The 72,089-nt window shown below is 38.1% G+C and overlaps 1 protein-coding gene, 2 long non-coding RNA genes and 1 other non-coding gene across 4 annotated transcripts; 1 reads left to right on the top strand and 3 right to left on the bottom strand.

Moving 5' to 3' along the window:
• The first annotated feature begins 11,975 nt into the window (after positions 1–11,975).
• Positions 11,976–12,082, top strand: LOC127116306 (small nucleolar RNA R71). The gene has a single exon (XR_007801260.1). It is a non-coding gene; the product is annotated as a small nucleolar RNA R71 (small nucleolar RNA).
• A 9,114-nt stretch (positions 12,083–21,196) lies between these two features.
• LOC127130042 (uncharacterized) lies at positions 21,197–23,322 on the bottom strand. The gene is made up of 3 exons (XR_007806412.1): positions 22,880–23,322; positions 22,575–22,757; positions 21,197–21,540 (listed from the first exon to the last, which is right to left on the bottom strand). It is a non-coding gene; the product is annotated as an uncharacterized LOC127130042 (long non-coding RNA).
• A 19,392-nt stretch (positions 23,323–42,714) lies between these two features.
• Positions 42,715–44,059, bottom strand: LOC127130048 (uncharacterized). Its single transcript, XR_007806413.1, has 3 exons — positions 43,881–44,059; positions 43,550–43,761; positions 42,715–42,928 (listed from the first exon to the last, which is right to left on the bottom strand). It is a non-coding gene; the product is annotated as an uncharacterized LOC127130048 (long non-coding RNA).
• A 21,299-nt stretch (positions 44,060–65,358) lies between these two features.
• On the bottom strand, positions 65,359–65,997 carry LOC127102435 (linoleate 9S-lipoxygenase 1-like). The gene has a single exon (XM_051039808.1). The coding sequence runs from the start codon at positions 65,995–65,997 to the stop codon at positions 65,359–65,361; it is 639 nt and encodes a 212-aa protein (XP_050895765.1).
• Between the last annotated feature and the right edge of the window lie 6,092 nt (positions 65,998–72,089).

A 72,089-nucleotide genomic window follows, 5' to 3' on the forward strand; every position in this document is an offset into this window, starting at 1 on the left:
AACTGCCGGCTACTCTCTTGGGAACAAACCACTGAGGGAGGACAGATCAAACAAGTAGATTCTGCAACGAACCACTCCACTTGGGGAGAATACACAGCAAACTGATCACAACAAGTAGATTCTGCAATATAAGCCACTCTACTGGGGATCACAAACAGTCAGGAAATCAAATCCGTTCACTGGAGGCTAAAGCCATCATCCGACCATACTGGGATTGAAAGAGTATTCAACAGGCAAAACTGCCACAAAAAACATTCTGCAGACTAAGCTGAGGAACAGATGATTGAAATACTGGGATACCGACCCAATCAACCACTGAGTAGGAAAATAAATCCTGCTCTACTGAAGAGAATAACTCTGATGGAGAGATAGCAACAATTCCACAGACGACTTCGCCGGGGAAAAGGTAAAGTACCGGGTATCAAACCACTGATTTACCGAGTCTTCAAAAAAGAAAACGATCATGCTGAGGAAACAGGCAAATCCTGCTGGCACACTGCATGGGGGAAAAGCGGTAACAACTCCACTCGCAAACCTGGTGGGGATATTAATAACAGCTCTACTCGCGACTCCGAGGGAAGTACCAACCAATCAGTTATACTCATGACTGTGCTGAGGAGACAAATAAAGTCTGGGGCATACGACCCACTGGAGAGAGTGACGGGGCACCAAGGTGACAAACCATCAACCACCGAAACTTCTATAAGAAAACATCCATGCTGGGAAAACTGCTGCTGGAGAAAACAAAGTCTTCTACAACAAATCACTTGCGACTGTACTGGGGAACAGCCCCCAACAACAACTCTGTCTGAGGAACAACCCCAACAAAGATCTGAAGAAAGAAGATACCACCAAACCAGGAATATGAACGAATGTCTTACCTGTTGGGAATCATGCCACCCTCGGGAGAGCACTGAGATATTCTTGAGTATCCTTTCAATCTTGTGAATGTTCACTTTGTATAAAACAACAAATTTGAAAAATTTGATTTGTTTAAAACAATGACATTTTATCAATTTAAAACATGCAAAACATTTGTTGAATTGAAACAAATAAGAGTGCAAATAATTGGACAAAAAAGCTCAAATTGATTTGATAGAATGGTAGTCTGCAAATGGCGAGACTCCATAGATCTGTACAAATTTGAAATCAGTGATATATATTGGAAGAGGGCTACATTGAACATAATGATCCTTTCTCTACCAATTTGAATCTCGATGTATCCGAAGCTTCGGTTGACGACGAATCGAGAATCTTCTGACGAAATGACGACTGATGAACCAGAAAGTCTTGTCAGGATGCAGTTACTTGCCAAATCCCTAATTTTTGCCTAGATTGCCCCAGAGTGAGGTACTCAATCTAGCGGGATGCAAATATTCTTTTTTTTTTCAAGTCTCTAATTTTTGCCTGGATTACCCTTGCGGGTTCTCCACCGAGACGCTCATTTTTGCCTAAGCCGCCCTTTCGGGTTTTCAACTTAGCGAGCTATTCTGTTTTTCATTCTTTTTCATTTGCATATACTTTTTTTCTAGGCAAAGTATCTCTTAACTGCATCTGAATTCACAGGACGAGTGAAATCCTCCCCATCCATTGTTGTAAGCATCAAAGCACCGCCTGAAAAGGCTCTCTTAACAACATATGGACCCTCGTAGTTTGGAGTCCACTTGCCCCTGGAATCGGGCGCGAAAGACAAAACTTTCTTGAGCACGAGGTCACCTTCTCGGAACACACGAGGCTTGACCTTCTTATCGAATGCTTTCTTCATTCTCTGCTGATACAACTGACCATGGCACATGGCAGTTAATCTCTTCTCTTCAATCAAATTCAATTGGTCATAACGACTCTGAATCCATTCAGCATTAGTCAACTAGGGACTTGAGGGTATAATTTTTTCTTTTTTCCCTTGGAAAAATTTTGAAAAATTTTTCCTGTTTTTTGATTTTTCCTTATCTTTTTCACCCTCTTCTTTTTTTTTGTTGTTCTTTTTTTTTTTTTTTTTAATTTTATTGCATTTACAATGCCCCAGTTTGACTGTTTAGCTGACTCTCATGATACAGCTGAATGAGCTTCTTTTGGTGCTCAAGAAGGCGGGTAATCTCGTCAGGAATCCCCTTAACATCATCTTCCTCTACCTCAGATACAAGGACTTCAAGATTGGGAGATGGCGTTGGATCATTATGTTCAATGGGTTTAGAAATCCCTGCATAATGATTCTGGATAATGAAAAGCTTTTGAATTTTAAACAAGCAAATCATTATGCAGATGAAAAAGCTGTTTTTGTTTTTCATGGTTTTTTGTGATCACTGATTTCATGCAAAAGCAAAAAGTGAAAACAAAGGAAAAACAAATGTTTGAGCAATGCATTAATTGAATGAAAACATCATTGTATTAAATGCTGCCAACAATGTCATCACTTCTCCTTTTGGCATGGGAGAAGGGTTTTGAACAAAGTGAACAAATCACGCTGATTTATGAATGACCGTAGGAACATCCACAGCGACCCAATTGTGGCAGACACCACCAGGTATGATGAAATTGTTCAGGTCTTCTGCATCTTCTTCTTCAATGATAGCAGCAACTTCTTCTTCTGCAGGCTGATCAGCATGGATGAATCCTCCACTTGTGAACAAACCTTGCTCCTTAAGTGCCCCAGAATAATAGCCAATGCCAGCCCGGGATTGGTTAACCAGGAATAAATCCATCAACAGGAATAAATCCATCAACAGGAATAAATCCATCAACAGGAATAAATCCATCAACAGGAATAAATCCATCAACAGCACTTGGTCTGGCAAATTCCTCCTATGAGTTCACAGTTCTCTAGCTCAGGATGATCCGTCAATCTGGCAGAGTTGGCTCTGGTATAATACCGGCGAGATGCGTCTTCAAAATAAATGAAGATCGCAGGGTCAGACCACTGGACGGGAGACCGGAACAAAACACCTGCTTATGCGAATGATGCATGAAGTGTTTGTGCATATGCTTGTTTTTTTTTTTCAAAGGAACCCGAGGGTTTTATTTGCAAACTTTGAAATATTTAAGCATTTTGATCTTACATGAGAATATCTCATCAGATATATCAGGTGAAAAAATTTTCCCGGTTTTTTCATGTTTTGAAAATTTTTGCAAATAAACTCCTTTGAGTTCCTTGAAAATTTTCTTTTTTTCTGATGATATGGATGTAGATGAATGTATGAATGCATGAATGCAACAAACACACTCAAGGATCAAGCAAAGCACGCCAAACAAAGGTCGTGGGAAAGCTCTATGTATCCCTAATATCAATCATCCATTTTGGTGGATTTAGGTTTTCACCTTATCGACACCCAAGTTCCATTGATATTAACGGTACGTGAACCGGTTCAAACATTCTTAATATCAACCAGCCGCTTTGATGGATTTTAGGTTTTACACCTGATCCGGGATCCATTGATATTAACAATGTTTGAACGACTCAACCACGAATCACGGGTTTGTTGAGAGTCACGAGCATGGAGTCTCGGTTAAGAACCACCCAAAGGGAGTGTACTAGGGTTTAAACCTGCCAGACATGTTCTATCAGAGGTTCCCATAATCATCGTTCCATCTTTCGAATATTATCGGAGGAACGAATACTCGTATTCCAAGAATATTCTCAAGAGAAACTCTTATGAGTGTAGTGTCGCGTAACAATCGTATCAGAACTGACATCTGAACGACCTCCGCACTACGGTCCTAAAAATAGGCCAAGATGGGTTTGGTAAACTAAGGTCCTTGGCTTCTGCGGAACATGATTGAAAGAATAATGCCTAACCACAAATAACTTGTGTGACATTATTAGTTCAACATGACCTCCACCAAGTGAATGGGCTCGCAAGTCAACTGGCTAAGGACTACTCCACACCAGTCAACAAGACTATGCCATTCTCCTATCCTAGAGTGCACTCGAGTTCGGGTATAGAACTCATCTCACAGATCACCAAAGCAAACAGCAAATGTATATCAAGCAATTCACACATTACAATCAATACAGTGATCCCAAATTGTACAAAAATATGTCAGATGACAAATAATAATATATCACAACAAGGGTGAAAAGTAGGCACTACAACCAAGGATTCTGGTGAGATTTCCCCAGCAGAGTCGCCACTTTTCTGTAGCGGTGTATTCGTCGCTATATGATCTATTGGTTAAATCATAAGCTATGAGATACGTTGAAATTTCGAGTCGCCACCGCACTTTTATTTATCCAAAGGACTGGCTAAAAAGCGAACAAAAGCCTAAGAAGTTTTACACGTAGAAAACTAATAAAAAGATCAGAGATTCTGGGTAAGGGGTAAATTACGCAATAGGAAGGTGTTAGGCACCCCTCACGTCCTAGGTACTCCTAGGGAGCCCTTTTCACACTTGTTGTAAAAGATTGTTATTTGTTATGACATAAAGATTGTGCAAACATGATTGGGATGATGAGAAAAGAATATACAATTTTTATTGGGTTATTGGGTTTTATTTATTTTTGTGTTCGAACGGATGAACCCGCTGCCTACGTACCTTCCATCAAAGGTAAGGATCAAAACGCCGTAGTTCGGCTAAAAGATTTCCAAAAGTTGGTGGATTCAGTTTTAAACACAAGCACTGAGGCTTTTCATTATCAATGGGAGAACACTCAACCAAGAACAACATCCACCATGTGAGGATAGCTTCGACGTACTAGAGGGGTTAGCCCTGTTTGAAGTACGGAAGTCTTACTGTCGACTCACTAAGGATAGGCAAGATTTACATCAACCACAAAGATAATTGAAACCTATGGCTAATGTGAAAAGATTAACAATGGACAAAGCCAAAACAAGTGAATGAGTGAAGTTAATTGATTGTGATTATGAAAATGGAGTCAAAGTATGATTAAGGTTGATTCAAAGAAGTATTATGAAATGGAGTTTGAAAAAAGTCAAGGACTTGGGGTCCAGGTTTTTAGTTTGAAAACATGAAGATGTTTGCACAACACTTATGTCAAATTTGAAAGATAAAGTGTGAGAAGGTTTAGGACATAATGAATGATGAATGGATGAGGATGGAAAGTAAAACTTCTTAGAAGGTTCACTTCTTGAGATCATATGGGAGATGATTCAAGTGTGGCCTTTGGAATAGCAATGGATAATAATAGACAAACAAAGCAAAGGCGGATATCGGATGCCAATCAATGGTCTTATACCAATCTCCTAAAATAAAACGGGATATCAGATGCCACTCAATGGTCTTACACTAATCTCCTCAAACAAAGAAATAAAAGGCGGATACCGGATACCAACAGATGGATTTACACCAGTCTCCTAAAACAGAACAGGATATCAGAAGCCACTCAATGGTCTTACACTAATCTCCTCAAAAGAAAACAAAGATGAAACAATGGAAGTTAACTGCCAATCTGTCTGGACTTAGGTTAACTCCACAGTATGGTCCTAGGAAATCCAATGCCACATTACAGGGACTTACAATGGATCCTCACATACAAGAACAAAAGCAACAACATGATCACAGGAATGCAAATGCCAACTAGCTGGGACTTACAGTTGCAACCTCTCATACAAACAGATGAAACAAACTATGATCACAGGAAAACAGATGCCAACTTACAGGGACTTATAACTGCAATCTCACATACAAATCAAACAGATCAAATTATGATCACAGGATAACAGATGCCAACTTACAGGGACTTATAACTGTATCCTCACATACAAATCAAACAGATCAAATTATGATCACAGGATAACAGATGCCAACTTACAGGGACTTATAACTGTATCCTCACATACAAACAGATAAACAGAAGATATGAGTGACCAATGAGGTCTTACACTCTATCCTTCCATATCATAGGAGCAAATGCCAAAGCAATGGACTTACAATTGTCCTCAATGGGTAAGCAATAATGATAAAAGCCACACAGACAAATGATATGATCATGCACTAATGGCAATTGATGATGATAAATGCATAGCATACAGGCAAACAAGTGCACATGAAGCAATCAATCAATCAATGAATATCACACAGCACACTCTATAGCCAAACAAGGGGGCTCACACAAGAGGGTTTGACTTTGGAAGTCCACTGTAATAGGTGAAGGTTGCTCTTAACCTTGCCATTGAGAGGCTAAGGTGAAGCAGATGAAAAGGAGATGAGGGGTGTGCCTCATTGCTTCTATCTCAGATCAGAGAGAGCATCAAATAATAGAAAGTGGGGGAGTTCAGAAAGATGGAACTCTTTCCCCATTATTGACTCGATTAGATCTTGGGTATTTATCTCAATGCTTCAACCATGTAATGGGAGCAAAGAGAGGACACACTGAATAGTGGGGGATAGATTGCTTATCCCTACCTTCCACCAATTGCCTTACTTGAAGGACTTTTCCTGCTTAGGACAATTTTAAACAAACACAGGCATTGCCTCTTAAGGAGGACTTCAGACAGTTTGCCCGGTCAAATAACAGACCGGGTCTCCAGACTACATGAAGAAGAAGGGTTTATACCTCAAAGCAAATGCTAAAAAGCAAAGCAAGCAAGTTCAGAGAACTTAAGCAACTAAAGTACTTGGTTTTGAAGAAATTGTTGAAACAGTGGTGTATTGGATGATTTAGGCGTAAACAGGTGATGCTTATGCTTTGTAGTGATGGATGCTGAAGCTTTTCTAGCTCGAGAATACTTGGAGCTCTTCAAATCTCATCTTGCCATTAAAGGTCCTTTGCAAAACAGAGCTTGAAAATGTTGGTCCAGCTGGTGATTAAAGATCCAAAAAGTTTCCAAAGGTTGGTTGGATCATGAGGGAACCAAAGATGTTCAAGGGTTTTTGGAGTTTTTATGCAGAAAATCCTTTTAGTGCAAAAATGCAAATTCTGAGAGAAGAGAGGTTTTGGTCGTGTGGCTGCTGAAAAACTAGGTTTAGAAATGCTGAAAAATCCCTTATAAGGGTCTGTTTAGAGTTGGATTAGGGAGTGCTAATCTTGCTTAGCTTGAATGAGTATAATTGCAAACTTGCTAATTTTGGACAAAGTGGAAAATGGGAGGTGCAATGCTGCTCAGATGGGCCTGCAACAGGCTGCAAGAAGGACAACATGTTTGCTGTTTTGGTTGTACAAGTGAAATGCTGTACTGGTTTTTACTCAATGAACCAAAATGCATAAAAATGCCAACTTTGTACCTTGGTCCAAAATGGTAGGAAAATGGTGATATGATGATGGTTTAGGGTTTGGAGCAAATCACAAATGATGTATGGAACATTTCCCAATTGGCAAAAATGAGAAAAAGTCCATAAATCAAAAAGTCAACTGTGAGTCAAACTTTGATTTTTAAAGGAATAGGTCCAAAAATGCCATTTTGAATGGTAAGGTTTTAGGTCATGAAATTTATATTTTTGGAAAGAGGATGAAAAATGTGGTTTGTAGGAAAAAACCCCACCAAATTTGGCCTTATGGTTTGAGAGATATGGCTCTGTGAAGTTCAAAAATTGATGAAAATGAATTGATCATATCTTGACAACCATACATGGGATTGGAGAGTTCTTGGACTTTTTGAAAATGGGAAGACAAGATATTCAACTTTCATGTTGGGCAAAAATTCATTTGAAGCTTGTATCATGATGTAAGTTTAAAATCAAGAAGTTTCCATTTTTGGCAGTTGAAATTACAGGTCCACTTGCTATTTCTGGAAAATTTCTGATTGACTTGATTTTCTTCCATGATGAGGTTTGACATGATAGATGAGGCTTGTATAAGCATGAATGAGCTCCTTCAAATCAATTCTATTCATCAGATCCTTGATTAAATCAACTGTTGACCAAGTTTGACTTTTCTAGGGTTTTGAATGATTGAGCCTCTTCTGATGATTTCCAAACCCTAATTCCTTGAGACCTTGACTTCAAATGATGTCACAAGATGTATGAACCTTTGATTAATGATCATGGTGCCCAAATTCTACAAGAATGGCCACCATCCACTGCTTTGACTGACTGTTGACTGATTTTGACCTAATTGCTTCATCTGCAATCAACAAGGTTAGACTGACAATATTTTTGTATTTTTGGATGATAAACATATGAAAAGCAAAGATATACAAATGCAAAGTATGCTTGGTGATCAAGAAACAAACCACAAGGCAATCTACCCACTAGGAGGGAAGCAAAGGCATGCAATGATCCTTGAGGTTATGATATGATATGATATGATATGGGCCATGAGGGATCTTAGGGCCAAAATTGGGGTCTTACACTCGCATGTCCACCATAGGGTGCAGAGTGACAATGCTCTATTATACTATTTACCTCCTCTTCTGGAACGCAACGGCAAAAAATGCCATCTTTACCCCTTTTGAAAAGGAGCGATTCGTCCCAATAAAAGTTCCTCACATCGTTGAAGAACTTCTTCTTGCGGTGGTAGTCAAGATCAGGGGGTACGATATCAGCAGCTAGGTAATTAACAAAGTTTGCATACCATGGTACGTTACTTACTGCTAAGGAATTTTGGAAGTGCTCAGGAGGGCCTAGGTTATCGTCTTCAATGGTTTCTAGTCTAGCTATCAGTCTATCATAGGCGAAATCATCATTTATGGGTACTAAGTCTGGTTTTAGATGTTCTAGCCTAGAAAGGTGATCGGCTACTACATTTTCAGTGCCTTTTTTATCTCTTATGTCTAAATTAAACTCTTGTAGTAATAGAATCCATCGGAGTAACCGGGGTTTGGCATCTTTTTTACTTAATAGGTAACGAATGGCAGCATGATCGGTGTAAACTATAATTTTGGCTCCTACTAGATAAGATCTAAATTTGTCTATAGCGAAAACTACTGTGAGTTATTCCTTTTCAGTTGTTGCATAGTTAAGTTGGGCAGCGTCTAGGGTTCTACTGGCATAATAAATTGCATGTAATTTTTTATCTTTCCTTTGTCTTAGAACGGCCCCAACCGAATAATCACTAGCATCGCACATTATCTCAAAAGGTTCTGACCAATCAGGGGGTTTCATAATAGGTGCTGATATTAATGCTTGCTTTAAAAGATTAAATGTGTCATTACATTTTTCATTGAAAATGAATTCAGCATCTTACATTAAAAGGTCAGTTAAGGGTTTAGTTATTTTGGAGAAGTCCTTGATAAAACGTCGGTATAATCCAGCGTGTCCAAGAAAACTTCGGACTTCTCTAATAGTTTTGGGTGGTTTTAGGTTTTCTATAACTTCTATCTTAGCTCTATCTACCTCTATACCTTTTTCGGAAACTATATGTCCTTAAACAATTCCTTCGGTCACCATGAAATGACACTTTTCCCAGTTTAGCACGAGGTTCACCTCCACGCATCTCTCTAGGATTTTCTCAAGGTTAGCAAGATAACTGTGGAAATCAAATCCGCAAACTGAGAAATCATCCATAAACACTTCCATGATACCATCTAGGTAATCTGCAAAGATTGATATCATGCAGCGTTGGAAAGTAGCTGGGGCATTACAGAGGCCGAATGGCATTCGTCTGTAGGCAAAAGTTCCATAAGGGCATGTAAAGGTAGTTTTTTCTTGATCTTCGGGGTGGATAGGTATTTGGAAGAATCCAGAGTATCCATCCAGATAGCAGAAGTAAGAGTGTCTGGCTAGACGCTCCAACATCTGGTCTATAAATGGTAAAGGGAAATGATCCTTCCTGGTTGCTTTATTTAATTTTCTATAATCTATACACATCCGCCATCCTCCTTCTAACCGTTTTGCTACATGTTCGCCTTTATCGTTTTGCACGACTGTGATGCCTCCCTTTTTAGGTACTACATGCACAGGGCTCACCCACTTACTATCCGAGATCTGATAGATTACACCTGCCTCAAGTAACTTAAGAACTTCCTTTTTAACAACATCACTCATTATAGGGTTTATTCTTCTCTGATGTTCTCTGGAGGGTTTTGAATCTTCTTCGAGCGAAATCCGATGCATGCATACGGATGGGCTTATACCTTTCAGGTCAGAGATGTTATATCCTAAGGCTGAGGGATATCTTCGTAATACGTCTAAAAGTTGGTTCGTTTCCTCTTGGCTCAAGGTAGCACTGACTATTAATGGATGGTTCATCTCTTCATCGAGGAACTCATATCTCAGGTTCTTAGGTAGTTCCTTAAGTTCTAAGGTTGGTTTCTTAGGGCATGGCATAGGATCTGGGGTAAGTCATAAACATTTGTAAAGGTTATCATCGATGTAGGGTTTCTTAAAGTCATCATCTTCCATTATGAGAGTTGATGGTAACTTAATTGTTTTTATGATTTCTTCTTGTTCTAATTCCCTAACACATTCATCAATGATATTTATGGCATAACATGCGTCTCCCATCACAGGTGCCATAAGAAATTTCGAAAGTATAAATTCTATTTTCTCGTCACCTACCTCAAAGGTCAACTTTCCTCTCTTGACATCTATTATGGCTCCTGCAGTTGATAAAAATGATCTACCTAGAAGGATTGGTATATCATTGTCCTCTTTGATGTTCATGGCAACAAAATCAGTAGGGATAAATAACTGACCTATCCTAACAGGGACATCTTCTAAAATTCCTATCGAATACTTAACCGATCTATCGGCTAACTGAAGTGACATCTTAGTAGGCTGTAATTCTCCTAAGTTTAACCTCTCACAAACCGCTAAAGGCATTAAGCTCACACTAGCTCCTAAGTCTAGAAAAGCTTTTTCGATGACATGACTTCCCAAAAGACAAGGAATTGAGAAATTTCCAAGATCTTTATCTTTTTTTTGCTAATTTATTCTCTGAAATAGAATTACATTCCAAGGGTTTCAGATCGTCAAGTCTACGTTTGTTGGTAAGGATGTCTTTGAGAAACTTTGCATAAGAAGGTATTTGGGTGATGGCTTCTGTGAAAGGGATTTCTACATGAAGTTTTTCTATAACTTTAATAAATTTTTGATACTGGTTATTGATATGGGTTTGTTTGAGTCTTTGCGGATATGGTATAGGTGGTTTATATGGCGGGGGTGGTACGTAAGTTTTAGCTTTAGGTATTTCTCCTTTTTCTTGACCTTCCTGTTTTTCATATTCCTCTAGTTCCTTTACTTCATCCGGGGGTTTGGTATATTCCTTAGAAGTTTCGGGTTCGCTCAATCTTGGGTTTGGTGGCTCGTTATAAGCGTTCCCACTTAGTAGGGTAATGGCATTGGCTTGTCCTCTCGGATTTTGTTCAGGTTGTCCAGGGAACTGTCCTCCAGGTGTAGTCTGAGGGGCTTGGTTTAAAGCTACTTGAGAGATTTGGGTTTCAAGCATCTTGGTATGAGTAACTATTTGGTCAACCTTGGTTCCTAACTGAGTAATCAGTTCGTTAACGTGAATGTTTTGGTTCGTGAACTCTTTGTTTTGTTGAGTTTGAGCAGTGATAAAATTTTCCATAATTTTCTCAAGGCTCGGCTTTGGTGGTACAAGTTGCATAGGTTGATTTGGTCTTGGGGCTTGATAACCAGGTTGTCTCGGAGGTGCATTATTTTGGATAGGGTTATTGTTTTTATAGGAGAAGTTCGGGTGATTCCTCCATCCAGGGTTATAGGTATTTGAATATGGGTTCCCTTGGGTGTAGTTCACTTGCTCAGAGTGGGTTTCGTTTAATAGACTGCATTCTGCAGGTTGGTGTCCTTTGGTTCCACTTATCTCACAATCCGATGAAACTACTGCTGCAGTGTTCGGGTTTATGCACATATGCTCGACCTTGAGAGCTAATGCGTCCATTTTGGCTTGCATCATGTCTATAGAGCTTAGTTCATGTACTCCTCCTTGGGCTTCCTTCTTCTCAACTGTCGCTCGTTTGACTCCCCATGATTGATGGTTTTGAGCCATATCTTCGATGAGGGCACTAGCTTCAGGATAAGGTTTGTTCATTAGTGCACCGTCTGCGGCAGCGTCGATGCTCATCTTAGTGTTATAGTGAAGTTCATTATAGAAGGTTTGAATGATTAACCAATTTTCTAAGCCATGATGTGGGCATGCTCTTAACAGCTCTTTATATCTCTCACAAGCTTCGAACAGCGATTCTCCTTGGTTCTGGGTAAATCTAGTTATATGGTTTCGAAGAACAGCGGTCTTACTTGGGGGAAAGTATCTAGCAAGGAATACTCTTCTAAGGTTATCCCAAGTCGTAATGGAATTAGGTAGAAGGGAAACTAACCATGACAGGGCTTTATCTCTGAGGGAAAAAGGGAATAATCTTAAACGGATTGCCTCAGGAGAAGCTCCATTGGTTTTAAAAGTGTTTGCTAATTAGAGAAAGATTTTTAAATGTTGGTTTGGGTTCTCATTAGCGAGACCTGCGAATTGTCTCTGTTGCACTAGATGCAATAGGGAAGGTTTAAGTTCGAAATTATTAGCTGGGATGGTTGGGTTTACTATACTAAAACTAGGTTCTTCGTTGGATGGTTGGGCGAAGTCTTTAAGAGGTCTTTGGTTTTGATCTTCGGCCATAGCTCTCCTAATTCTGTGAAAGAATAAACGTGCGCGAGCGTAACGTTCAGGTTTCGCTAGAGGATATACTAAGCTTCCGGTGCTGCGAGCTTTTCGCATTGACCGGCGGGTAATAGCCTAAGTCTAAATGATATAACAACAGGGTATGAAATTTGACGAAATTGGTCCCCGGCAACGGCGTCAAAAACTTGATGTGTGCTTTTCGCAAGTATACGAACGCGTCAGAGTAATATAAAAGATTGTCGAATCCACAGAGACCAAGTGTCAATCTATCATTATCTATTGTTATGGTGTTTATCAAACGTAATCAAAATAGGGGTTTTTAGAGTGTGCAATGAAAAGTAAAGTGTTGAATAAAGTTCAATTAATAAAGACAGGCTCGAATGTAATTCACATAATCAATTAATAATCCAAGTACTTGCTAATAGAACTACTTATGGGTAGTGTTTCCTACTTTGAAAAGAACCAATTTAACAGGAACTGTCGCTTTCGCGTATTCAGAACCGAGTTGTACTCCCTAATCAAACCCTCTTATTGTCACTTATAAAAAGACGCGCATTGCGTTAGAGTAGTAAATCTATTTTTAAGAAATATGGTATCTTGACTAAGTTGAAAAGTATTTTAACCTGGATTTCTTAACCAAAAGAGGTTCTCACGAACCAGACTCTAAACTTATAAACGCGTCCGAAAATAGTTTTAAAATCTCTTTTCTTCCTAAGTTAAAAACTCCTAATGAACTAAACAAAGCGCTTTCGCTGTATTTGAAATAGTTAAAAACAATTAAGTTTAAATAGATGTTGGACGGCTTTCGATCTTACCCAACGAAAATTAAGTGCGGAAAAACTTAAGTTGAAAGTCAAAATAGCCCTTAAGTATTTCTACGAACAATTGTACGGATTATCGGTTCAATTACGATCCTTACATTCTAACCTTATGGGTTTAGTTAGACATGGTAAAGTAAAGGTGAATTTTAATTTAAATAAAAGTAGTGTGAGTGCGGAAAGTAAATAAAAGTAGTGCGAGTGCGGAAAGTAAATAAAAGTAGTGCGAGTGCGGGAAATAAATGAAAGTAGTGCGAGTGCAGAAAGTAAATAAAAGTAGTGCGAGTGCGAGAAATAAATAAAGTAAAGCGAGTGCGAGAAATAAATAAAGTAAAGCGAGTGCGAAAAATAAATAAAGTAAAGCGAGTGCGAGAAATAAATAAGATAAAGACAGTGCGGGAAAGTAAAGTAGATAAAGGTAAAGCAATAAAAATCTGCTCCAATCGGAGGGTTGAATAAAATGCGAAGCGGAAATGAAAATGGCGGCAGGATTAACTTCCTTCCAAAGTGCTCCAAACTCGATTACAGACTCGATCACATACTTGATTACACAATTGTGGTAACACCCCAATGCGAAGCGATTACCACTTTAAAATACCGAATATATGCCTAAGTGAAACTAAGTTTGCTCTAAGTTTGCATCTACTCTAAGTTTGGATGATTAAACAAATGAAAACGAGTCTGTATTTATAGGCAAGTAAAATGATGGAAATGACAAGGATGCCCTTCAGTTTGAAATTGGGAGGGAAAACTTTTCCTCTTGTGGCGCCCGCCACAAGTCCATGGCGCCCGCCATAAGGCCAAATTATGGCGCCTTAGTGGAAGTAGTGGGGAAAGTGGCAGTTGAGGGAAGTTGAGTTGTGACACGTCATGGCTGGTCCTATGGCGCCAGCCACAGTGGGAGCCACAAGTGCAAAATGCTGAATTTTAGTCTTTTTAGCTCATTTTCATTCCTTTTCTCGATCGGGGCTCCGATTAAAGTAAAAACCTGAAAACAAATAGAAACATAGTAATAACACAACAAAATAAAAATAAAATCACTAAAATTCATGCGAAATCGGAGTCGAAAATACGGTGAATTTCAGTGTCATCATGTACATAATAACAACAAAAACCCTAAAAAACTTTTGTGTGGACTGTTGGCTTGATCTTGGACAAATGGACTTAGAACTTAGGCAACATTCCTATGCTAAAGGACTTGGCCAATGCCAACTTATTGAGAAACCAAGTACTTACAATGTGAAACTTCATCTGACATATCATTCAAGACCCCTCTGAGTTCATCTGCAATATGATCATTGTGTAGTTGTTATTATGAACCTGTGACTTGTGGAATCCATCTGTTACATGGGCTAATTTGAAGAAGAACATGAAGTAGCTAAAGCTTGGATATGGCTATCTTTATTTGATGCCTTTTACTCTTCAAGATAATATAATTGTGCATTTGTGTGTTGCTTGATAATAAATGTCCAAGGAAATTCTGAGTTTCTATTGACATTCTTGTCTATTGGATTGCTACCCATTTGGTCAGATCTTTTCAACTCTTAACTTTTAATTTTGTACATAGGATTAGTCCCTTCATCTTCTCCCCGTTTCTTTAATTTCAAAATCTCTCCCTCCCTTTTCAAAATCTTCTTTGATTGAACTTAGTTTGTTCTAAACTTTGACCATTTTGAAAAAAGTTAGAAACTTCGGCCTTATGCCATTGCATTTTCAAACTTCTTTTCTTAAATCGAATTTGTAAATAAACTTAACTATACTTGACTTAAATTTTCAAAAATCCAAAAAGAACTAACTCATTCAAACCATTTTTAGGCCTTTGTGCCTTTCAAACTTAATTTTGTTAAAAGCAATGCATCCACTTTGAAATTTGTATCACGAACTATGAGGTTTTGATCCCTCATTTTTATGTTGGTACGTAGGCAAAAGATCGAAGGTCTTGCCAAACACAAAAATATAATTAATGAATTATTTTCTCACCCCCCCCCCCCCCCCCCCCAATTCTATTTGTTTATAAACATCATTTTGTACCAAATACATATGCACACAAAAAGGGCTCCCTAGGAGTACCTAGGACACTTTGGGTGCTAACACCTTCCCTCTGTGTAACCAACCCCCTTACTTGTAATCTATGACATTTTATTAGTTTTGATTTGAAAAATTCTTACTTTTTGGGTTTTGTTCGTACTTTTTCCCCTTTTCCCTTGGAAACAATAAAAGCGCGGTGGCGACTCTTGTTATTTGATGTCTAGCTTATCCATAGCTTGATGATCATGAATTTACCGCTACAACTGCCAGTTATTGGAATGTTTGCTCGGATATTATGGCTATCTTTATTTGATGTCTTGGTCATCATATAGTTACTTGGATTGCTTATGTTTGTTGCTTGCTAAAATCCAAACGAAAATGGGTTTCTATATGACATTCTTGTCTGTTGGATTGTATCCCATTGGTCAGATCTTTTCAACTCTTAACTTTTAATTTTTGTCTAGGATAGTCCATTCATCTCCTCCCACTTCTTAAATTTCAAAATCTCTCCCTCTTTTTAAAAACTTTCTTTGTTTGTGTTTTCTAACTTAGACATGTTTTAATGATTAAAAACTTTGGCCTTATGCCAATGAGTCTTCAAACATTTCTTAAATCAAACTTGTGAATGAACTTAACCGTATTGACTTCAATTTTTTTTTTAAAAAGACAAAAATAACTAATAACCCATTCATATCTTTGGCCTTTTGTGTCTTGTCTTGTTAAACTTTTGTTAAAATCAATTCACCAACTTCTTTGAAATTTTTACCACGAACTACGGGGTTTTGATCCCTCATTTTTATGTTGGTACGTAGGAATAAGACCGAAGGTCTTGTCAAACACAAAAATATAATTAATGAATTATTTTTCTCACCCTCCCCCCACTCTATATTTTATTAAACATCATTTAAATCGAAAACATATGCACACAAAAAAGGCTCCCTAGGAGTACCTAGGACACTTTGGATGCTAACACCTTCCCTCTGTGTAATCAACCCTCTTACTTGTAATCTCTGCCATTTTATTAGTTTTTATTTGAAAACTTCTTATCTTTGGGTTTTGTTCATACTTTTCTCTTTTCCTTTGGAAACAACAAAAGCGCGGTGGCGACTCTGGTTTTATTGACGTCAAGTTTATCAATAGCGTGTTGGACATGAATTTACCACCACAGACACAAATAATGATTGCCACACATCTAACCCATTGAGAAGTAAGTCTTCTATCAACCTTTCTACTTCAGAGCTTAACAAAACATACTCTCCCCCAAAACTTAAGAGAATAATGGAAGAAAAACCAATCAAACTGAGTTGTTGAACAATGGCATAAAACTTAACATGAAAATATAACACTCCTACTAGACACTTAGAGAGGGAGGCAACCCTATTCTCATCCAAGTCAAGCTCAAGCCATTTATAATGGCCCAAAAACGGAGATGGGCAAGTTTTCAACTCTTGACACTTTAAAACCTTGTTAGAACCAGATACAACCATATCCTTAAATGTGATACTTTGCACAACCTTTTTGGATCCGTAAGCCTTTGCATGGGAAGGATATTGCACACATTTTTCATACCCAACATGAGAAGAAAGCTTGCCATGATGTTCTTGTTGGTTCTTTATGTCATACCCCAAAATTTTCCCTACTTTTTTTCCATTTTTTATTTGATTCATGATCCTCACTTCATCTGCATGTCCATAATCATTTAGAGCATTCATTTACAATTATATTTCTAAATAAGCATCATTGATTAAGGGTTTTGTTGTTTATGATACAAATATGTGGATCAAGCTTGTGAATCTCATTATGATATTACGGTTGGTTCATTCTTTATTTATCAATGTTTTTGGAACCCTAATTCTTGGAATATGGTCTTTGGTCACCGTGGATTGCATCATGGTATTGATCTTTGGAAGCAGTTATCAAGTTTAATTTTGGGCAATAAAGGTCAACTTTAAGGTTGGATTTCTATTAACTGGTCTTTATGAATGTCCCACATGTCTTTGTTTGTCTGGTTTTCTTATTTAGATTCAAGGCATTGCAGTTTAAAGCTCATCTAGGACTCAAGATTCATGAAGATTCATTCAAGTTCATCCAAATGCAAGATTCAAATATTCATTTGAATTCAATTATTGGAAGGAAAAAAATTTCCTTGAAAAAAAATTTACATGTCATTCAAAGAGCCATTTCCATTACAAAACCATCAAAATTCCATTACAAAAACCCAAAATCAAATTCTATATGAAAAATGCTACTTTGACCTAGAGTTGACTTTTGGTCAAACAATTGACCAAAATCAATTAACTATTCTAAACCTTAATTCCTACGTTTTCTTCATTCACAATCTATCCCCATTCTTGTGGGTCTCCAAAGTCTTCATTATTCTGGATGATTTTTCACTATACCATGACTTGCTCCATGCCTTGTTTTATGCTAATGCCTTCACACGATAAGCTATTATATATGAGCCATGCAATGCATACACCATACTGAGTTAGAACTACATTGACATTACATAAGTGACATTTCACACAATTCAAACAAAACCCACATTAACAACAATACAAGTAGAATTACATAACCTTCTAGACCACCAACTTCATCAATTCAATCCAACTTTTATTTTGAGTTTGCTTCTAGCATTAACTAATTCTAAATAGAAAATTAGACCAATTCTAAGATTAACACTAACAATCCCAATTCAATGATAGTTGCATTCATCACACTAACTACTAACCAAACTTCACATTCAATCAAAACAATTCAAGTCAGTTTTAACAGTCATGCTAACAATCAAGCCAAACTAGTTTCACTAACAGAGCCACCTAGTGGTTAAACCTAAAACAAAATTAACCTCATTGCAATTCCATTCCAAAATAATTAGGTTCACTGACAGTTCAAGACTCAAATCCATTCAGATAGCAAATTTAACTTATATCCTAACCAATGCAACCAACTCCCCAACTGTCACAAGTGCCAACAAGGTAAATTGCTAGCAACTAACATCAGATCACAAGCTACTGACAGTTTTCTAACCACCAAAATAATTCAATTAATTGGTAAACTTCAATTCATTTAGCAATAACACAAGCAACTGCCAAGGGTCAACTCAACTATTTGATCTAACAAACCAACCTTCACTACATTGCATTAATTCATTCCATAACTATCCAAAATCCATTCACTAACAGTTACTAACCTTTTTTCCTGCCAGTTCAAATCCTAACAATGTTGACCCATTCATTTTAACAATATAACCCTAACTACAAGGCCCAAGTTAACCTCACTCCAACTAATGTTCATAATTATCACAACTAGATAGACTAACCTTTAACAAATATTTCAAATTAATAGCACTAACAGTCCACACTTTTACATTGCATGGACTCCCTCTAGCACCTAATAATCTAGCACTTCAATTCATCTAATTATAACTAACAATATCATAATTTACATCAAGTTCAAATTCATTTCTAGCTCACTCCCTAAACTAACTCATAACAGTTTCAACTTCCAACTCTAACTCAATATCCAATTCATTAAATCCTCACCAATTCATAACATTAACATAACTAACATCAATTTGAACTTCCTAACAAAATTCAAGCCAACAATTACTAACTTACTAACACGAATAGTTTGCATAATCTCAATTAATTTCCAAATAATCAACCAAACAAGCATTAACTAACAGTCACTAACATTTCTCATTCAAATTCTAACAAGTCCATCTCATAACAATAACAAGCTCAGTTTAAGTATTAATTAACTCAGTACACAAGCTCGAGTAGCCATAGCATTTCAACATAACAAGTCATTCACAAGATATTCTTCACTAACTAATGTCCAACATCAACTACACTAACTGATGCAATCCAATTTACTTCCAATAACCCAAACCTTACTATTTTCATATTTTCAACAACAGTTGCAATGCAGAAAGTTCTTTTCATTAACCTCATTCAAAAAATGGCTTTTAAGTGACTTCAAGTTTCAGCCCTGCAAATACTAACTCTTCACTAATTGAACTCTCACAATTTATCAAGTGTAATTCAAATTCGAATTCAAACATTGCCACTCACTAACTCAAAAACTCCAACTACACTACTAACTAATCTTCAACTATTTTCTAACTAACTAACATAATTTTAACACTGTCAAAACTCACAACTAACTTCCTCTTCAATCCCTAACAATCTAATTGTTCCCTAACTTCTAACTCCCCTGCCCCATAGCTTTCACGAGTTAGTTACATCATCATCATCTATATAATCCTTAAACCTCTTCAATCATTGATCACCAATTACATTTCCACAAAATCACAATCTTCAATCATATTACACCAATCACATTCCACTGAAAATCACATTCTCTCAATCCTCTCAATTGAATTCTCTTTGAGTCTTTCTGAATACTCTATACTCTCTCATCAACTCTACTTCATCACTCTCCTCTCACGTGTATTCAATAACAATAGAACACGGAGTAATAACAGATATTCCTACAGGCTAAGTACGAAGAAGAAGAAGAAGAAGAAGAAAAATTTCAGTGTAGGAGAAAGAGATTGAAGGCTTACCTCTGGTTTTCTCTTATTCTTCATCTTCATCAGTTTCTCATCCAACAAATTTCGAGAAGAACCACGGTCTCGCAAGTAGGTCTTCAATTCCGCTCCTTGCTCTAATTTTATTTACCATAATGTAGCTTTGGTAGAAAGGAGCTAAACCCATGAGGTTTGAGCTCTGATCCACTTACCGTTACCATTTAATTGCTAAATTTTGTTTTTTTGGGTTCGTAGTTGCCGTACTCCAAAATTTGCCCTCCCCATTTCATCTTTCCACTCAATCCATTGCTTAGGTTTTATCTATACACATTCATTTGCATTCATGTGCATCACGCATTTCATTCTAACCAATTGTCATACCCCAAAATTTTCCCTCCCCTTTTCATATTTTCATATGACCTATGAATTGAGATTCATCTATACCCAATCATGCTTCATTCATGTGCACCCTTAATTCATGATTAACACATGCCAACAAGCATCATAGATTCAAGGTTTGTGGCTAATGAAAATCAGGGTTTTTGGCCTAAAGATTGTGGTTTTCCTCATCATATGGGTTGAAACCCTAATTGCTTGATTCTTTGGGACCTTGACTCTTGAAGTCACTATCATGACATTCATCTAGGCATCCCAACCCTAATTCTTGACTATGCTCCTGTGGGATCTTGTTGCTTGGCCTCTGTGCATTGGACTTGGCTTCTAAGCCCTAGTGGTAGGCCCACGATCTGAGGGATAGCTTGTGAAGTTTTGTGTTGTGTTTGAAACCCTAATTAGGGATAGTTGGTACATGAGTGCCATGTTGGTTAACTTTTGGACTAGGAAGTCACCAAAACCCTAGTTGTTAGATACTTGAGGGCTTGGAGATTGTATCATGATGTCCACTTTACACCAAAACCTTGGCTATTGATCTTTGAAGTTTGTGAAACTTGGGCTTTCCTTTGAGTAAGTGAAAACCCTAGTTTGATCCATGGCAATGATAGATCACTTGTGACTCATTTGGTTTGATGCTTTTAGATATGGCTTAGTTTTGGACCTTGACCTAATAAACCCTAATCCATGGTGTTATGTACCTGATCCAAGGTATGATTTCATCCATATTTCATTCACATTCATGTTTTCATGGTCTTATGTCCCATTGTTGTGTCAAGATTCATACAAGTAGTCTAGTTCCATTGATTCCATTTCTTCGAACATTCGGTTAAGGCATTACATTGATCCATTAGCATTCATGTCATTCACTCATTCAAATTTGTTTTAGAATTTACCTAAGGCATTTGTTTCAAGATAGATTTCATTTGACTTTAAAGTTCTTTCATGTGTAGAATATTTCTCATTTAAAAGGTGCATTTCATTCACATAAAATCAAGTTACATTGTCTATACAAAAAGGCATACAAATTATAGAAGAAGAAGATTTTTGACCTACAGTTGACTTTTGGGTCAATTAGTTGACCAAAGTCAACTAACCTACTTTTCAGGACCTAAATCCTAGTACTCATTACATGTTCACTCTTGCATAAGGATCCATGGTCATTTGCTCCATAAATAAGAAATCTTATTTTTTTCATCCAATTTAGTATGGACCATGCCTTGGACTTTGCCTTGATTTGAACACTTTGTCATGCCTTAGAATTGCCTTGAAACAATGTCCAATACCATAAGTCTATAACCCTGCAATGAATCAAAAGGAGCAGACAATTTAAAACATCCACCAAGTACAATGGCAAGCACTAAATACAATCAAAACTAGCAGCTCATGCTCCTAAATGCATCGTTTTGCAAGTGACATCATCTTGTCCTTAAACAACTATTTCTTGCAGGGAACAATCATCCTGTAGTAAGTGTACACATAGCCAACCAAAAATCAATATGAAAACCCAACCAAACATACATCAAGCAGACATACATGATCTTCATTCACATGTGATTCACAGCTTGTGCAACTTAATTCTAACAAGCATGCATTCATAGCTCAAACTAACCATTCACTTGGCACCTTAATGCCTACAAACTAACAATCCATTAAAACATAACAGAGTCAGTACATCTATACAAAAACTGACTGTATCATATCCTTCAACAAATCATGCCTCATATTAGGCTGCTGCACATATTTGCACTAACATTTAACAACAAAAAATTCAATGCATCACACCAGCTCATGATGTAATACTTTCAAGCCAATATATCGATGGCAGAACAAAAATCCTTGACATAAAAGCGTCATAACCACTACTGGATTTTAACATCACCAACAAGGCTAATAGTTGTGGCCGTGCCACCAACTAAAATAATTGATAAATTCTCACGAACAAATTTTTAAACTAAATGAACCAACTATAACCAACCAGTTCACTAACTCATAAAACCAGTTCAGTAAATTGATTTTTTACAGGTTATTAACAGTAGCTCATTAACATAAGGCATATGAATAATTAAATCACAAATCCAACGGACAAATAACTAACTCCTAAGATAAAACTCAATTCTGCAGAAAATGACAGCTTATTAACTCAGTGGCGAAATTAATTGTAGACCTAGGTGAAATTAACTCCAAATGCACTTTTTCAAATTAACTTCAAATTCACCTCAAATCCCAACTAATTTCTAAATTTCTAACTGACTGAATATCAATTGGAATTTCGTTTTAATTGGACATAAATTTGATAACAGAAATGGGGAAAAGCTATAAAGGAGGGACTCACTGTGATTGAAGACAGGTTTTTTCCCGGCAAGCTGAACTTAACCCTGCAACTGCAATCTTCTACACAAATCTCCAATCCTCTACAAAGCCGATCTTCCATTTGCAATTTCCTCACTTCATCTTCACACTGCTTCATCGGCTTCAATCTGCAGATTCATCACTCTGCGAGTCCAGCTTACAATCCCTTCCATGCAACGAAAACACAATCATTCTCAGAGCATCAAAACAGAAGCAACAACGCACGCATCAAGCACACAAAGCAACAAACTCATTCACAGCATAAGAAGTGCACGAAGAAGTAGATACCTAAACCGGTGAGTCTTTGATTTCTTCAAATCTGCATTTTTGTTTCGGTTTCGTGTTGTTAGGGTTGCGAATTCTTTGTTTGATGTCGATCTCACGAAACTTCGATTCGATGAGCTGTTTTCGAAATTAAGAACCTTGGATATGCGGTTGTCATGGATGCGGTTAAGATTGAAAATGCGATGTTGAACGGACGCCGACGCCAACGCCACATCAAATATTGGGATAAACATATTGATGATTCCATTGAATTCTAGAGAACACGATGCTGATGAAGGATGGATTGCCGAGGAGCATAAGCGTTTTTTCTTGTGTATTCCTCAGCCTTTTGAAATGCACGTTCGAGTTTGTGGTTCATGTTGAAGAATGTTTATCCCTGCATTGTGATGTGTTCATCCCAGATCTGTGGATTTTGGCCCGCGTGTGGCTGGTTTGGTTTTGGGCTTCATGACCAAAGTGGCTCTCCGTCTCACACATTCTCACCAAGAACACACCCCATGGCCCATTAACTCATAATTCATGTTCATTAATCTCAATTAACCTTTAGATTAATTCTTAATTAATGTATTTTAATTGTAGTTTTTTTAATTATGATGTTAATTGTTAATCTTGATAGAAGTATTAGGATTAATTCTTGTTTTTTGGTTAATTAGGAACTAACATAGTTTTCATCATTAGTTAGTTAGATTAATCTTTTGATTGATTAGGTTTAGCTAGTGTGATTTAGTCTGATTAGGAAATTATGTTAATCGTGTTGATTTTGATCCTGATTTTTAGAATTGATTCCATTATTAATCTTGCCATTAGATTTTGGTTAACTCATTTTTGTTGATTTAATTCGTGATTAGATTAACATGGTTAAGTGTAGATTTTTCCATAATACATTTTAGGTTAATTTTGACCATTAGGATTGTTAATTCATTTTGTGGATAATAATCGTTTTATCCTTAGGGGTTTATTTTGTTGTTTTAGCCATAGAAGTACATGCTCCCTTAGAATTAATTTTGACTCAGAATTTCAAATAGTTTTAAATCAAGTATTTGACTAACAAATGCATGTTCCCCTTAGGAATAGCTTGTGAACAATTCTAACCAATAGATTAGGTTAACTAGTTATTTTCAAGCTAATTCAAACCCTTGATTCAAGTTGATCAAAAGCAATGTTGATCAACTAAATCCTTTGACCTTGTATAATCCCACAGTCTATTCAAGTGATCAAAAGATCCTTGATCACTTGATAAGACTCTTTCTATAAGTTATGGAGCTCGAAGCCTCAAGTCACACTCTCAATCAAGGCATCCCAGTCATATCAAGCAGTGGATCATACAAGGTACATCAAAGGTGGTTCTTCAAGAGCTTGTTAATCAATGTTAGAATTGTATGGCATGAGCCTTAAGCAATAGAGAATGAATGAGAGTGGAGAATTTCATTAACTTATTCTGAATATCTTTGGGTACGGGACGCGTGACTAGTTGCTCATCATATTCACCTCTATTCAAGACTTTAGCACAATTCAAATCATATGATTGGCAAGTCTCTCCCTTCATAAAGCAAGCAGCGCAACAAGTAGAAGACTCTACCAAGAACTATCAATCATAATTCAAGTTGCATACCATGAGCCTTAAGCAACAAAGAATGACGAGAGTGGAGAATTCTTATCCTTGTCTAAGGTCTCCTTAGGTACAGGACGCTTGACCCAGTTGCTTAAGGTATCCGTCTTTGTTCATAGACTTTAATGCAACACAAATTGAATGATTGATAAGGCATTCGTCATCACGGGGAGCAACAAAGATTCTTCTCTAGCAACTTGAAAGTTAGGATAAGAGTTATACGCCACGAGCCTTAAGTAGTAAAAAATGAATGAGAATGGAGATTGCCATTAACTCATTTTGAATATCTTTGGGTACGGGACGCATGACCCAGTTGCTCATCGTATTCACCTTTACTCATAGACTTTAGTGTGGTTCATATCCAATGACTGCCAAGTCTTCTTCGTATTCTATTATCAAACAATCATTTCTTCTGCCTCAATCATCTTGTTGTCAGCCCTAGTGGGTTGAACTACGAAAGCTCTAATTTTCTCATTGCACAATGAGAATACGTAGGCAGGAGAATTCAGATTCTCCGTGAGCTACCTTATTTATTAATCATAATCCTTCACTTTTCATTCGTTCAATCAATACCATCTTTTTGAGATCACATATATTTCTCCTTGAACTCCATGTACACCCTTTTAGGATGATATAACGGCATTCCACCTTGTGAACCAAGAGTTGTTTGGATCGTACTCAAGCATTTAATTCATTCTTTTTCGGCTAAGACGCATGTTTACTCTTCGGTTCAAATTCGATTCCCTTCATGGATCCAAGATATCGTTATTCTTTGATCTCGAACTGTTTGTTCCCCATCCAGTGATATACTGCTCCTTGTACTCAAGAATCCTTTCTTTTAGGCCCCAGATATACCCTTTTAGGACGATATAACGGCAGTCCACCTTGTGAACCAAGAGTTATTTGGATCGTACCCATACATTTAATTCCTTCTTTTTGGCTAAGACGCATGTTTACTCTTTGCTTCAAAGTTCACTTTCCCTTTGTGGGTTGCCATGTTACCATTCTGTTGGTACAAGTTATACTTTTTATCACTTCCTCAATCTTTCTCCTCTATTTTCGTGGTTCCACGAACTACAAATGCTCTGACTTTCTCATTGCACAATGAGAATACGTAGGCACGAGGATGTGAATCCTTGGCCAGAATAATACTAATTATTTATTCCGCCTTAGGGCACCACTCATATCTTTCATGATCCATGACCTACATGCAATCATTGAACCGCTCACCCCAGTGACATGTTGTTTCTTTGATATCGAAATACAATTTCTTTGGAATTCCATATATACCCTTTTAGGACGATATAACAGCATTCCGCATTTGTACCTATAGTTGTTTAGCTCATACCCAAACATTTAATTTCTTTTTTTTAGCCAATAAGCAGTTTCCCTCTATGGTACAAATCTCATTTCTCATATGGATTCTGATATATCTTTACCTTTGGTTCCAAATTACACCTTTTTAGTCACTTGTTACCAAATCCTTCAATTTTGTGACTTTGGTTACTTTTCATTTCGTTCATCTCCATGATGCATTCATACTCTACCTTCATTCACTCCATGTGATATACATGTTATCTTTGAGCCAAATATATGACCTCTTTGAGCTCCATTTTGTGTCACCTGTTGAACCAGGAGCTGTTGGGCTCGTACCCAAATAGTTAATTCTCCTTATTTTTGGGTATACCATATGGTGGAAAACGCTTCTGGCTAGTCCATATATTGGTCAACGCCACATTTACTCTTGGGTTCAGATTTCACCCCTTTTGGAGTTCGAATCATATTATCCTTTGGTTCAAACCTGTTGATTCTAAGTGTTGGCAGCAATTTTGGTAAAACAAAGAGTGTTCACAAGATGTCATGTGTGATGTCTTAACATAAGATATCCTATGTACCTGCTGGAGTTAAAGAACATGTGCAAGCAGGATTGTTTCAGAATGCCACTTACAATGCTAAGGCGTTTGATATTGGATGTACCTGCTGGAGCTTAATTGGAAGACATGTTCATGCAGGATTGTTTCAGATGACATACACAATGTCATGGTATCTGATATGGTTGTACCTGCTATAAAAGGAAATTGGATTATGCAGGATTTTTCCAGATGTCAGACCCGATGTCATGACATCCTGTACACAGAACATTCAGTATGAATGTCTGGTGTTTTGTGATTGCACAATTAATGGCAATCATTGGTTGATTGAAGATATGGCTAGCTGGCGCATTCTTTCAGGGATTTCAACCAGATTTGTTTATTTTTCCAAAGAGATCTTTACAGTTGATATGAAAATATTTGGTTGGAAAATATATTTAGGGTTTTCAAGCTGTCCAATGTTTCTATAAAAAGGGACTCAGAAAACCTGTTTGAACACACAACCAAGACTGAGCAAAATTTAGAGAGAAAGCTAGGGTTTGTGTCTGTAGGTCATTCAAGTCATCCATTGATGATTGAATTGGACTGATTTGTGGTTGTAAGCCTCAAACAATGTAAAAATTAGGGGTGTGTGTGAGAGGTAAACCTCCCAACCTGTGGGAAGGTTACCAGGTGTTTCTCAGTGCTTGAAAGCATGAGATTATTTGTAACTCAAAGCCTGTAGGCAAGAGTGGTTATGTTCTTGAACGAAGTTGTGAAGCATGTTCAAGTTATCTAAGCATTACATGGTAATTGTAGTGATAGGAATGGAAACTGGAGGTTTCTATCTATGAGTGCCTAGTTATAGATTGTATTGGGTAGGGATTAAATGAGGAGTTGTAAACGGGGGAGTTTAACTCTGAATTAATACTGCTAATAGTGGATCTTCTTCCTGGCTTGGTATGCCCCCAGAGTAGGTAATGTTGTATCGAACTAGGTTAACAATTACTGGTGTTTTTACCTTCTGCACACTTTATTTTGTCTGTTATAACTCAGTCTGTTTCTAGTCTGTTTATGAAGAGAATAACAAACTTGACACATAGCCTGCAGTCTGATTGCAAAACAGAATGTTATGACATTCATTATTGACTGCTGTTGTATAAACTGGTTGGTCTGTTACAGTTCAACCTTCTGTAATGTTGAAACAGGTGATGTTCAAATCAATGTTGAGACATCATGCTGATAACTGGGCAGGATCAATAAACATAAGTGCTATATTTGATCTCTACTGTGTCTTTGCACTAGATGGACAAAACTGGATGTTCGTCTTTCCATGGTGGTATAGTAGCAGATGTCTTGACATCTGTGACATAGTGCATATGAGTACTGGGTTTTAATTGTTATAACTGTCTTGTTGTATTAGTAACAATGTTGGATCAGATGTCATGACTTAGTGTAGAACATATGAACTCTGATTATACCAGAATTTCAATTGGTATCAAAGCAGGCATCCTGTTCTGTTTCTGGATGAGATCCATGGGTGATACTTTCTGGTATCTTGCAAGGAGTTATGTTAGTACTAATGCTGGAACCTTTGGAAGGTTCTATGATTCCCCTGAATGGTCCCTTGAAGTAGGTGGTTGGACTATTCATGACAGGAACTGTGTATCTGTCTCTGGAGGTTGGCAATTGGCCTTTGTGAGGAACAGCTGTGCTAGTATTGAAACATATTCAAACTTGGTATGTTCTTGGAGGCTGATCTGGTGAAGTGCATGGTCATAAGTTGAGTTGTAGTATGATTTCCGCTGCATAATACCTGGCAAAACTCAAACTATGATGTAGTTTCCCCTCATGTGGATGAAAGGCTGTTGTATTCAAGATTTCATCATAATCTACTGAAGATGTCAAAGATACTTGAGTCTCCTCAAGTCCACTCATCATGACGTTCTCGCTTCAGGATGGTAAGAATCACCTGATCACTGATTCTTTTACTCTCTTAGGTAGTGTATATGAAGACCTTGAAGACTTTCAAGGAGGGTTTTTGTTCCAAGGAGGTGGAACTAATGTTCCATGTGATGTTAGAACATGTTGATCAACAAGTATGCAGCTACTGGTTGAAGAGCAAATGTGTTTAGGTGCCAAACAAAGGGATACTTTCGTTTGGAACCTACTCCTGACCTGGAAGAGGAGACATTTGTGTGTGCTAAGTTGACAAGGGTAGGGTCAACTGTATGTGTGCTCAAGAAGGTCACTTCTAGACGTCTGATCTCTAGAAGTGAAGCTGGTTGAGATGTGACACGGTGCAATTTCCTGCTGTCTGTCTTATTCCTATAGATTGATCAGGATTGGATAGTTGTTCCCTGAAGTACTATGTTGTGTTGGAAGACAAGTTCCCTGGATGTTAGAAGTCAGTAATGGGGTAACCTGATTGCTATTTCATTTAAGAGGATTGGGACCATGAATCCTGTTATTCAAACACCACGCTCAGAAGTGGCAGTTCTTTCAAGGAGTGAGAATATGAAGATTCAGAGGTTGGTTGAGGTAGTATGCTCTGGCAATGCATATCTACTATTGACTGGTGTTGTTTTCTTTCACTAGTACTGATGGTGAGCTGGAGTCTGATTGGTGTGATTGGAGCATGTATAGGTATAACTCATAGAGTTAGTTGCCACTGGTAGGGATGGTGTATGTCATGTCGAGACATGTATGTATAATGCATGGATATTGGTGTGGAGTTTCCATGATTGTTAATTTAAGGGGGAGTTTTGGTTAACCTCCTCACGTTCGGTCAGCCTAGGGTCTGGTTGGCTGTTGACCTGTGTCACATGGGTTCTGGTGGTTGTGTGACACATTTGCAAGGAAGAATTCATCTCTCTCATTCCTAAGGGTGAATTTAATCTGGGAAGATTTTCAAAACTGTTGAGGTGCTTGCAAGCAGAAGATGTTGACACTAGAAGAGTATTTTCAAAGTAGTCTTATGGTGGAAGTATCTGAAAGGAATATTGGGAAAGGATTTAAGATCAATGTCAACTTGTGCCAAGTACAAGTATTTAATTGATTATCCTTGGAGCTCAAGATAAATGATGTTTTAAAAGATGTTGGAACATCTCATCTTCAAGATCCTGTGCAGAATCACAGGAAGGATAGTACATTGGTTTATGATCTATCACTTTGGTGGCAGCAAAAGCATATGATCTCTGAAAAGGTTTCATGGCAAGAAACATGTTCAGCCTTGGTGTGTACAAGAAGTAGAAAACATCATAGTCCTGATGGTGGTTACTTGGATCAGTTTACTTCTGATTTAGGTAAGGAAGTGCATTAGCTAATGCACACTATGGAGTCAAGAACAAGTGGCAGCAGTCTTGACATCATGGAAACAGCTTTGCTTTAGGAAGTGGAACCCTTGGTATAGCTGAAGGGATAGTTTCTAACTGGTCTTTCTGAAGACTCATGCATCAGAGTGTCTGATGTCTTTGGAGAAGAAGCAGGGATTCATCAAGGTGTGAGCTTGGATGACTTAACTGCAGATCTGCAGGATGGAGGATGTTTACTCAAACTTGGTTCCACAATCAAGTCTATGAGAACATTGAACTCTTGTTCTGTGAAGGGAGGAAGTTCTTTCAAGTGGCAGAAGAAGGAGCTGAATTCAACAGCTAGATGTCAAAACACAATGTTATGACATTTGGTTCAACATCAGAATCTTAGTTGGTGAAGTGGCACATCAACTTGAGATAGAAGGGTCTACAGGGTTGTATATTGGATACTTCAAAAAGGTCGTTCTCGTTGCAGTTCTCTGGAGTTGCTGGATAGAGAGGATGTTACATGTTCATGTCTTAGAAAATCTAAGTTTTGTTCAACATGTAGCTTGAAGTTCAAGTCTCACTTGGAAGGTCAGAATATCTTTGGGAGAAGTCTGATAAACGTGGAGAGGTCAAAAGAATGGCATTCGACTTTTTCATATGAGGATTCATGAAGGAGGTAATCAACCAGTGGCATTTGGTTTATCTCAGAAGTGAGTTCGAAGGATCAAGACAATCAACTTATGGCAGCTGATTATTCTTGAGGAAGGTCTGAGACAACTTACTTTGAGCAGAAAAGTAGTAAGTTGAAGACAAAAGGAGGTGTTGTCTACTCATCTCTTGGAGCTTGTGGAAGGTGTGTTGAGCTATATATGGAAGACTATCTCTTGTAATGGGATGAGAATGTATATGTCCCAATTTGTGTCTGATTTCTTGTGGATCAAGCTAATGACTCAGTGATAGCTGAAGATTATCAGATGGTGTTATGTTGTGAAGGATGTCCTAACTCAAGTTAGAGCATGATGTGAAGTAGTTTTCTGTTCTGGTTAGAAGAGAGATTGACACAGAGTATGGATGTGTTCAGCCAAAAGGGTTGAACAGAGGGTGTGCTCTTGAAGACATGAAGATGCGTCTTATGTTTTCCATTCATCAAGTGGTCTGGGTTCTCTTTGAATCAGGAAGTATGTGAAGGTCCAACTTTGGGGTGTTGGATATGTTCATGTGTGATCTCCAAGTTTCAAGAGGAGAGTTGGTTGTTCATGACAGGGGGAGTTCTGTCTTTGCACTGCAAGAAATCATCAAGCTTGTGGTCTATGTGCTCTCAGATAACAAGGTATGGCACCTTGTTAGTTATTGGGATGATGTGTTGGTGTAAGCCCTAGAGGCCAATACATTTTGGTACTTGTATCGAATAATAAAAGGCATTCTCTTTATTATGGTTGATTAATAAAGTCCCTGGAATAGATAGTCCGTTTAATGTATTAAGTGTGACTTAATCATGAGAACACATTAAACATAAGGACACTATTCCTAAAGTATCCATAGTCGAGCTTTAGTGTGAAGTGGGATAACATTAAAGCATTAAGACTATTATGTTTGTAGACTGATGATCATATCTCATGGATCATGGATAAAGAGTTATCAAGTCTTAAACATAGGTATGAATATTAGGAGTAATATTTATACCGGATTGACCCGCTATGAGAATACTATATAGAAAGTTATGCAAGGTGTCATAAGTTATTCTCATGGTGATAATAGTGTGTTCCACTCTTCGACCTGAAACCACTATGGACCCTAGATGTAGAGTCGAGTGCTTTATTGCTGATCCAACGTTGTCCGTAACTGGATAACCATAAAGACAGTTGATGGGTACTCCACAAAGCATGCTGAGGGACATGAGTGACCTAGATGGAATTTGCCCATCCTGCATAACAGGATAAATGTCTATGGGCCCAATATTGAACTGGACAAGGATGACACGGTCTATGCCTTGTGTTCAATATAGACATAAGGGCAAAAGGGTAATTATACACATAAGTATTATCACAGAAGGAATTGTCAGATCACATGACATTTTCGTGTCTTGGGTAGCAGTGATGTGTTGCTAGATACCGCTCACTGTTTATTATGTTAAATGCGTGATTTAATATAATTGCCAACGTCACGAAAACCTACAGGGTCACACACATAGGACGGATTGATGAGAGATAGAGTAACTAAGGAATACCGTAAGGTACGGTGCCCTTAAGTGAGTTATAGAGCATTGTAAGGTACGATGTACTTGAGTAGAATACGAAATATGGTAAGGTACCATGAGCTTAAGTGATTTTGGGCATATTATAAGATATGGGCCAAAATACACTTAAGTGGGCTTTTAGCTTGAAGCCCACACAAGTGGTTCTATAAATAGAACCCTTGTGCAGAAGCAAAAATTTTTGCGGTTGCATTCTTTTCGTTTTCTCTCTCTCTCTCTCTCTTACTCAAAGCCTTCATTCGTACCAGCTAGCACTGAGATTGAAGGAAACCGTTCGTGTGGACTGAGTAGAGACGTTGTCATCGTTCAACGTTCGTGATCGTTTAGTGGATCTGCATCAAAGGGTTTGATCGTCACAAGAGATCTGCATCAAAGGGTTTTGATCGTCAGAAGAGATCTTCACCAAAGGTTTCAACCGTCATAAAAGAGGTAAATATTCTATCACTGATCATGACCATTCGTAAGGATCTCTAAAGGAGAAATTTTAATTTCCGCTGCGCTTTGGGTCGCAATTCTCCTTAAGTGGTATCAGAGCCACTTACGAAACCATGACTCGGATAGCTGTTTAATTTCTGTATTAATATGATTAAAAGACAGAAAGAATCAATTAATTAAACGGGCAATTAAATTTGGCATCATGAGTGTATAAGTTGGATGATTGATGTTGACTATGCTTCGGAATCCGACATTAGTATGGTGAAGCAGCGATACATCGATCGTCCATAGGTTACACAATTGAGACCGATCAACTTATATATGATATAAGTAATCCTAATGCAAAATACGGTATATGTGATATACTGTTTCTGTTTCGTTCATTCGAACACTAAATGATTGTTTTCCTTTGAGCGATCAATGGTCATTTGCTTCGGAATCCGACATTAGTATGGTGAAGCAATGACCTGTTGATCAATCATACTGAATCAACAATCGAGGTGTGTTTGACGGTCTGAAATTGGCGCATTAGGGTTGGTGACGGCGCAAGGGTTGTGCCGTCAAGGAGTTGTGAATTTAGGGCTTTTTGGAAGAGGTCCGTAGACTGTTTCAAAGTCCTACTAGTTTGGCCGCGTGAAGCTCGTGTGACGAGCGTAACGAGCGAGGTCCGTAGACTGTTTCAAAGTCCTACTAGTTTGGCCGCGTGAAGCTCGTGTGACGAGCGTAACAAGCGTAACAAGATGGATGCGTGACGAGCGTAACAAGATGCGTAACGGTCGTAACAAGATGTGTGACGGTCGTAACACGCTGCGTGACGCCCGTGACGGTCGTAACAAGGACGTGACGGTCGTCACATGCCTTGTGACGGTCGTCACACACACAGAGTGGGGTTTATGTTTTGACTACGCAAAGGTTGTGTTGATGCAAAACAATGTCCATTTCAAATGAATTGTTCATTAAAATTTTGGACAGGGGCGCTGCCCCTCCAACCCCGCAAGGGCGCTGCCCCTTGACCCTGTCCGCTGATCGGTCAGCGGAACCACCGTCCGCTGACCGGGCAGCGGAACCCCCGGCTAACTCTGCGTGGTGTGATCGGTCGCCGAAATTTAATTTGGTTTTAATTAATTAAAGGAATTAAAATTAATAATAATAATGTGTTTGTTATTATTGCCTTGTTGTGATCAGTTATGGCCTTAGTCTTTCTTTATTTTATTTTGGGTTTTTAAATACGACCTGCGTGTCGTGCCTCTCCTTTTGATCTCTTAATGTAACTTCTTTTCTCATCTCAAACCCTCGTATGTAAAACGAGTTTCTTCTGTAATGTAATGATATGAAGAAAGAGAAGAATTCAATATCAAAGGAGAATAATGATATGAAGAAAGAGAAGAATTCAAGATCAAAGGAGGACAACCTTGAAGATCTTGCTTGGAAAAGCCTAGAGAAGAATTCAATACTAAAGGAGGACAACCTTGAAGATCTTGCTTGGAGAAGCTTAGATCGTTATTAGGTTAGCTTAGGTTCTCTCATTGGCTTGGGAGAACAATTGCGCTAGGGGCCATAACTGTTTCATTGTGTATGTATGTTGATGCATGTGAATGTATGTTGATGCATGTGAGAGACGATTTATATGATAAACAAGCCGGTGAGATCATAACAATTGCAATTCCCTCAAACTAAAATATTAAGTTTATGCTTTCCAAGTTTTAGCACTCATCAAGACTAGTATCGGATAATGTAGGTTTCGCCAAAGCGAGGTGCATGTTCTATATTAGTAAGGTGCGATGGGATAATTGTAATATCCAACTGCTAAAACAATGGGTCAAACTTAACTAAACAAATTATGATGATATTATATATGTTTGCTTTCCAAGTTTTAGCACTCATCAAGACTAGTATCGGATAATGTAGGTTTCGCCAAAGCGAGGTGCATGTTCTATATTAGTAAGGTGCGATGGGATAATTGTAATATCCAACTGCTAAGACAATGGGTCAAACTTAATTATAATAATATCATATATGTTTTAGAAGCAAGAGTTGGGAATAATCCATGTGATGGATTGGAATAAGGAGTTATTCACCCAACTGAAATTTTCGAGAGTTGTATGAGATACAACTGGAAGGAGTTCCTACCTAAATAACCTAGTTTTGTGTAATCCGCCTACGCGGACTTAGAACGAAGTGAAATATGGATCTCGACCCACTAGAAAATCTTCCAACGGGATTTTCCGAATCAAATGATGAGGGTCATTTGTTTTGAGTAAAATAGTGGGAGCATATTTGATTAAAGGCCTAATTAAATATGTCAATGATACTTATATTTTCTTAATCCTTATGTAGATAACCATGACAGCAAACACCTCTAACAACATCTTGCGATCAATCCTTGACAAAGAAAATTGTCTGGGACAAATTTTCTGGATTGGCACCGAAACCTGAGGATTGTCCTCAAACATGATAAAAAGCTGTATGTCTTGGAGATACCTGTTCCTGAAGAGGAACCTCCTAGTTCTGCACCTAAGGCAGAAAGAGATGCTTATAAGAAGCATGTCGATGATGCCAATGAAACTGCTTGTCTCATGCTGGCTACCATGAACTCAGAATTGCAAAAGCAACATGAGAACATGTCAGCGTTCGATATGATCGAACACCTGAAGCTGCTCTATCAAGAGCAAGCAAGGCATGAGAGGTTTGAAGTTTCAAAAGCCCTTTTCCAAAGCAAGTTAGCTGAGGGAGCCCCTGTAGGTCCCCATGTACTCAAGATGATTGGGTATGTGGAAAACCTTGAGAGATTGGGTTTTCCCCTCGAAAAGGAACTTGCGACTGATTTGATCTTGCAATCGTTGCCAGATAGTTTCAGTCAATTTGTCCTAAATTTCAATATGATTGATATGGACAAATCTCTTCCTGAACTGCTCGCCATGTTAAGAACTGCCGAGCAGAATATGAAGTCAAAAGGGAAGTCCATTCTGATGATCGGAAATGGAAAGAGACAGAACAAAAGGCCCACCAAGCAGGGTGATAAAGGGAAAGGCAAGGAAGTTGCCAAACCCAAACCCACCATTGCTGCTTTAAAGCCTAGTGGAGGCATAGCAAAAGAAGGCACCTGCTTCCATTGCGGTAAGACCGGACACTGGAAGAGGAACTGCCCAAAGTACCTGGAAGATAAGAAGAATGGAGTAGAGACTTCAACTTCAGGTATTTTTGTTATTAACTTATCTACTTCTGCATCATGGGTATTAGATACTGGATGTGGTTCTCACATTTGTACAAATGTGCAGGGGCTGAAGGGAGTAGAGATTTGGCAAAAGGTGAAGTTGACCTACGAGTTGGCAATGAAGCAAAGGTTGCTACTTTAGCCGTAGGATCTTATGTATTGACTTTACCTAGTGGTTTTATAATTCAGTTAGTGAACTGTTATTATTAGCAGGAATATTATTTCCATTTCTTGTTTGGACAAGTTTGGTTTTTTCATTTATAATAAAGAACAATTGTTGCTCAATTTGTTTGAATGATATATTCTATGCTACTGCACAAATGAGCAATGGACTATATGTCCTTGATCTCGAAATGCCTATTAATAACATTAATACTAAAAGGGTGAAACCTAACGAGTTAAAACCGACTAGGTAAGAATATTAAAACCCTTCGATCAGATCGAGGTGGTGAGTATTTAAGCCTAGAGTTTGATGACCATCTGAAAGAGTGTGGGATCCTATCCCAACTCACTCCTCCTGGAACACCCCAATGGAATGGTGTATCTGAGAGAAGAAATCGAACCCTGTTAGACATGGTCCGATCCATGATGAGTCACGCCGATCTTCCAAACTCCATTTGGGGACATGCACTATTGACAGCAGCTTACACACTTAACCGTGTTCCATCCAAAAGGTTGAGAAGACACCATATGAGATATGGAGTGGTAAGAAACCACATATGTCTTACATGAAGATTTGGGGTTGCGAAGTTTATGTGAAACGACAAATTTCAACTAAGCTTGAGCCCAAATCTGACAAATGCTTATTTGTGGGGTATCCTAAAGAAACAAGAGGATATTATTTCTACAATCCTTCTGAGGGCAAAGTGTTTGTCGCTCGAACTTGAGTTTTCCTAGAAAGGGATTTTATTTCCAAAGGAATCAGTGGGAGGAAAGTAGAACTTGAAGAAATTCAAGAATCACAAAGTATCGATACACCTATGGAGGAATTAGAGCAGGAAACACAAGTAGTTGTGTAAGAGCAACCTGCTCAAGTAGAACAAGACCAGTGTAGGTCAGGCAGGATACGTCACCTGACTAAGACATATGGATATCTGATCTAGGTGATGTATTACTCATGGATCAAGATGAGCCTGTGACCTACTCATGGAATCTTCGTTTTGATGAAATAGTAAAACAATATGGATTCATCAAGAACGAAGATGAGCCTTGTGTCTACAAGAAGGTTAGTGGGAGCATGATCGTATTCCTGGTATTATATGTAGATGACATATTACTTATTGGAAACGATATCCCTACCCTGCAACAGGCAAAGTCTTGGGTGGGGAAATGCTTATCTATGAAGGACCTAGGTGAAGCAGCCTATATATTAGGAATTAGAATCTATATAGATAGATCATAAAATGCTCGGCCTGAGTCAGAGTACATAGACAAGGTGCTGAGACGCTTTAATATGAATGATTCCAATGGTTATGTGTTTTGCTGAAATGGTGGCGCTGTGAGCTTGAAAAGTTCAAAGCAAGATACAGTTGCTGAATCTACAACCGAGGCCGAGTATATTGTTGCCTCAAGTGCAGCAAAGGAAGCTGTTTGGATCAAAAGTTCATTAGTGAACTTGGCATAGTCCCTAGCATTGTGGATCCCATTGGTCTCTATTATGATAACAATGGTGCTATCGCATAAGCCAAGGAGCCTAGATCTCACCAACGATCCAAACACATACTTAGGCGTTATCATCTCATTCGAGAGATAATAGATAGAGGAGATGTGAAAATATGTAAAGTACCTACACTTGACAATATAGTTGACCCACTGACAAAGCCTCTTGCGCAGCAGAAGCATGATGGCCATACTAGATCAATGGGCATAAGGGGTATACCTGATTGGCTCTAGTGCTAGTGGGAGATTGTTGGTGTAAGCCCTAGAGGCCAATACATTTTGGTACTTGTATCGAATAATAAAAGGCATTCTCTTTATTATGGTTGATTAATAAAGTCCCTGGAATAGATAGTCCGTTTAATGTATTAAGTGTGACTTAATCATGAGAACACATTAAACATAAGGACACTATTCCTAAAGTATCCATAGTCGAGCTTTAGTGTGAAGTGGGATAACATTAAAGCATTAAGACTATTATGTTTGTAGACTGATGATCATATCTCATGGATCATGGATAAAGAGTTATCAAGTCTTAAACATAGGTATGAATATTAGGAGTAATATTTATACCGGATTGACCCGCTATGAGAATACTATATAGAAAGTTATGCAAGGTGTCATAAGTTATTCTCATGGTGATAATAGTGTGTTCCACTCTTCGACCTGAAACCACTATGGACCCTAGATGTAGAGTCGAGTGCTTTATTGCTGATCCAACGTTGTCCGTAACTGGATAACCATAAAGACAGTTGATGGGTACTCCACAAAGCATGCTGAGGGACATGAGTGACCTAGATGGAATTTGCCCATCCTGCATAACAGGATAAATGTCTATGGGCCCAATATTGAACTGGACAAGGATGACACGGTCTATGCCTTGTGTTCAATATAGACATAAGGGCAAAAGGGTAATTATACACATAAGTATTATCACAGAAGGAATTGTCAGATCACATGACATTTTCGTGTCTTGGGTAGCAGTGATGTGTTGCTAGATACCGCTCACTGTTTATTATGTTAAATGCGTGATTTAATATAATTGCCAACGTCACGAAAACCTACAGGGTCACACACATAGGACGGATTGATGAGAGATAGAGTAACTAAGGAATACCGTAAGGTACGGTGCCCTTAAGTGAGTTATAGAGCATTGTAAGGTACGATGTACTTGAGTAGAATACGAAATATGGTAAGGTACCATGAGCTTAAGTGATTTTGGGCATATTATAAGATATGGGCCAAAATACACTTAAGTGGGCTTTTAGCTTGAAGCCCACACAAGTGGTTCTATAAATAGAACCCTTGTGCAGAAGCAAAAATTTTTGCGGTTGCATTCTTTTCGTTTTCTCTCTCTCTCTCTCTTACTCAAAGCCTTCATTCGTACCAGCTAGCACTGAGATTGAAGGAAACCGTTCGTGTGGACTGAGTAGAGACGTTGTCATCGTTCAACGTTCGTGATCGTTTAGTGGATCTGCATCAAAGGGTTTGATCGTCACAAGAGATCTGCATCAAAGGGTTTTGATCGTCAGAAGAGATCTTCACCAAAGGTTTCAACCGTCATAAAAGAGGTAAATATTCTATCACTGATCATGACCATTCGTAAGGATCTCTAAAGGAGAAATTTTAATTTCCGCTGCGCTTTGGGTCGCAATTCTCCTTAATGATGCGGTGTGTGTCAAGGCTGAGTGAGCAGAAGAATGTCTGACCGAATGTCATGACATTGCCTTGGACAATATTGTTATTTCCTTCTGAAACTTACAGTCATAAGGAAATATGGATGATGGTTGTGTACTTCCTGAATATTATGTTTTAACATGCTTAATGTTATAACATCTGTTTTAACTTTCTCTGCTAGGCTAATAGACATTTATTTTGTCTGATTGGTCACCTTTGGTCAATTTTTACTAAAAAGGGGGAGAAGTGCTTGATATGGAAGTTGTATGTGGCTGATCAGAAGGACAGCTATTATTGAAAGAGGTGCATAGGTGCTGTTGTTGTAGCAAATGTCAGTATGACATTCTGGCTGGTACAGGTACTGGAGTTCAGTAGCTGGTTTTTGGTGAATGCACAGATTTAGGGGGAGAAGAAGTACCCTTGTGCACTGTGCATTTGTGTGTCTTACTAGTTGCATCCATAACTAGTAATTCTGTTGATTGTTGCACAAAGTTAGGGGGAGGAGAAGTACCCTTGTGCATATGTGTATTACTAGTAGTCATAGCTAGTAATTGTTTTTTGCTTCTGCTGTTGATTAAACTACTGTTATGTGGTTTAACTGCTGATAGTTTGCCTTGTGAACAAAAAGGACAGATATATGTTTTAGCCAAAATTTGCCAAAGGGGGAGTTTGTTGATTCTAAGTGTTGGCAGCAATTTTGGTAAAACAAAGAGTGTTCATAAGATGTCATGTGTGATGTCTTAACATAAGATATCCTATGTACCTGCTGGAGTTAAAGAACATGTGCAAGCAGGATTGTTTTAGAATGCCACTTACAATGCTAAGGCGTCTCATATTGGATGTACCTGCTGGAGCTTAATTGGAAGACATGTTCATGCAGGATTGTTTCAGATGACATACACAATGTCATGGTATTTGATATGGATGTACCTGCTATAAAAGGAAATTGGATTATGCAGGATTTTTCCAGATGTCAGACCCGATGTCATGACATCCTGTACACAGAACATTCAATATGAATGTCTGGTGTTTTGTGATTGCACAATTAATGGCAATCATTGGTTGATTGAAGATATGGCTAGCTGGCGCATTCTTTCAGGGATTTCAACCAGATTTGTTTATTTTCCAAGGAGATCTTTACAGCTAATATGAAAAGATTTGGTTGGAAAATATATTTAGGGTTTTCAAGCTGTCCAATGTTTCTATAAAAAGGGACTCAGAAAACCTGTTTGAACACACAACCAAGACTGAGTGAAATTTAGAGAGAGAGCTAGGGTTTGTGTCTGTAGGTCATTCAAGTCATCTATTGATGATTGAATTGGACTGATTTGTGGTTGTAAGCCTCAAACAATGTAAAAATTAGGGGTGTGTGTGAGAGGTAAACCTCCCAACCTGTGGGAAGGTTACCAGGTGTTTCTCAGTACTTGAAAGCATGAGATTATTTGTAACTCAAAGCCTGTAGGCAAGAGTGGTTATGTTCTTGAACGAAGCTGTGAAGCATGTTCAAGTTATCTAAGCATTACATGGTAATTGTAGTGATAGGAATGGAAACTGGAGGTTTCTATCTAGGAGTGCCTAGGTATAGATTGCATTGGATAGGGATTAAATGAGGAGTTGTAAACGGGGGAGTTTAACTCTGAATTAATACTGCTAATAGTGGATCTTCTTCCTGGCTTGGTATGCCCCCAGAGTAGGTAATGTTGTACCGAACTGGGTTAACAATTACTGATGTTTTTACCTTCTGCAAACTTTATTTTGTCTGTTATAACTCAGTCTGTTTCTAGTCAGTTTATGAAGAGAATAACAGACTTGACACATAGCCTGCAGTCTGATTGCAAAACAGAATGTTATGACATTCATTATTGACTGTTGTTATATAGACTGGTTGGTCTATTACAGTTCAACCTTCTGTAATGTTGAAACAGGTGATGTTCAAATCAATGTTGAGACATCATGCTGATAACTGGGCAGGATCAATAAACATAAGTGTTATATTTGATTTCTACTTTGTCTTTGCACTAGATGGACAAAACTGGATGTTCGTCTTTCCATGGTGGTATAGTAGCAGATGTCTTGACATCTGTGACAAAGTGCATATGAGTACTGGGTTTTAATTGTTATAACTGTCTTGCTGTATTAGTAACAATGTTGGATCAGATGTCATGACTTGGTGTAGAACATCTGAACTCTGACTATACCAAAATTTCAAAACCATGTCGTTATCACACTTCTTTTCATCTTCCACCATTAGATCTATGAACTACGGAGCTCTGAATTCCTTATTGCACTATGAGGATACGTAGGCATAAGGGCCCTAATCCTCACTGAGCACTCTATATATTTCTTTCTTTTCCCTTTATTCTTTTGGGAGTAACCTTTAGATGTAACACTCATTCGAGCAAGAACAATCAAAACGGTTCCCATGGAGTACCATGGATGTTAGGGGTGCTAATACCTTCCCCTTGCATAATCGACTTCCTTACCCGACATATCTCTTTCCCCCGGGATTTATCGATGTTTTCCCTTTCCTTCGGGAATAAATAAATTTTGATGGCGACTCTGTTGTATGTTCGAGCGTGCGATACGTTCGGGTATATTTCCGTTAGCTTTACCAACATCATATATTCAAAAGTTTGCGGTGGTTCTTGGTCGTGTATTCATGTGTGTTAGTCCTAAACCTTATCTCTTGTTGGTGGGGTGTGCCTCTTGATCATAGTATATAACTTGACCTTAAAACCCTAGTTTTATAGGCCACTTTGGTGTGAGTTTGCTTGTGGGACTTTTTGATGGCTTTGGATGATCTTGGAAACCCTGATCAATGTTTGTGGGGTGTTCCATGTTCTTAAGTCATCACTTAATCTTGAAACCCTAATTCTATGTGGCATATGACGTGAGCTTTCTTATGGAGCCTTAGTGCTTGTTTGTGTTCATCTGCTTTACTTTGATATTGTGAAACCCTAGTGTTATGAGCCATATGGTTTAAATTTGCTTCTCGATCCATGATGCTTGTTTCTTGTTCACATGACCTTACTGCTTGACTTGAAACTCTAATTTAAGAGGGTAAATCATCCAACCAATTGTGTGATGCCATTGTGATTGTTGATTCATCCGGTATAATATCTTGGGTCATTCATGAAGACTCCTTAAATCTATTGCATTTTTTATACTTTCATAGTACATTTATTCAAGATTATTTTAGGCTCACAATTCACTAATGGTCCATAAGGTTCAACTTGTATCATTCATCCAATAACATTGCATTATATATTCAATTGCATTTCCTGACTAAGGTGTCTTTTGGTCAACTGTTGACTTTTTGGTCAACTATTGACTTTTTGGTCAACCAGTTAACCGAAGTCAACATATCATTTGTTTGATTATCCTAAGTTAGTCTATGGTTTACCATTTTTGATTCATGATCGTTTATTATGAGATTCATGAGCTTTGATTATTACTCATTTTCATTTGTGCTTGTTAAAGGCTATATACCCATTAGTACATTTATACATTTCGAATTAACCAAGCCAAACATTCAACGTGCTTCAAATGTTGTTATAATACAAAAATTTCAAAACCATTCTTGATAACATTTAAATTCCTAAATCAAACCTTTATTAACGTTTAAAATTACAATCATTCCAACTAACATTCAAAGTTAATTAACATTCATAATAAACTTTTACATTAAGCCATTTTAATGATAACAACTTTTCAATTCAAAACCTTTCCATAACAATTTCAAAGTTCATCCACATTCATTCATAATTAACTTTACATTTACACATTACATTTAATAATATTCAATGCTTGATTCTAAATATTGTCAATACAAAATCCATACAACTTTTCATATGTAACTTAATACATGATCATTCTTTTTAAACACGGTAATTGATAAACAATTAAGTCCATATAATCAATTCCAAGTTTACAACACTTTTCCAAATACAGCCTATAATCTAATCCCCTATTTTTCCACGAGTTTTAGAGTCCTTATTGGATAAGAAAGAGCATTAACACTTGAACTGACAACTAACAGGATTAGCTCCTACAACCTGCATTCAATCCATAAGAAATGCAAACATTAGCATTCATCCAAACACATGGCAATGAATTCATATCAAGCATAGTCATATCATCTAGCATAGTCCTAAAAAGCTCATAATCACGTTGCAAGCATTCAACATGAATAGTATGCATCAGCAACTAGCAGATTCCTAGCAAGAAAGTAACATAACATTTTCTTCAGCAAAACTGAACAATAGAAGCAATTTGTTTTACTACTTTTTAACCATTCAATTCAGAGCAACCCATAACATAACTAACCAACTCGCACATAGTTTCTAACAGATTTGATTCAGAACACATCATAAAAACTACCTGCCTCATTTCAATTAATGCCTAACATTCACATTCAATTAACACACTAACAAATCCTACACTACCAGTTATACACCAAAAACAAAATTAACTAACTTTAATAGATCACACATACCAGATTGAAATGGAGAGGAAATTAAAACCAAATTCAAGCCAAATTCATTCACTCATTTGAATTCCCTAACAAATAACTAACTAATTTCATTTATAACTAAATTTGAATTTCATGTGAATTTGAAGGTGAATTTCATAACTGAATTCAATTCAAAGCTCTATAAATAGAATTCTGCACTCACAACCCAAGGGAGTTCTCCATCATCATTCTACAGCGAATTCTTCATTCTGCATTTTTTCTGTTCTGCATTTTTTCCATTCTGCGTTTCTTCTTCTTCATCAAATTCTTCCACTCTGCATTTTTCCTTAAACTCTGCATCAGAGCTTTTTTCTGATTCCGCATTTTCTTCGTCTGCACAAAGCCACCCTTCTATAATTGATTTTCACCTTTCCCCTGCATTCACACACAAACACAATATGCACTGAATCTCCGTAATCATGCAAGCAAGGAATTCGGAAGTAATAAAAGTTGAAGAAGAAGTGATATGCAGAAGAGGGGAAATTGAATGTTACCTGTAATATCGTGGACGTTGACGGAATCGCTGCACCGGATTCTTCCTGGTACGTTTTTCGTAGACACTTGTGTTACTAATTATTGTGATGAAGTTATTTCATCATTGAAGAAAGGATAACAAAATAGAAACGAGAAAGAAAACTTCAAGAAGAGAGAATCATAGCTTCATTGATTATTCAAGTGTGATAGTACAGCTCTTATATAGTACACTCCTATCACATAATAGCCGATCAAATGAAACTAATTAACCAATAATCACCTAACTAACAATAGCCTTATCAACTATATTAATCAACTAATCTAATCCAATGATTAAAGTAGTTAGTCTTAACAGCCCCTCTCAAACTAAGCATGGTGAATGTTGATCATGCCAAGCTTGGAAATAAACTTGTTGAAAGTTGAAGTTGGTAATGCTTTAGTTAGAAAATCAGCAAGTTGCTCATGAGTGGAAATTGATAGGAGCCGAAGTAAGCCTTGCTGTAGTTTTTCACGGACCAAATGGCAATCGATCTCAAGATGTTTGGTTCGTTCATGAAATACCGGATTGGACGCAATATGCATTGCACTTTGGCTGTCACAATAAAGGACAGGAAGTTTGGTACATGTGATGTGCAGCTCCTTCATAAGGACTATCAACCAAAGCAATTCACATGTGGCAAATGATAGCGCTCGATACTCAGCCTCTGATGATGATCTGGAAATAGTATCTTGTTTCTTTGCACGCCATGATATGAGAGAAGTACCAAGGAAGAAGCAATATCCTGAAATGGACCTCCTTGAATCAAGGCACCCTGCCCAATCAGAATCTGAGAAGCCAAGAAGTTATAATTCAGCATTCCTATGAAACAGAATTCCTCTACCAGGGTTATTCTTCAAGTAGCGTATGACTCTACAAGAAGCGTGGTAGTGTGCCATTGTTGGATTGTGAAGAAATTGGCTGAGTTGCTGAGTGGCATAGGTAATGTCTGGGCATGTGGTGTCAAGGTACAGCAGATGACCTATTAATCATCTATAAGCTCCAATGTCTTCAAAAGCTTTGCCACTATCAGCATGTAGCTTAACTGACGAATAAAGAGGTGTGGGAGCTGATTTGGATCCAAGCATACCAGATTCCTGCAAGAGATCAAGATAATATTTTCGTTGTGATAGTGAAATCCCTGCCTTTGAATGAGAAACCTCGAGGCCAAGAAAATACTTAAGTATTCCCAGGTCTTTGATGCTAAAATTTTCATCTAGAAAGAGTTTGATACGATCAAATTCAGACATAGAGGTTCCAGCTAGGATTATGTCATCAACATAGACTAAAATAGCTGTAAATTGAGCATCAGTTTTTAAAGTGAAAAGGGAATAATCAGAAGTAGATTGAGTGTACCCTTGTTGAAGTAAAAGAGTTGTTAGCTTTTCATACCATTTGCGACTGACTTGTTTTAGACCATATAAACTCTTTTGGAGTTTGCATACTTGATTGGGCCTGTGACATGTAACACCTTCAGGTATGGTCATATACACATCTTCCTGCAATTCCCCGTGTAAAAATGCATTGTTAACATCAAGTTGATGTAAGAACCAATTGTTGATGGTTGCAGTTGCAAGAAGAGTTCTGACAGTTGTAAGATTTGCTCCAGGTGAAAAAGTATCAAAGAAATCAAGCCCTTCAATTTGGTTGTAGCCCTTAGCAACAAGTCTAGCTTTATACCTCTCTATTGTGCCATCTGCTCTACCAATTGGTTTGACATGTGGTAACAAATCAACTATATTCCAAATTCTATTCTTGTCTAATGCATCTAATTCAGACTTCATGGCCTTGATTCAATGTTCAGACAAACATGCTTCTTTGTAGTTCTTCGGCTCATGTGTAAGAGTGATATTGGATGCAAAGGCATGATGAGATGCAGACAGAAAATGCAATGAATCATAATTTGAAATAGGATAAATAATTTTGGTTGTACCTGATGATGACTTGACTGCTGAAGCATCAGATGTATTGCACACATAATCTGAGAGATAATGAGGTGTATGTTTGGCTCTAACAGGCCTAGATTGAATGTTGTCATTTTCAATATCTGATGTAACAGGGATATATTGAATGTCATGGTTCTCATCAGCATTTTCTAAAGATTCAGGTTCAATGTTGGAATGGTGCAGTGTGTCAGTGGTTGTGTTAGGATGGTGGTCATGTTCCTCAACAGTGGATTCAATACTTTGTGATGGAACATGTATGATAGGATCATGTTGTGGTGAGTCAATGGGATCTTTGTAAGGGTGATAGTTCCAATTAGTAGAATTTGCATTTGAATAGGGAAAAATGTGCTCATGATGTATGACGTTTCTAGAAACAAGAATTGTATGACTGTTAATATCATAGAGCACCACACCCTTCATACCATTCTTGTATCCTAAGAATACACATTTTCGACCTCTTGGCTCAAGTTTTGTTCTATGAATATGTAATGTGGATGCAAAAGCTAGAGATCCAAACACTTTGAGACTATGCATATCTGGATGTGCATTGTGCAGTATGAAATGAGGAGAAAGATTATTTAAAACTTGTGTAGGAAGTTTATTTATAATGAATGTTGCATGCAAAATGGCATATGACCAGAATTTCTTTGGAAGTTTTGACTGAAAAAGAAGAGCTCTTCCAACATTTAATAAATGTTGATGTTTCCTATCTAATCTACCATTTTGTTGTGGAGATTCAACACAACTTGTTTGATGAATGATTCCCTTAGATGCATAAAATTCAGGGATGCTAAATTCAGGACCATTATCAGTTCTGATAATTTTGACATGAAGCTTATGTTGATTTTCTATGAGACTAACAAAGTTTATAACATGCTGTCTAGCTTCAGATTTGGCTTTCATTAATGTTATCCATGTGTATCTGCTACAGTCATCAACAACAGTTAAAAAATATGAATGACCATGTAAAGATTGAACTGCAAGAGGTCCCCAAATGTCAAAATGGATCAAGTCATAAGGGTGAGCAGCTCTATTATTACTAACAGTATAAGAAAGCTTTCTTTGTCTAGCATAGCAACATACATCACAAACATCTTTATGATTTACTTTGATAAAGGGAAATTGAGAATGTAAGTACAATAGTCTGTTTTGAGATAAGTGTCCTAATCTAAAATGCCATAAGACTCTATCTGGTAAAGTGACATTGGTTACTAGGGCAGAGGTTAAAGCAGGTGTGTGTGTAGTAGGTGGATCATTATCTCTTAGTGTTAAGTAGTACAATCCATCTTTCTGCTCAGCAGAACCAGTCATCTTCATGGTGATTTTGTCCTGTATAACACATTGTGAATTGAGGAAATTGACATTGCAATAAGAGGATTCACACAATTTTGAAACAGATAATAGGTTTAAAGAAAATTCAGGAATCAAAAGAACATTATGCACAATGAAGTCAGGGGAAAAATAAATTATGCCAGAATGTTTAGCAACAAGGCATTGTCCATTTGGAAATCTAACATTGATGGCAATAATTTTCCTATATGAATGAAACCATTGTACAAAACTACATATGTGATCAGTAGCTCCTGAATCAATGATCCAAGAACCACTACTACTACTATGCATACAATGATATATGTTACCTGTTGATGGATGACCAACGACAACTTGGTTGGAAGAAGCATGTCTTGAAGATTGGCCAATGCTTGATTTCTGAATTAGATCCATTAAGAACTGAATTGACCTTGAGTCATAGGTGAAATGTCACTTTTGATGTCAGCACCACTAGAGGAAGATCCATCATCATTTCCATCTGATGCCACATTGTTAGCTGAATTCTGAAACTGCTTCTGCATATGAGGTGGTACACCATGTTTCTTGAAGCAGTTTTCCACAGTGTGATTAGTCTTGCCACATAATGTGCAAACACGAGCACTATGCTTGAATGTATTGTTTCTTGCTCCAAACTTCTTGGAATCAGCAGCATTAATCAGTGTTTAAGACTCATCATTGGGAAAAGGGAGTTGAATTTGTCGCTCATGTTGGATAACCATGGAGAATATCTTATTCATATTAGGCAAAGGATCCATTAACAAGATTTGAGACTTAACCACAGCAAATTGGTCATTCAAACCAGTCAAGAATCTGATAATTTGCAGCAGCTGATGATTAAATCTTGCACTGCGCATAGCTTCACAAGAACACTTTATGCGACATGTACAAGTTGGTAAAGGCAAATACAAATCTAATTCTTCCCAAAGAATTTTAAGATCAGAAAAAAAAACCAGTTATCGATTTGGTTTCTTACTTGAGATTATATATTTCTTGCTGCAGCTCGGAAATACGAATGAGGTCACCCTGAGAAAACCTTTCTTTCAAATCGTTCCATACATCAAGCGCATTCTCCATGAAGACGATAGACTTAGAAATTGAATCTGAAACCGAATTCATGATCCAAGAATGTACTAGCATCTTGCAGCGATTCCAAGCACGCAGAGATGGATCTAAAGAATCATCAGGAACAGGAAGAGATCCATCAATGAACTCAATCTTCATTTTGCCACCAAGAGCCCCCTTCATGCTTCGAGCCCATGAATGATAGTTGGAACCAGTGAGTTTTGGAAGAACTGTAACAGAATCGGGGCCATCGCTGGGGTGAACAAACAGATGGAGTAGAAGGATTCAATTGGATAGCAGCAGAATGAGAATCGAATTGGCGAATTATACCATATTGTGATGAAGTTATTTCATCATTGAAGAAAGGATAACAAAATGGAAACGAGAAAGAAAACTTCAAGAAGAGAGAATCATAGCTTCATTGATTATTCAAGTGTGATAGTATAACTCTTATATAGTACACTCCTATCACATAATAGCCAATCAAATGAAACTGACTAACCAATAACCACCTAACTAACAATAGCCTTATCAACTATATTAATTAACTAATCTAATCCAATGACTAAAGTATCTAATCTTAACACTAATCTATGTTAGTTTTGGATGTGGTGTTTCCTTCACCATATCTCGTCTCTGTCGTGATGAATGTACGATTCAAGGTTTCATGATGAATGGCGAACTCTGATCGATGGCGAACTCGGATCTGCCGTGATGAATGTGTGATTCAAGGTTTCGTGAACTGAGTAAAGAGTTGCGCATGGACGGTTGCTTTCGGTGGTTACAGACGCGGTGCCAGGGAGGAAGATGAGGAAACACTAGTGAATCGCGTAGTCATGAGACTCGGGAGTACGCCTTCTCCTTCTTCGCGTGGTTCTCCACCCATTATACTCATCAGCCTGGACCTGTTTAAGTCCGGTTTTAGAAGTAGATTTGGGACCGAGGCGCATACGATCCTTTTCCATACACCTTACCCGGATCCGGCACCCCTAGACTGCTCGATCAGCTGAACAAGATTGATGGGACTCTGCCTTGAGGCCCATCCAGAATCCATCAACAACACCAGGTCCTTAGTCCAGCACCCCCATGGAACCCCTTTTTATTTTTATTTTTTTTAATATAATTCATGGATTTAGGAATAATTATTATTAAGGTAAATGAGGATGATTAGTGGAATTAATTCAAGTTTTGATTAATAACCTTTTAGATTAATTAGGATTAACCTTGGTTTATTATATTAATTAGAATTAGATTTTTAGAATTAGGTTATGGTTAGAATAATTGTATTAATTATTTTTGGCATGATTAAATATAAGTAGGATTATGTTAGTTCTTAATTAAATTTTGTTTGTTAGAAACTTAGTTTCCTAATTATTCTATTTTTAGTATAATGACCATTTTGCCCTTAGGGCTTAGAATATTGATTTTTGTATAGGTTCCCTTAGTTTAAGGCCTTAATCAGAGTTGTCTGATTTTACTTAGTCGATTAATTCAATAGGTTATTATTATACATAGTTCATCTAATATTTTCAATCCCACTGATTAGTGTTGACCAAAGGTCACTTTGGTCAACCAAATCCTTTGTATTGTGTTGTAATCCTCCAAGCCTGTTCAAGTGATCAAAAGACTCTTGATCACTTAATAGGGCAAGTTCATTGCATTCAAGCTATTGTGGATATGCTGAATCTCAGGAGCTCAAGACCTCAAGGTTCAAATGCAAGATCAAGACTTCAAGTCAACATCATACAAACATAGCTAGCAAAGTGGACTACTTCTCAAGCACAACAAACGCATCAACACTTGACAAGTAATTCAAATTGTAAGCCATAAGCCTTAAGCAATGAGGAATGATGAGACAAAGTTTATCTTACCCTTGTCTAGAATGACTTTGCGTACGGGGCATAGGCCCTAGCTAGTCAAAGCATTTGCCCTCATTCATAGACTTTAGCACAATTCGTATCAAACAATCATCAAGTCTTCTCAATACAACAAACAATATGGCATCATCAAGATCAATAATCAGAAGTCTCTAATAACACTTGTCAACCATGATAAGGGTTACACGCTATGAGCCTTAAGTAATGAGGAATGATGAGATGGAGTTTCTCTTACCCTTGTCTAGAGTGACTTTGTGTACGGGGCGTAGGCCCTAGCTATTCAAAGAACTCATCTCCATTCATAGATTTTAGTATGATTTGAATCATGCAATTGACAAGTCTTCTTTAAGCAAGCATCAATCATTCAACATTTCAATACTGGAGCATTTGTGTTATTAGCAACTTGTAGTTGTACACCCTCTTTCATTCAGTTTTTTGCTTGTGAGGTGGTAAACCTTGGCAATTCAGTTCTTTGCCTTATGAGGTGGTAAACCTTTGCACTTGTTCTCTTTGCCTTGTGAGGTGGTAAACCTTTGCACTTGTTCTCTTTGCCTTGTGAGGTGGTAAACCTTGACACTTGTTCTTTTCCTTGTGAGGTGGTAAACCTTGGCGATTCAATTCTTTGCCTTGTGAGGTGGTAAGCCTTGGCAATTTAGTTTTTTGCCTTGAGAGGTGGTAAACCTTGGCAGTTCAGTTCTTTGCCTTGTGAGGTGGTAAACCTTGGCAATTCAATTCTTTGCCTTGTGAGGTGGTAAACCTTGGCAGTTCAGTTCTTTGCCTTGTGAGGTGGTAAACCTTGGAAATTCAATTTTTTGCCTTGTGAGGTGGTAAACCTTGGCAGTTCAGTTCCTTGCCTTCATAATTATAAACTTTGGTAGTGATACCTTGCCTAGAAGGTTGTGAACCTTGGCACTCCTTTTTCAGCCTTGAAGGGTTGTGTACCCTGGAAATCAATCTATCTTTCTTTGTTTCAGCCTTAGTGGGCTGAACTACGAAAGCTCTAACTTTCTCATTGCACGGTGAGAATACGTAGGCAGGAGAATTCAGATTCTCTATGAGCTACCTTATTTATAATCTTACCTTATTTATTATCCTATTCATTTCTTCAGCAATCCATACCATCTTTTTGAGATCAAATACATTTTTCTTTGGATTCCATAATCAATGCTTTCCTTTGAACCAAGAGTTATTTGTGTTGTGAAACCAAATACTTAATTCTCTATGTTTCTGGTTATGACATGAGTGGTTATACATAGGTCCCTCCACGTCCTAGTTTATACCTCTTTTACTCTCCGGTTCAGGATTTATTCCTTCATGGATCCAAGATACTATCACTCTTCGATCTCAAATTGTTTGTTCCCCAGCAAGTGATATATTTTTCCTTGTATCCAAACAACACCTCCTTGTGGGTCCCATACCCATCCTTTTAGGAAATTTGTCTAGCTTGTGACCCAAGAGATGTTTGTGCTGTAAAACCAAACACCTAATTCACTCGTTTTGGTAAGACAATACAATGGGTGTGTGTAGGTCCCTCCACATCTTAGTCTCTACCTTTTTACTCTTAGATTCAAAGCCAGTTTGCCTTTATGGGTCCCCATGCTACCATTCTGTTGGTACAAGTTATATTATTCATCACTGTAATCATACCCTTGAAATTGTTTGTCTTGTTAGTCCTAGTGGCTTAGGCAATTACTTCCTTATCTTTCCTTTGTTAAGTCATAGTAGGCTGAACTACGATTGCTCTGATTTTCTCATTGCACGATGACAATACGTATGCACGAAGGTTCGAATCCTCTGCAAGCATACTTATTTTTTTTCCTCCATCCATCTCCATGATGCATTCATATTCTACCTTTATTCACTTCATTCACTTCATGTGATATACTCTTGTTTTGAGCCAAATACACTATCTCTTTGAGCTCCATCTTGTATCTCCTTGTGAACCAATAGTTGTTTGTTTTGTGAAACCAAATACTTAATTCTCCTTGTTTTCGGTTGTACCATATAGTGGCGAATGTTCAGACTACCTACATATGGTTCACACCAGTTTTACTCTTCGGTTCAGATCTCATCCCTTTTTGGAGTTCAAAACACATTATCTTTTAGTTCATACATGATCGGTCTCCAATTCTACTTGTTTTCTGACACTCACTCGGCACAATTTTACGAAGTCGGTAACAGATTATTCTACCTGTTATGTTATTTTGTTTAGTAAATTAGATGTTTGCATTTCTATTTCAGTTTTTATGATCATTTTTGGTTTGCGTCATTATACTTCATTTTATGTCTCCTTGTGATAGTTTTACTGGTTTCAGGTGTAAGCAAGAATATCGAAGGACTCGCCAAGGAAATCGGATGTTTCGGGCTCGTTGGAAGAAGAAATTTGACGGTACAGTAGCCCTGACACGGTCACCCGTGTTACCCAACACGGCCCGTGTCAGGAGAAGAGGAGCCATGGGAAAAAAACAAGGAGCTGACATGGCCCGTGTCAGCCACCCTAGAAGGGGGCGTGTTGGAGTAGGAACCAGCCAAGCCAACACGGTCGGTCGTGTTGCTTGACACGGCCAGTGTTGGCTTGGACACCTCATTTTCTAATTTTTGTTGTATTTTGGCACGACTGATCCCGGAGGGCATTTTGGACATTTGCTACATCAATTATTTGATTAGGAACTATTTAGGGGATTTTTGAAAACGGAGAAAAGGGGGACTTTTGACACAATACAGATTTGGTACGATTAAGATTGAAGCGATCAAGAGCTGCGAAGAACGGAGGTCCTTCAAGAGCGGATGCGATTGAAGATCAACGGGATTCCCTTATTCTTGTAATGTCTAAAGTTTATGTTGTATCTTATTTGAATAATATGAGTGGCTAAACCCCTAATGCCAGAGGGTGTCCCTGAATTGATCATTTAATGACTCTAAATTGTTAATTTCCTTAATATATGATGTTTGTTTGTCAATTTCACTGTGCAATGTTTGTAATGCTTTCTTTATTAGAAAAATAAGGATTGTTATATGGTTAACAATTTGCGGGATTGCAATTGTTAAGGTTTTTGTACAGTGAAACTATAATAAATATCACTTATGGCTAGGGATACCCTATAGTTACCGGTTATATCTTGTTATTTTGTACGGCTTGGTTTCATTATAATCGCCTAAGGACTTAGAGATTAGAATGAATGATCAAAGGTTTCCCTCTGAGGTCTTAGGAGGAAACAATTCTAAGATGCGGTAATTGTACATTTTGAAATGTTTAAGGAAATATACATTCAAGGTCATTATAGGAGATATTCATACACCATCCTTGGCATATTATTATAAACAGTGAAAAAGATTTATTCTGCTTTCTTATCTCATTCCCTTATATAGTGACTTTTTACAAACCCCCAATTATTTGTTTTATTCAATTGAATCATAATTTAAACTCGTATTGTTGCGTAGTCCTCGAGATCCATATTTGGGAAACGTCTCTATTATTACTACTTCGGCAAAATAGTACACTTGCTATTTTCCCGATCAAGACCATACCTTTATCACAATTACTTTCACCTCCCACCACTAGTTCTATGAACTACAGAGCTATGAATTCCTTATTTCACTATAAGGATACGTAAGCGTGAGGGCCCCAATTCTTACCGAGCACTTTATCTATTTCTTTTCCTTTATCCTTTTGCGAGTAACCTTTAGATATAACACTCATTCAAGCAAGAACAATCAAGACGGTTCCTATGGAGTACCATGGATATAAGGGGTGCTAATACATTCCCCTTGCATAACCGACTTCCTTACCCAACATATCTCTTTCCCCCGGGTTTTACCTATGTTTTCCTTTTCCTTCGGGAATAAATAAAGTTCGATGGCAACTTTGTTGTATGTTCGAGCGTGTGATGCGTTCGGGTATATTTTTACTAGCTTCAGTAGTTTCTTTGTATCGATTCGGAATTTAGGTTAGGAATTCAGAGCTTTTAGCATGAGATTGTTAAATATGGAAGGAAGACGAGCAGATTGATGTACGTAGGAGGTTGTTTGGATCTCCGCCGCCGCCGAAGGCGATTTCCGGCACTACAGGGTTGGTTCTCTAGTAAGGGAATTACGAGGAACATTAATTAAACTTTTGAGCTTGAAGAGTGAAATGGTTTCCTCTGATCCCTTTCCCCTATGTTGGCAACACATTAGTCTTCTGAAGCCCAATAGGCCCATCACATCTTCTATTCACACCCTATATAGCCTCACACCTCCCTTTGAGCTGAAAAAAAAACCTTCGGCTTACCTCTGCAGGCTCAATCTTATCTTGCTTAATATACTATTCTAAAACTGTTGCACCCCTTGATATCTCTTTTATTAGTTTCATATTTTTTGTTCTTGAATTTGTGTGCTTTTCTCCTCCACTTTTATTTGTTTATTTATATATTTAAATATATTTTAACACATTTTAATACCTTTTTAATACATTTAATTTTTTATATTAGAAACATTTAGAAAGATTAATGATAGTACTTAGAGTTAGTTAGATTTTAGTTGATTTTGGTCATTAATCCACCTCATAATTGAAATAAAAATGTTAATACTTAGATTTTAATTAGAATTTAAGTAGATTTAGTTTTAGAATTAATTCAATTAAATTCTATTAGTTTCTTTAGAATTTTAATTTATGCTCAATTTAAAATCCATGTGCTTGATAAACCTGTAACATGATCTTTGTCCCTGAGTGATTGATCAAAGTCATCTTCGATCAATTGATTGTGCTTATCTTTGACTCGCTTTGACATTTATCTGCTTCTCTATCCAGTCAAGTGATCATAAGCCTATTGATCACTTGATAGGATTAGATCTCTACAATTGTACTATATTGGACCTTAAGTCAAGTCAAGACTTCACTCTCAAGTCAATCTCAAGCTTCATATGTAAGACTCTGAAGACTCTTGACATCAAGCCTAGACCATTGTTGAGTTTCATTCTTAGAGCACAACAAAAAGACTCTTCTACCACTACAAACACTTGTCAGTCATGATGCAGATTATGTACCACGAGCCTTAAGCAACGGAAAAGAATGAGAGGGATTATTCCTATCCTTGTTCTGAGCATCTTCGGGTATAGGGTGTATGCCCCAATTATTCAAAGTATCCGCCTCCGTTCATAGACTTTAGTACAATTCAAATAAAATGACTTTCAAGTCGTCTTCCCTACATACAACATTACAATAATCAACATTCATTACACTTGTCTCTTACATTTGTCTCTTTGGACCAAACACAATTCTGTTTGGCATCCATGCATTCTTTGGGCCAAGCACCTCATGGTCATGAAGGTAGAGAAAAACAAGAAAGGGGTTTGAATTGTTTTCACTGACAATAAAAACTTGTGCAAACACCACACACAAAAATCAAAGCAAAAAATGGAGAAGTTTATCCTGGTTCGCTTGAAATTCAAAGCTACTCCAGTCCACCCGACCAAGGTGATTTCGCCTTCAATAAGGACTTAATCCAATAAGCTACTCCAGTCTTACAATCTGTTGTTCCTTCTGGAGTTCCTCCAGAGTCTTGAGCACCAGCGGAGCAAGGTTAGAGTTAGATGACTCACCCTGAGTCAGAGCCACTTCCTTTGCCTTGGCAGCTTCTTCCGCAACAACGTGTGTTACTTCTTCAGCGTCAGCCTTGGCTTTGGCTTCAGCTTCAGCAGCAGCAGCAGCCTCAGCGGCGGCCTTTTCTTCTACTTCTTATCTTGCTTTCTCTTCAGCTTCTAGTATTTCCTTTTCTTTAGCTTCTCTGGCCATACGAGCCTCTAGCCTCTCTTCAGCTTCTTTGATGTAGTCATTTCTGACTTGTTCAGAGAGGCCTTTCAACTTGAATACCTCAGATGTCATCCATCTGAGAAATCCATTCCAATGATTCTTCACTTCAGAGGGATTATCACTTAGTTTGGATTGTTCAGACAGTGATTTGAGCTTCACAACTGAGGACTAAAAAAATAAAGCAACTGACTCTTCCAGGGTGGGGAAGGTTGGTTCAAGGTCAGAAGCTACATTTATGGGTTTTAGTGAGGTAGGGGTTGTTTCAGTGGGAGGTTCATAGGGTTGTCCAGTTGGGGGTTTAAAGGGTGGTTTTGTTTAAAGTGTAGAAGGAGAAGGCACAGAGGTATTTGGGTTGGATGTGATGGGTTAGATAGTGTAGTGGATTGTAGTTGGGCTAGAGTTAAGGATGAAGGGTCAGGGTTTTCAGAGTCAGAGGATATATTGTAGTAAGGTGGTGAGGAGGGAGTTAGGGAGAGGGATGAGAAGGATTCATTTAGAGGTGAAAGATCATATGTGGGGAGTGTTGTGGTAGTGAGGTTGATTTGTCGTGGAGAGGGTGAGGAAGGGTTAGAGTTGTGATGTTCAGAGTTAGGAGGATTTGATATAGTAGGTTCAGAGGGGGTATAGGTGGAAGATGGTATAGGTAAGGAGGAAGATAGTTGCTTTAAATTTGAAATAGAAGGAGTTTCAGATGGATGATACTTACTTGAGATAGGAGAGTCCAGAGGCGCAGGTGATTTGGATGCAAACGATTCTCCCAACTTTAGAGTCTTTGACTTCTTAGACTTTTCAGAGGGCTCTCTTTTCCTCTTCATAAAGTTTGGTGGCTGCTCTGAGAGTCATTCCACTAAGAACTCTGAGATATCCACCCCTTGAGAAGTCAGGTCCTAAAGATAATAGGCGATGACCTCTGGAGGATCTATCTTGGAGAATAGATAGAGACCATTGGGTATCTTTCTCTGATCCTTCAGAGCTTCCCAAGAGGTGTCCAGAGTTGGCTTGACCAAAACTCTTTCAATGATTCTCATACTCTTTAGATTTCTTGCATTCAGAGGCTTTCCAGTATCTACCATCACATCTTCCATCAGATTGTCGGATATCAGATGATCCACCAACCCGTTTTCAATCAGAACATCAGAGATGAGTCTTCCCAGAGGATTGTAGTTTTGGGGCTTCATGTGATTTCTGGTATCTCGGACGGAATCCCTCAGATACTTGAACAGTAGTGCTGGCAGATTCAGCTTGAGTCCTTTGTGGAGGTAGTACAAAATACACTTCTGATTTGTGTTGATGTAGTCAAAAGAGTTTGAGGTTGGACGGTGATGGATGGTACCCATACTGATCTTTAACCGGACTCTCAGATTCTGGTGAAGTTCCTTATTCTTAGAGGATCTACCTTAAGCGCTTTGTTTGAAGATAGTGGGGATAATCTCTTGGGACATGTATCTTGCCCTAGGGTTTATGTTGTAGATCCTTCTACACCCAATTTTCTCCATGTTCAGAAATTTGGCAATAGATTTTTCAGTGATGACCATCTTCACACCCAGAACATATGAGACTATACGGTGGTCATCGTAGTCTGCTAATCTCCGGAACTCTTTGACGAGGAAAGTGTATATGGGACCATAGAGTCTCTGAAAGTTGTTTTCCCAACCTTGTTTCTTTAGTTCCTTAGTGAGATCAACACCATTGCGTTTCATGTTCTCGAAGTCCACGAGAGACTCACAAAGAACTTCCAGTTTATCAAAGGGTGTTGCAAAGTTGATGTGACCTGGACAATCAAGAACGTGGGGTTCCTTGTAGACAGCGGTTGATGTTGTAGCAGTTTCATTAGTCGTTTGTTCGGGAGCATTAGCAAGTTGTTCATTTGCTTCTATCTGTTGTGAGTAGTTGTATACTTGTTGTTATTGGGAGTCCATTTGAAGAAGATGAAGAGTTTGTTGAATGTTGATGAAGATTTGAAGAAGGTTGATGAACTTGAAGATCGTTGAAGAACTTGGAGAGAGTTTGAGTACAAAGAATTTGTGTAGGTTTGTGAGTCAAAAGTGTGAAAGTGTGAGTTGTGACAAGTATATATACACATTAGTGGCATACATAACGACAACGTTAGTAGAGAGTAGGGAACAACAAAATTAATTATCATAGAATCAGAGTTGACACGCTAGGGAGAGAATTAATTGTTGCTAATGATGAATGTCTAATCCTAAAAATATGCACACTGCTCGAGGAGATCTCAATAGTCTGGCTCTTGAGTTATGTGCTAGACAGTTGTTTAGAAGATCCAAGGTCAGACGCTAGAGAGGCCATGTGTTGATGTTTCTAACATCAAGAATACCAAGGCTTTTTTATTCAGAGGGTTTCTAATTTAGATTACATATAACTGGTAGAGGTATTATAATCAGAACCAGATGCCAGAGATAGATTTAAGCCAAAGCCTATTTTAACACGTCAGAGGAAAAGCACAAGTTCATAATCATTTTGGGCAATCTGCCATGTTTAAGTGTTTTAGAATGAAGGAGAAACTATCTTCAGCTAAGGGTTTGGTGAAGATATTAGCCCCTTGGTGGTTTGTATCTATGAATTTTAAAATTATTACCCCTTTCTAACATAGTCTCTAATACGTGCTTCGCTCTGGAATGCAAAACAGGGTTCTTACTTAAACATTTGGAAACAATATTGTCACAAAAGATATGGATGTTACTCTCATATATTTGAAAGTCCTCTAGTTGATTCTTCATCCAGAGCATCTGAGTGTTGCATAGTGAAACTGAAATGTATTCTGCTTCTGTAGTTGAGAGTGCAATGGTTGATTGTCTTTTTCTAGCCCATGAGATGAGGTTTCCTCCCAGAAATTGACAGTTTCCATATGTGCTTTTGCGCTCAAGTCTATCTCCAACGTAATCTGCATCACAATAACTAGAAAACCTATACTCTGATGTTTTCTTATGCATAAGGCCAAGGTTAGATGTTCCTCTCAGATACCTCAGGATTCTCTTAACAGTAGTTAAGTGAGATTCCCTTGGATCTGGTTGAAATCTGGCACAGAGACACACGCTGAATAGAATGTTTAGATGCGTAGCAGTCAGATAGAGAAGAGAGCTTATCATACCACGATAGAGTTTCTAACAAACCTTTTGACTTACCTCTTCTTCCATAGAATAGAATGTTTAGATGCATAAGAGTCTTTGCTGGTTTACTTTCTGACATTTCAAATTTCTTCAGAATGTATTTTATGTATTTGCTTTGATATACATAGGTAGCATCTGAAGCTTGATTGATTTGAATTCCCAAAAAGAATTTTAGTTCTTGCATCATACTCATTTCAAATTCTGCCTGCATTAACTCAGAAAACTCTTGACAAACAGATGGGTCAGCAGAACCAAAAATTATATCATCGACGTATATTTAACAAATCATAAGGTCATTTATGATATTTACAGAAGATAGTGGAATCGACTTTGCCTCTGATAAAATTGTTCTCTAGAAGGAATGAACTTAGTCTTTCATACCAAGCTTTGGGAGCTTGCTTCAGACCATAAAGAGATTTTTTCAGTTTAAACACATATTCTGGACATTTTGAGTTTTCAAAACCAGGAGGCTGATGAACATACAACTCTTCATAAATGTATCCATTCAGAAACACACTTTTGACATACATCTGATATAGCTTGATGGAGTAATTTACAACAAAAGATACAAGTAAGCAAATAGATTATAACCTGGCGACTGGAGCAAAGGTTTCATTATAGTCAATACCTTCCTATTGATTGTAACCTTGTGCCACCAATCATGCTTTATTTCTGACCACTTTGCCTTTCTCATTGAGTTTGTTTTTGTATACCCATTTTGTTTCAATCACATGAGTTCCCTTGGGTCTTGGTACAAGATCCCAGACATCAATCTTTGCAAATTGATCAAGTTCTTCCTTCATTGCCAGAATCTATTCTTTGTCTTGAAGAGCTTCTTCGCGGGATGTTGGTTCTATCAGAGACACTAATCCCAAAGGTGTTTCCTTACAGACCTCGAATGTATATCTTGTTCTGACAGGTTCATCCTTGTTTCCCAGAATTAACTCTTCAGAAATGTTTAGTCTATTTCTTAATCTTTTTTGTGTAATTGAGATTTAAGGTGCTTTTGACGTTTCCCTTTTTGCTTCTTCGGATTCCTTTTTCTTTTCGTCAGAACCTGTAAATGTTATCTCCAGATCTGCAAATTCCTCAACTAGCTTTGACTTTTCAGAGTCAAGCTTATCATCAAATATGACATGTATTGATTCTTCCACAATTAATGTTTTTGTAGTATATACCCTATAGCCTTTAGAGCGTTCTGAGTATCCCAACATAATACATTTTTGTGCTTTAGAATCAAACTTGTTCAGATTATCTTTAGTATTTAGGATAAAACAAGAACATCCAAAAGGATGAAAATAGGAAATGTTGGGTTTTCTTCCCTTACACAGCTCATAAGGAGTCTTCTCCATAATAGGTCTTATATAGATTCTATTCTGAATATAACATGTTGTGTTCACTACTTCATCCCAGAGGTGCTTAGCCACATTTGTTTCATTGATCATGGTTCTGGCCATTTCTTGGAGAGTCCTATTCTTCCTTTCTACAACTCCATTTTGTTGTGGAGTTCTAGGACAGGAAAAATCATGGGATATTCCATTAGAGTCAAAAATCTCTTCAAAAAGTTTGTTTTCAAATTCCCCGCCATGATCACTTCTGACTCTGATGGTTTTCGAGTCAAATTCATTTTGCACTTTTGAACAGAAACTAGTAAACACAGAATGTGACTCATTCTTATGTCTTAGGAATTTTACCCATGTCCAGTGACTATAATCATCAACAATGACAAGTCCATACTTCTTACCATTGACTGGAGATGTCTTAACAGGTCCAAAAAAGTCAATATGAAGAAGTTCCAGAGGCTTAGAGGTAGATACAACATTTTTATTTTTGAAAGTTATTTTAGAAAAATTTCCTTTCTGACATGCCTCACAAAGACCATATGAAGAAAACTTCAGCTTAGGTAGGCCTCTGACTAACTCAAGTTTATTTAGCTGAGAAATCCTCCTCAGGCTAATGTGACCCAAGCGTCGATGCCACACCCATTACTCTTCATTTACAGACATTAAACATTTTACATTTTGATCTTTTAAATCTGAAAGATTAATTTTATAAATGTTGTTCTTCCTCTTACCAGTGAAAAGAAATGTCCCATTGTTCTGATTAATGGCTTTGCACGTTTTTTGATTAAAGATTATATCATAACTGTTGTCACTTAATTGACGTATGGATAACAGGTTATGCATTAATTCTTCTACGTAAAGAACATCAGAAATAGAGGGAAAAGATCCATTACCAATCGTTCCAGATCCTCTAATTCTTCCTTTCTTATTTCCTCCAAAGCCTATGAAGCCAGCGTCTTTAAGTTCCAGGCTTTGGAACATATGATTTCTTTCCGTCATGTGTCGCGAGCATCCAGAGTCCACGTACCATGATTGGTGTCTTAACTCTGCTGCATAAGATATCTGCAACATATACTATTTTATCTTTTGGTACCCATAACATTTTGGGTCCTTTATGATTAGTTCTCCTAGAGTTTCTGGAAACTTTGGGGTTTTCTAGCATTATTAAAACTTTGTGTTTGTGCATGTGTGTAATGATAAGAGAAAGGAGATTTAGGTTTGTCATCTGCAGAAGGTATTTTCTCATCTTCATCAGAGTCATATCCAATTCCTCTTTTCTTATTGTGACTAACACCATAAATCATAGAAACCATTTTACTTCTTTCAAGCCCATTTTTCAGAAATTTCTGAAAAGCTTTTTCATATTTATATATGATGGTATTAGAATTTTGTGGAGCTTTGGAAAGAGTTTCTTCAAGTTTTAAGCATTTTTTTGTTGAAAATTCATTTTCTTTTTCCAGGAAAAAAATGTTTCCTTTAAGTTCAGAAACTTTTGTTTCAAGCTTATCACATTCTTCAACAGTTTCTTCATGGACCTTTTTTAGGATCTTGAATTTTTGTCGAAGCTTCTGATAGGAGCTTAGAGATTCTAATAAACAGGCTTCTAAATTAGAGCGAGAGAGATCAGAAAATACCTCTTCAGAGTCAGATTCTTCTTCGGATGTACTTCTAGATGTGGTGGCCATGAATGCAACATTTGCTTGTTCCTCTTCAGAGTTTGATTTTGAGGGGTCAGGTTCAGAATCATCCCAGGTAGCCATGAGTCCCTTCTTGGTTTTGAAGGAGTTTTTCTTGAATCCTTCTTTTCTGGAACTATCTTTCTTGAGCTTTAGACATTCATTTTTGTAGTATCCTGGTTCTTTACATTCATAGCAGGTTACCTCTTTGTTTGGTTTGCTTCTAGAAGTTGATTCTGAATAATCTCCCTTCTGTCTGGGTCTTCTGAAGTTGTTGTTCCTTTTTCTCCAAATTTGTTTAACTCTTCTTCATCATTGTCGCACCTCGAAAAAAATATGGGGATACGACTTCAAAGCGAAGCGCAATCGCACACTCGCAATGATGGACTGAACAGAGTCGCCACCGAACTTTATTTATTCCTAAAAAGGAAAGGGGAAATATCGATAAAACCCAAGACAAAAGAAAGGATAAGATATGGTCATCGCAACCAATATCAGGGTTCGGGAGTCGATTACGCAAGGGGAAGGTATTAGCACCCCTCATGTCCGTTGTACTCAACGGGAACCATTAGGTTAGTTGTGTGCGTTAGTGTTAGTTGAAATATTAGGCTTTTCGAATTATTAGGTGGGAAAGAAAGAAAGGATGAGAAGAGAATATTTTTGGATTTTTGACGAAGAACTAAACCTAAGTTTTTTATTAGTGGGCCTGACAAGATTTACAAATCCTGCTCCTACGTATCTCAAAAGAGAAATCAAGGCTTACGTAGTTCTGGGTAGAAAAATGTTTGTTTGTTGGTCGATTTTTAGCGAAAGCTATATTGTATTAATCGACGAAAACATCGTTTTACCCAAAACAGATGAGGAGTGAACGCATACCACACATCAAACGGATTTATAAATCTACATTCGGAAAAGCGTCATTTATCTCTACTCAACAATCGTGGCCGAAACATTGTTTTGTATCACTTAAGACAATATATCTTTCATTTATGAAAAATGTTTTTGATTAACCGCACGGCGGCGAGAAAAGAATTTGATTGGTTGGATGCGTTTTGAATGATGGCGAGAACTTGGATGAGCGAGATATACATCTCGAATCCTAGCCTCAGGAGTGCATGGTATACACCATGTTCCATTTCCATCTTTATTAAAAAGGTTAAGATATGAATTAAGTATTGTGGAATTTGATTGAGAAAGGGTTTGAAGAAACCGCATTGACAATTTTAGGCGATGGCGAGAGTTAAGATTGGCGAGGCATACGTCTCGAATCTTAACCTCAGGAGTGCATGGTATACACCATGTTCCATTTCCACCTTTATTGAGAAAGTGTTAAATGAGAATTAGGTATTTTGAGTTTTGTTGTGAAAAATGACTTGACCTAGATCAAGTATTGATGGACGTTTAAGAGAAATTTGAATGAGTGTTTGAGAGAAAACAAAGTGGATAAATTTGGATGATGGCGAGAACTAGGATTGGCGAGATATACATCTCGAATCCTAGTCTCAGGAGTGCGTGGTATACACCACGTTCCACTTCCATCTTTATTGAAAAGGTCTTAATTATGAATTAATATTTTTTTAGTTTTTATTAGTAAAAAATGGCTTGACGTTGAATCAAGCATTTAATGAAGGTTTGAAAACAATGGAATAAAATGAGAGGAAGAAATGGATTGATTTGTTTATTGAGAAAATACTCGACGTTGGATCGAGTCATATTTTTGTATTTTTGAAATTGTTGATTTTACTCTTGAGTTAGTATCTAACTAAATAGTCAAACAAATAAAGAAATAAAACAGTACAAGATCATTACACATCGGGGGAGTGGGGTACATTTTGTCAAATGGGGATTCAAAATCATGAAATAATTAAATCGGGCCCAAACAACAAATGATGCGAAATATGAGTGTAAGTGCAAGAGAAACGGCTCATTGTAAGAAAGCCCAAGAGTAAGCTATGTGAGGTTGATGGCGATGCTTAAAAAGCAATCGACTTACAAGGGTGTGAAAATGGGCTCGATATTGAATCGAGAAAAAAATGTGATTTTTATAGTTTTAAAATGGTTTTGCATGCATGATGAACTTAATAAAAAACATAGACATAAAAAATATTAAAAGAAACAAAATGCTAAAATAAAATAAAATACTAAAAAAAAATGCTAAAAGAAAATGAAATACTAAAAATGTGCTACATACGAGTATTGAACCCACTCCTCTTGAGACTATAGAAACCACCCCTCTCCACCAGGCCACTTATGACTAGTTGTTATTTACAATGCTAATTTAAATATATAAACCAAGATAAATAAAAAAAGGAAATAGAAAAATAAAAAACTAATGAAAGGAAATCTGTTGGGCTATCCTAAAAATAAAAGATGGAGGGACCAAACATTAAAACCCAGCCGTCTGGCTGTTGGGTTTTTCAAAAGAATAAAAATTGAAAATGTAAAACATTTATTGACTAAACTTAGGAAATTTAAACAAAAATTTAATAGTTTTTAAAAAAAGACTTATTCTGTATCAAAATAAATTAAAGAAAGAAAATTAAAAAAAAGAGTACAGACTCGTCGTCCTCGCTCTCTCTCACTCTAACTCACGAAAAATCACTCTCAATCGCTCTCCCTATCTCACGATTTTTTCTCTCAATCGCGTCTCTCCCACTTCGCCGTCCCCAAATGACGAGAACTCTCAAACACTCATCTCTCTCAATCTTCCTAAACTTTCGCTCACCATCGCTAACCTCACTCACTCTTCTCATAATCTCAATCAGTCGTATGAGAAAGCAATGGCTGGAACAGAAACTCACCTTTGGCGAGGACAACGGCAACGACGAAACTCACAGGTTTGCCTTTGAGATTCTTTTCGCCTCTCTATTAGCGTTCTCTCGGTTGCAAGTTTCCAATTCCGCCTCCCCTTTGAAATCGCGGCCGCCTCCAAATCTTAGGGTTTTTTAGTTTTCCAAAATTCCCCCTTTCTGTTGTTCTCACTCACTATTTATCCCTCATGAATTAGGGTTTGAATAGGTGTCTTTGGTGTTACAAGAAGTTACTCTGCGAAGCTCCTTTTGTGCTCAGAAATTGGAGTGGCCTTTTTTGATGCTAGAATCAGAACGATAATCTGAGCATGAACTTTCTCCTTGAATTTTGTCTTAATTCCAAATTGGGGATTTTCTGGATTTCTGCATCTTTTACTAATTAATTTGTTCTTTTTACTGCAGTGAAAATTTGAACATCGGTTTCGGTTTTGTTAGCATACAATTCTTTTGAGAGATTCCTTAACTCCTCATTTGGTGTGCAGGTACTTTTGAAGTATCAGCAGTCTGCACAGTAGGTGGTGGAGAGGAATTGAAAGAGGGGTTTTGTTGTTATGATGAATGGTTCAATCACCGCATGAGTATTCAACCAACGGCTCATGAGTTGATGATAGCATGAGTCATTTGCAATTACATGAGCCTTGGCCCATAGCCAAATTGTACTTTCGACACTGCCATCTTCTGCAGGCAAGATTACTTTGCTTTCAACACCATATTGAACCCCATTTGAGTGTGGCAGACTCAATTCAATGGCTATTGGCTTCAAAGTTCCATCATCTTTCAAGAACAAGATTGTCCTAGTGGCATAAGCCTTTGCTCTTGTGTTTATCCTTTCCAGATATGGCATGAACGCGTCATGGTAATCTAAGACGAATAATCTCTTCCCGCTAAGTGCCTGTTCTACTGTGAGCTCACCGAGGTTCGTCTCTAACTGTTCTTTTGTTGTTGTACTAGACTGATCACCGTATACGACAGTATCAAGAGTACTTTTCAGCGGGAACTCTTGAAGAAGACGAATCACGCAAGGGTTTACACCAACAACCATCTCTCTCCCAAATTCTTCATCAGTCATCCACGCAGATTTGCTAACTTTGATTACATGAGGTGGGGGAAACTTGAGGGATTTATATGAGGTCATGGTATTAACATGAGGTAGGCTACAGTGGTTTGTCTTTTTCTTGGTTACACATGTTCGTCATGCCATGAGGTTTATCCAAATCCTGTTAATGCTGCAGCATTTTGCCACTACAAGTTGGATGATATGTGTCATACGGTGAACTGACTTGGGGTGTTTTGCTTTTTATCGCAATGTCGCGGATAGCAAGAGTCGCCACCGACTTTTCTTTTATCCAATAAGGAAAGGTGGAAAAGAACAGGAAAGACCTCAATAGATTTTGGGTTCGGGAGGTACATTATACAAAGGGAAGGTATTAGCACCCTTTGTATCCATGGTTATCCATGGGCTCTTAATTGCTGGATCACTTATATTTTTGTCTGAAAAGTGTTGGTGAATTGTTTAAAAATGTTTCGAAAAGAGAGTTTAACTTTGTAATGATTCTCGTATGAATGTATACAAAGTATTTATCTCGTTTGATTTTGAAAAACGGTTTAGAAAGATATAACTTGGTAATGATTCTAGTATGAATGTATACCAAGTGGTGATTTTCTAGGACTTGCAAAGTGTGAGGGGTGGAAAATGTTTTAGGTTATGATCCAGTAATTGAGAGTTATACCTTCCTAAGGTCGTTATGGGCATTTCCTATCCTTATGAGGGTAAAACTGTCCTTACTATTGAGAAGTAAGTAGTTTTATCCTTTGGATGTAAAAGGGTCATTGTAGGGTCATCGATAGGTCATTGAAGGCAACAGTTGTAAGGATACCTTAGCATTCGAAGGGACGATCATCATTTAACCGTAGGCTACACCGAAGGGTCATCGACGGACAAAATCATATATTCGAAGGCAACATCCGAGGGACTATGATTTATTTTAAAGGGACATGATGATTTAATCGAAGGGTCTTTGCTAAGGGTATCCCCACATTCGCGGGACATGACCGTAATACCGTAATATCGTAAGGCACAAGAGAGGTCCAAGATCACATATTTAAAGGCCATATTTTAAAGTCAATTAGGTAATTAGGGTGAATCTCCACATTAAAATCAATACATTAAAAATAATACATTAAAATTAATTATTAAAATTAACACATTAAAATTAATTATTAAAATTAACACATTAAAATTAATTATTAAAATTAACACATTAAAATTAATTAAGAAATTTAGGGTGAGCCTCCACAAGGGTATCCCACAAATAAAGTGGAAGACCTAACGGCGGTCTTTTTTTCTGGGACATATGAACCTTTGCAAAATTCAACAAACGGGTTAGCATACCAAATCAGGGTGCAATCGAGGATTACACCGCAAAAGAAATCACAACAGTAATAGGATCAAATAAACAATGCCTGGCTATGATAAAACATGAATGAAAAGTCAGAACAGAAAAGTTGGCTACTGTCAGGTTCGCGCCCGCCTCGCCTAGCGAAGGCTTAGCGAATACTCGCTGCATGCTCGCTTAGCGATGTGCTAGCGAGCGGCTGCGGATTCCGGTTTTAGTAACGATATAATGGCAGCAAGCTTCACACTTTATAGCATTCATTACAGAGATTATGTGGTTAGACATTCAACGGTTCATGCATACTTAAATTCATATGTAAAACTTAAGATAGTTTCATAAATTCAATCATGATACCATGTGCAAATTAAGAACATAGGGTAGTAATAGCAATGCCAACCTGTTTGTAATCGAATTGTAACCTTGAATTGGCTGATCGGATCGAATTGAGCGGAAGTGACCTTGCCGCCGCCGGCTTTTCCTTCAGGGCCTCCTTTAGGGTTTTCCGTCTGTGAGCGCTAGGGTTCGCTTGCTAGAGTTCTCCTCTCTCCTTTTTTCGTTCTCTTTTTCATTACTGAAGTGCTGGTATTTATAATGCCCTTTTTCATGACCTAATGGGCTCAGAACGAAGCCCGAAATTTTTTGTTGTCTGTCAGCTTCGCTAGGCGAGCTGGTAGCGAATGTTTGCTTCGCTAGGCGAGCGTGTAGCGAACGTTCGCTAGGCGAGCGTGTAACGAACGTAACGTTCGCTAGGCGAGCGTGTAGCGAACAGGCCAGTTTGGGCCATTTTCTGGATTGGGCCATTCGTGAGCTGGGCCTTTGTCCCTTTAAGATCAGTGCCATAAAATGAGTCGGAATGCCCCTGAAAAATGTCTTGAACTATTGATGGGCAAATTTTGGGGTATGACAGCTGCCCCTGTTCAATACTCTTGAACCGAGAGAGTTAGGATGGTATATACGCCATTCGTGGTCTGGAGGTGGAAGATTATTGAACACTTAGAACGCCCCAAAAATTTGCATTTGTCAATTAGTTAGTCTTGATGGAGATGGGCTTAAAGATGCCATCTAGGAAGTTTGATGATGAGAGCTTCAGAGTGCGTCGTACGTTAGACGATATCCGAAGTCATGGGTGTCGCTGGGTCATACGCCAGACCGTATAGTGAGTCATTCATTAGGCCGTCGACTTCACTGGGGAGTTAGAATGGGTCATACGCCGTTGGGGATAACAGATCAGAATGGATCGTACGCTAGATCGTATCTGAGTTGCAGAATGGGCCGTCTGTTAGGCTATATCTAATGAAAAGTAGTCGTACGCTAGACTACACCTCAGGATGTACCGTACGCTAGGTAGTATCTGAGGAATGAAGATCCGAATGGGTCGTACGCTAGACCGTATTATTGGAGGAGTAATATGTTGTGCCGAATCAAAATGAGATAAGAATCCGAATGAGTCATACACTGTTGGGGATAAAGGATCAGAATGGATCGTACGCTAGATCGTATCTGAGTTGCGGAACGAGCCGTCCGTTAGGCTGTATCGTTACTGGGGGTGAAGGATCAGAATGGATCGTATGCTAGATCGTATCTGAGTTGTAGACTGAGCCGTCCGTTAGGCTGTACCTGGTGATGAAGGGGGTAGTCATACGCCAGACTACACTTCAGAATGTACCGTACGCTAGGTAGCATTTGAGGGGATGAACATCCAAGCGGGTCGTAAGCTAGACCGTCTCTGAGTAGCAGAACGAGCCGTCCGTTAGGCTGCATCTGATAATAAAGGGGTAGTCATACGCCAGACTACACTTCAGAATGTACCGCACGCTAGGTAGCATTCGAGGCCTTGAAGGTCCAAATGGGTCGTATGCTGGACCGTATTGGAGTTGTTGAAAGTCGGAATGGATCGTACGTTAGATCGCATCTGAGTTGAAAGAGTCATATGTTGAGCTGAATCAGAATGAACCGTACGCTAGGCTATATCTGATAGTATTTGTATATGTTGTATTTGCAATAAATGTCTGGGATGGGCTTATAGATGCCATCGTTAGGAGGATGTCAGAATGAATGTTGACATGGAGTATATCTGAAAGATGTATTTGAATCTGAACGTAATCGATGAAGATGTCCGTCTGAATGGCTCTCTATTTTGACTGTATCAGGAAGATAATTAACCTGAAAAATAAAGTCAGCTTCATGCCATGTCATGATGCATGAGATGCTTTATGCTTTCGAAAATAACTGCAAACGATGTATGCATGCGTATGCTGTGAAATGATGTAATGAATGAATTATGCATCTGAAAAGTTCTTCCTGAGGACTCTACTGGGGAAAACAAATCTCAATCTTCTGGTTGGAGATACTGGTATCGGTGATCCTTTCTTAGCTGGGGATACTTGATTCTGTCTGAGGGTAGAAATATTTAACAGAAGCCTGGCTGGGGGTGGAAGAGATGACCAATTTGTCTAGTAATGCCAATTGTTTTTGGGGAATAACTGGCTTTGCTGGGGAATAGAATTAGCAACGGATTCATTGGAAAGCATGGTTAGACCTTCTCCTCGATCCTGAAGTCTTTTAGTAACTACCATTGCTATTTTATGCATGTATTTTGATAAACATTGATCATATTCAAATGCATATATCAATTCAAGTTAAATCAATGGACGTTTACACAAACAAAACAGAGAAAGTAAAACAAAAGCATCTTTTTGGAAATGAAATTGTATTGATTTTGAAAGAGGGCCTATAAACAGGCAATTTGTGTACAAGGAGACAAAAATCCTAGTAAGAGGAAATTGTCAAGAAAACAAAGAGAAAGCTATGCCGAAAATGTCCTATTGACTTTAATTCCACTACTGCCATTATGTCTTCAACCTCTCATCTCCTGCTGTCGGATAGAAGTGATTAGCTTGTTCAGTCCTTTGAACTTGGATGAAGCTGTCTGAGAACGGGACATAGTCATACGCTTTAATCCCTAATTTTTGCCTGGACCGCCTTTTCAGGTTTTCAATCCACCAGGATACCCCTTTTTGCCCAAGCCGCCTTTTCAGGTTTTCGACTTGCCGGGTGCACATTTTTTATGTTTATCCCTAATTTTTGCCCGAACCTTTTTGGTTCGCCGGGATGCCCTTACTTTTGCCTAGGTACGTCGACCTAGCAGGTCTCTTTTATGCGTAGTATTTTTTGACTATGTCTGCGTTCACGGGATGTGGGAAGTCTTCGCCGTCCATTGTAGCAAGTATCATGGCTCCACCAGAGAATACTGTCTTAACCACAAATGGCCCTTCGTATGTGGGAGTCCACTTGCCTCTGGGATCACCTTGTGGTAGAATGATACGCTTGACCACCAAGTCGCCAATTTGATACACCTGTCTCTTGACTCTTTTGTTAAATGCCTGGGTCATGCGCTTCTGATATATCTGTCCATGACAAACAGCCGCAAGTCTCTTCTCATCAATCAAGTTTATCTGATCGAGTCGAGTCTGAATCCATTCATCTTCATCTAAGCCCGCCTCTTTCATGATTCTTAGAGAGGGAATCTGGACTTCCACTGGTAAAACGGCTTCCATTCCGTAGACTAAAGAGAAAGGAGTTGCTCCTGTCGAAGTGCGTACTGAAGTGCGATAGCCATGAAGAGCAAACGGTAACATCTCATGCCAGTCTTTGTACGTCACCGTCATCTTTTGTATGATTTTCTTGATATTCTTATTAGCAGCCTCCACGGCACCGTTCATCTTTGGCCGGTACGGAGAAGAGTTATGGTGTTTTATTTTGAACTGCGTGCAGAGTTCAGTAATCATCTTGTTGTTCAAATTAGTACCATTGTCAGTGATAATTCTTTCAGGGATGCCATATCGACAAATGAGATTATTCCTGATGAATCGTGCCACCACATTCTTGGTGACAGAAGCAAATGAGGCGGCCTCTACCCACTTTGTAAAGTAATCAATAGCGACAAGGATGAAGCGATGTCCATTAGAAGCAGTAGGTTTAATCTCCCCAATCATATCAATGCCCCACATTGCAAAGGGCCAAGGTGCGGTCAACACGTTCAATGGAGCAGGAGGTGCATGTACTTTATCCGCATATATCTGGCACTTGTGACAGGTTCTGGAGTGATGATGGCAATCAGCTTCCATGGTAGACCAATAATACCCTGATCTCAGAATCTTCTTGGCCATTGTATGTCCACTAGAATGAGTCCCAAAAATACCGTCGTGCATATCTCCCATAATCTTTTCTGCTTCCTTTTTATCCACACAGCGAAGCAAAGTCGAATCGTGGTTACGTTTGTATAATACTCCATTACTCAGAAAGAACTTAGCGGAGAACTTCCTCAGGAATTTTTTGTCATTGATGGATGCCCCTTCAGGGTATTCCTGAGCTTCTAAATATCTTTTTACTTCGTGGAACCAGGGTTTTTCCCGTACTCCCTCAGTGTTAAGTTCATAACAGTACGCCGGTTCATCTAGTCGCTCAATGGTGATCCTGGGAGCTTCATTGTCCCATCTGACTCTGAACATAGATGACATGGTAGCTAATGCGTCTGCCAACTGATTCTCTTCTCGTGGGATATGTTCGAATGTTATCTCTTCAAAGTATGGGATTAATGTCATCACCCGTTCTCGGTAAGGGATGAGATTCGGATGCTTAGTGTCCCATTCTCCTTTGATCTGACTGATTACTAATGCTGAGTCTCCGTACACACTCAAAAACTTGACCCGTCGGTCTATAGCAGCCTTGAGTCCCAAAATACATGCTTCATACTCAGCCATATTATTGGTACAATGAAAACATAGTCTAGCAGTGAAAGGCGTATGGTAACCCTCGGGAGGAATGATTA

The sequence above is a fragment of the Lathyrus oleraceus genome, chromosome 1 (genome assembly GCF_024323335.1).
Source record: "Lathyrus oleraceus cultivar Zhongwan6 chromosome 1, CAAS_Psat_ZW6_1.0, whole genome shotgun sequence".
Lineage (NCBI taxonomy): Eukaryota > Viridiplantae > Streptophyta > Magnoliopsida > Fabales > Fabaceae > Lathyrus > Lathyrus oleraceus.

Excerpts from the sequence above, each read along its gene's own strand:
- LOC127102435 (XM_051039808.1), bottom strand. The coding sequence starts at position 65,997 with ATGACCTCATATAAATCCCTCAAGTTTCCCCCACCTCATGTAATCAAA.